Source organism: Coloeus monedula (genome assembly GCF_965178545.1).
Source record: "Coloeus monedula genome assembly, chromosome: 33".
Lineage (NCBI taxonomy): Eukaryota > Metazoa > Chordata > Aves > Passeriformes > Corvidae > Coloeus > Coloeus monedula.
In genome coordinates, this window is record NC_138813.1 from 934,843 (window position 1) to 1,004,763 (window position 69,921).

Here is a 69,921-nt window from a genome sequence, read left to right on the forward strand (position 1 = left end):
GGGACAGAAGGCTCTGGCTGTGCGAGGGTTTCCATCACGTCTCTGTACCCGTGGCTCTGGAACGCACACGGAGAGGGAAAGTGTCAGTCACGGTGCTGGCACACTCCTTCCTTTCCATACAGGACACGTCCCTGCGCACCCTGTGTGCGGATCTATTCAAAGGAGAGGCGTGGATAGAGATTTCCCACAGAGCGCATCCGCGTAACTCGCCGTGTTCATCGGGAGGGGCTGCTGCTTCTTTGGGAATACGGCACAACGGAGACACGAGACTTGGAAAAATCCCAGCTCTCTGTGGATTTGTGCAGAAGGGGGAGCAGCAGAAACACTTTGTGTCTGCTTGTGGGGACACAAGGTCCAAGGAGCGGGGCTGGCAGAGGGTGACCTGGGCTGCTGGCAGCTCAAGTCCTGTGTGTTGCGTCTGCCTGAGGGAAAGTTCACGGGCCTTCCAGGGCTGTGCTTTGCATTGGTAGCTGGACAGGTGCTGATAACAGAGCGGTGTTCTGGCTGCTGCCCAGCAGCGCTGTCCCTCTGCCATTCCTTCCCCCATCATCAGAGGGGATGGGAGTGGGCAGGATCCTGGCAGGGGACACAGCCAGGGCAGCTGACCCAAATCAGCCAAGGGGATGTTCCAACCATATGACTCCAGGTTGGATGTATAAAGCAAAGGGAGAGAGGAGGAAGGGCACCTTTTCCCCCAGAAGCTGAAGTTTCCCTGAGTGTTCCAGTTCCAAACTGTTGACCCTTTTTGGAGGCATAAGGTTCTCTCCCCGTAGTCTTCCAGTCACCCTCGAGTTGTAGAATTTTAGAGCAGTCAAATTAATCAAGTTCTCATTTTCTAGATCTTGCTGTGTCATTTTCTTGATATCCATGCGAGAGGGGACACAGTGATGGATGGGTTTGCATGGGAGCTGCAGAGCCCCGGAATGGAGAGCCTGAGTGTCCCAGCAGGATTTGCAGGAGTGTGGAGGGCAGCTGGAAAGAAGATCGTGGGCAATATTCTCCTGCCTCCATCTTCCAAGGAAGCTTTGATTCGATCCCTGTCTGCACTGTGCCACGGGGCCTCCAGAGGCCCAGGGAGGTGTCTGGGTGGCCCCAGAAGGCGCTTGCAGGACCCTGGGGCACCAGGGAAGGGGCAGGAGCATCCCTGTGGTGCTGGGAGAGACACCCAGAGGGGGCCACCCCTGGGGCCCGGGCAAGAGCTGCATTCAGGCAGCCAAATTCATGCAGCGTCTGCCCGGGCGCTGCCAAGGACCAGTCCAGTGAGCTCCAGTCCTGTTTCACCTCTTTGTATTTCTTTGTATTTATTTCTTTGTATTTATCCTTATTATTATTATCTTTGTTGACCCTCAAAATGCCATTAGAAATCATTTTCCCTCCAAATAAATACTGACTTATTTTAGTGTGCTGCTTTGGACAAATTTGGAGGAAAATATCCTCTGACAGAGGCAGGTTACAACCAGCCCTCTCCCACCAGGTCTGGGAAAAAATATTTTCCTCTGAGGAAAGTGAAAGAGAAAAAGAACCTATTTATTTAACAAACAGACAGGAAAAGGATAATAATGCTGAATACTAAAACCTCTCGCTGTGGAGAGAAACCTGGGAAGATTTCAGAGTCCTTCTGTAGGTGTGCTCTCTCTCCTCCTCCTTGGAGCTGGGTTGGTGTCCTCCAGGGCCTCGGTGGAAAATTCTCCCGGTGTGTTCTGATGTTGAAAGAGTCCAGAAGAGAAGAAGGGAAAAAGCCCAAGTCCCAGGAAAACAAACTTCAACTCTCCGTCTCCCTCCGGAGAAAAGGAGCCGAAAGCGCGCTGCAAAGCAAGCAGGGCGCTCCCTCCGCTCTTCTCGCTGCCGCAGCAGAACGCAGAGGAGTGTGTGTCGGTGTCCTTGAACAACCGCTTTGAAAAGTTCGCTCGGGTTTTCCTCTCTCCCCCGTCGGGCTCAGTTTAAAGGCACAGAAAGGCACAGGATTGATTTCTGGGCAGAGAGCAGCCATAGGGGATACACATCATAAAGTCACCCCCAGACAGGAATGTACGGAGCTGGAGAGCTCTACAGTCCTGTGTCTTTAGTTACAAGGGTATGGAAGTGTCGATGGGTCCTTTGGTAATCGCACAGTTCTGGATTGGTTCCCACCGTGTGGAGCCATTTTTATACAGAAGTCAGTGTATTCACACAGCACAGATTGTTGTGTTTTCCTGTGTATCAATTTCTGTGTAAACCTGCATCCCATTGTACAGTTTTATCGATGTATGAATTTCTGTGTAAAGCTGCGTGGCCTTGTAGAGTTTGGTTCAGGCTCTGTGGGTGTTGAGAGAGTGCGATGGATGTTTGGCTTTCTCTCCAGACGTGTATCTGTACAGGCACCACCGTGTGACCCATCAGACATTTAACTGTGTGAACCGAAAGGGATCTTTGTATCTTTCCATATGGACAGCAGAGATGGAACAATCTGCAGGAAGCTCGTAACAGAATGTTGGGGTTTTAGGCGTTCTCCTTGGGGTTTTTTTTCTGTTAAAGGAGTTTTCCCCATAGATGTTGCCACGGGGACAAATTACTGGATGCTTAAGAAAAACAAAAGACCTGGCAATAGGTGTGGGGTGCATCTTGCTACTCTTTTTTTCACCTGGGTGTGTGGGCAGTCAGTCCCCAATGTTTTGGATGACGGAGAGAGAGGCTGCTCCTTCAGCTGCCTTCCTTTTACCGGAGAGACCCCGGGATTCCCAAGCCTGCCTTCCCTGCCCCGCTGGGAGCCAGGCTGCGGCCGCCCTGCCCCTGCCATTGCTTCGAGCCTTCGCTACTCTCTAGCCCCGCTCGCCCTGCCTGCCCAGACCTCCGCAGGTTCCCACCACAGCTCCAGAATTTTGATACATCTTGTCTGCCACCCGGGATTTGTGCTCATCCCTGCCACTCCAGCCTGCTGTTCCCGAGAGTCCAGCTGGACACCGGGATCGGCTGCCCAGGGGTTTGTGAAGCTCCTTTGTTCCATCCCTTCCCGGGATCCCAGGCCACCGGTGCCGCGTGCTCCCCGAGCTCGCTCCGGAGCGCCCCCTGCAGCCGCGGGGGAACCATCGCACCTGCCCTGCTCACCGGGAGCCGCCAGCGCCCCTGCCGGCTGCGAGCGGAACTGCACCCGAGGGGAAAGGGCCTGACAGCCGAGAAGGCTGGCACTGGGTTTGGGATTGTTTGCTGTTACTGCCAGAGTTACTGCTGTTTGTTTGACTGGTTATACACATAAAGATATATATTAGTAAAGAACAGTTATTCCTATTTCCCATATCTTTGCCTGAAAGCTCCTTAATTTCCAAATTATAATAATTCAGAGGGAAGGGGGTTGCAATTTTTTTTCTTCCATTTCAGGAGAGACTCCTGCCTTCCTTGGCAGACACCTGTCTTTCAAACCAAGACACTGGGAGCAACTGGGACCACAGTGGGGGCAAGTACAATCATACAGGGAGTGACTGGGTTCATACTGGAAGTGCCTGGAGCCACACTGGACTCTTACTGAGAGTGAAATGAACCATACTGGGTGTGACTGGGAGCCACTGGGACCATGCTGCAGGCAACTGGGATCTTATTGGGAGCAACTGGGACCATACTGAAAACACAGTGGGAGTGACTCTAAGCGACTGGGATGATGCTGGGAGTGATCATGCCGGGATCATACTGGGGGTGACTGGGAACCACCGCTGAGGCGGCGGCGGCGGAGCTCGGAGGTGGCCCCAGCGCAGGTGGGAGCCGCGCTTGGTTCTGGCGGGGCTCGGGGCTGGCTGCGGGCGGAGGGGGCGGCAGGGGGCTGTGGCGGGTTCGTTGTGCCGTGTGGGCGCCGTGTTGGCCCTGGCGTGAGGGCGCTGCGGGAGCGGCTGCCCGTGGTCTCCTTCCCGCTGCTGCCTCGGCAGGAGCCGGTGCCAGAGCAGTGCTGGCTCGTCCTGGTTGCTGTGCCAGGACTGTTTCTTGGAAGGTTCAGACTTCCCAATCCACCCTCCAATATGCACACACCCGTTTTGTTTGTTTTAGTAAAACAAAACAATATTAATAACTCCATTGAGTCTTTGTTCTTCTTCTCTAAGTTCAGGAATTTAACACAGCCTTGGCTGAGCAGCAGTTCATGGCAATCAGTACCATTTTCTGGAAGTGACAGTTTCTTTCATTCCTTCCTACCTACAGCTCCCTGGCCCTATCTAACGCAGATTCACGGGCTTTGTTTGTTTAAGTCACATTCACCTTATTCCTTTCCCCCCTCTCACTGCCGGAGCCCCTCCCCTGCTTGCGCTCACAGGTGCCACTGAATGCGTGTCCCGGGATCGCATCTCCCTGCCTGCAGCCTCCAGCGCCCGCCCTGTCCCGGGCTGGGTCTGGGCTGGCGGCAGCGAGCCCGACAGAAACCAACGCCCGCGGGGCCACCTGCGCCGGGGCTCAGAGCCGTGCAAGGGACGCTTTGGTTTGCAGGGGCGGAAGGGCCTGGGCTCCTCCCCTGCCCCGTTTGACTTGGTTTAGGATTCAATGTTTTGGCTGATGTGAGAGGGGAAAAAGGCGTGGTTTTTCTCAGCACTGGGCAGGTTTTTGTCCCTCGCATTTGGGCCTTCCCCGGGCCCCCTCTGGCCTCTTGCAGAACCAGTGGCATTTCCCACCCCACGCGGTTTGTAAACAAGAGTCAGCTGCAGTCGAGAAGGCTCCAGGCGCCTCCTTCCAGGCTGACTCTGCCGATGCTGAGGCTGTTCTGGGCTCTGCCAGGGCTCTGTTGGGGCTCAGCTCTGGGCAAGGCTGGGCCCGCTCTCCCCTCGCATTGCTCCGGGCAGCTGAGTCACGGGGGGACAAGGAAGGGACATGTCAAGGGATTTGAGGTTTAACAGTTTTTATTCAAAAAACTGCCATAACTACCAGGCTGTCCTAACCACCATAACTAACTAGCAGCGCTAACTACCATAACTATCCACTTGTTCTAACTACTGTAACAAAAAGCTGTCCCCAGGTGCTTCAGGTCCTCCGCTGCTCCCTCAGTTGCTTTGCTGTGGTGATCAGAGGGCTCAGGCTGGAGAGAGGCTTGGCTGATGATACAAATGGGTGCTGCCCAAAGGATGAAAAAGAAAGAAATGAACTGTTACTTTCCCAAGTCAAGTTCCTCACAGGCTCTGTTGCACCAGGACAAAGGGGAATGGTTTGAAACTCAGGAGAGGGAAGCAGGCTCAGATTAGATGTGAGGCAGAATTTTTTTATCAGAAGAGTGGGGAAACACTGGCAGAGGGTGCCCAGAGATGTGGGAGGTGCCTCCTCCCTGGAAACATCCAGGCTCAGGTCAGGCAGGGCTCTGAGCCACCTGATCTGCTTGAAGATGTCCCTGCTCCTTGCGGGGCACCTGCAAAGGACCCTGCCAAGCCAAACCAGGCGAGGATTCTGCTGGCTTTGCATGTGCAAAGCAGCGAGACCGGACACTATTGGAGGGGGGCCCCACGAGAAAACCCCTCCCTCGCGCTGCTCTTTCCCCTGCAGCCGCTTCGCATCCACCTGCAGCAGCTCCTGGGCAGACCAGCGCCGCTCCTCGTCCGGCTCCAGGCTGCACTCCAGGAAGTCCCGCAGCAGAGCCGACAGGCGCCTGGGCTCCTGCAGCTGTGGGGTCCCGTTCTGCCGGATCAGACAGCGAGCCTGCGCGAAAAGCAAACACTTCTGAAAAAGCTCTGCCAGCTTCCTTCACACCCACGAGTGCTCACAGCGACCCCAGTTTCTCAGCCCCAGTCTCTGGGGACAGTTTCCTCCCTGGCAGAGATGCTGCTCAGAGCTCATTTTTCTATGCCAACCAAAAAAGCCAAACACTGCTGCAGCCACAGCCATTCCTACATCCAGATGATCTTGCCTTGAGAGCCAATGTCATTGGCTGACTCTGTTAGTTGGAACCTCCATCAGAAATAGCCCATTTTGCTTCTCCAAATACGGACACCAGCTTTACAGGCCATTTGCAAGAGTCTGCTTGTGTTATTTCCAAGGATTCTTACATCAAAGGCATCCCTGCAGTGCCACTGACACTCAAGTAAATGCATTCATGATGTTCCATCCCAGAAACTGCCAGGCAAGAAACCTGAGGTTTGGGTTGCTGAAAGCTCAGGCTTGGTGACATGGAGAAAGTAGCTTGGGCTAGGAAAGAAATATGTTAGACTATGGGGATGTTAAACAATCATCTTCATGTTTTAGACAAGTCTCCCAGTGAGAAGAGTCAGGGGGAGTTCATCTCACAGAACCTCTTTCAGAAACTCCTTCAGAAAACTTGTTGGGTTTGGGTGTGGGTTTTGGGGTTGGTCTGGGGTTTTCTGCAAGAGAAGATTAGAGCTGATGCTCTGGCTTCATGTTTTCAGGTCATCCTCACAGACAGAAGAGCTGCAACACCTTAAAACCTACAGCAAATTCTGGAGACTGCAGAATATTGGTCTGTGCTCAGGCTCCAATCCTCTGGGAATTCCCTTCCCGAAGGGCAGAGCCCTCCGGCTGCTCCTCCCAGGGCGGGGTCCCTCTGTGCTCACAGGCCTCTGCAAACTCTGGGAAATTTGCCTCTTACCATGGCCGCCGTGTGCTCGAAGTAAGGAGGTTCTCCTTCCACCATCTCGATGGTCACAATGCCCAAGGACCAGATGTCCACCTTGGGGCCATAAGGAGAACTGGTCACAACCTCTGGGGCCATCCAGTGAGCAGTGCCCACCATGGAGCTGCGCTGCTCCTGCTCAGGGCTCAGCTGAGCGCAGAGGCCAAAATCAGCTGAGGACAGAAACAAACACTGTCAAAGGCAGCTGGAATGAGGAAACCAAGCACAAAGATTGCCCACTCTCAGTCTGAGAATGCAGTGCTGAATCCAGCTGGAGAAGTCCTCCGGGCTGTAGCCAAGGCAAGATGGAAGTGGACCCTTAAAGGAACCCTCAGCTTTCATGCAGTGGCTTTTAGTGATTCCCTTGAAGCTTCAGATTCCAACTCCCGCCCCTCTGCAAGGGCCATACCCAGAGCAAAGCCACTGCTGACACCCTGCTCCTCTCCTGAGCTCTCTGCATGGGGCAGCCGCTCTCAGCTGCCAGCAGGGGCCGGGCACCGCCACCAGCAGCACTTGTGGGGCTCTGGCCGTCACTGGGAAGCAGCCCCACACCCGCAGCCCGGGAGCGCCGTGCCTGACCACGAACACCCACCCAGCTTGACAGAGCCGTCCGTTGCCAGAAGGATGTTGGAGCTCTTCAGATCTCTGTGGATCACCCGGTTCGAGTGGAGGAAATCCAGGCCCTGCAGACACTGAGAGAGAACAAGAAACACGAGGGTGGAGATTGATGGCTGGAATACACAATCACACAAGAAAGGACAGTTTAGAATTCTGCCAGCAGCAGCTTTGCTGTGACAGGCCAGGAGTGCAGTGCAAACAAGCTCCAGGCAAATGGTTCAAGGCAAAGCTGAGAACAGCAAATCAAATCAAAAAAGACAGAGAGTCCCACAACAGCAGGAAAGAGCAGAGTGGAAGTGCAGTGACACTGGCACGCCGTTCACTTCAGAGGCTCTTTCTTCTCTAGCTCATAAAAACAACACAGAAACAAAGCTCTGAGCATGGAGCCACTCCTGTTCTCAGGCCCTGCTTGGAAGGAGCATTGTGTCCAAGCCATGGGAAGCACGAGCAGGATCCCTCACCTCCCGACTGACAGCTGCCATCTCTCCTTCAGCCATGCGTGTCTGTCTGACAACGTCCTGCAAAGTTCCTCCATCCATGTATTCCATCACCAGCCAGAGATCTTCATCAACAAGGAAGCTGGAAGAGGCAAACAATGGCATGGAGATGAACGTGCACTGCTCAATTCCCCGATGGAAAAGCCTCGAGTGGAGTTTTGTTTCCAGGTCACTTGTAAATGAGGACAGAATCCGATGCAGAGACATTCCTGCCAGGCTGCACAGTCCTTGGGATCTGCACAGTCTAAAGGAGAAGGAGACGCCTGTGGGAAAGGAGAGGCCTTAGATGGCAAGCAAGTGAAAAATGCAGTTTAGCAACAGCCCAGATCAATGTGGAACCACAACACTTGCCCCCAGCTGGTTCAGCATCTGAACTCAGCAGTTCCACCGTTCCCTCCAGAACAAGGCAACACAACTTCCAGAGTTATCCAGGGCAGGAGGCCGTGCGGCACTTAGGACAAAAGTGGTCAAGTGTTTGGAAAACCTTGCAGAAAGTCCCTTCAGAAACAGGCAAGGCCATTGCAAAATGGGCACCTGAGGCGTTTCTGGAAACAAGAACCTGGTCTTCCTGGCATCTGCAGCAATGGAAAAGAGTTGGGAAGGAGAAGCCAAGGGAAATAATTTCTGACAGGGTTTATCAGCTCTTGTTGTAAGACCCAGGAAATGGGGTCAGCTTGAAGTGAAAACCAAACCAAAGCAACAAAAGCACACGGAGGGAGTGAACTGACAGGCTGTTGTTTTGGGAAGCTACGGCCGGGTGAGGCTTTTTCAAAACAGGCTACAGACTGCGGATGCCAGGAGAGATTAAGGCAGGGCCCGTGCACGGGATAAGAGCTGAAGCACTCACCTGTCCAAAGAGCTGACAATGTTGGGGTTCTTCTTGTCCTTCAGGACCAGGATCTCATTCACAGCTCGTTCCCCATTCTGCCCTCTGAGACTCATTTTCTTTATGGCCACCTGAAAGGACATTTGGGCCCTTGAACTGGAGGAGTCTGGGGCAGGAGGCCGCAGCAAACACAGAGCGAGTCTTTGTGGAGCGACGGAGCCGGGCTGTGCCAAACTGCCTTGGGATGGGACACCCGGGCTCAGCAAGTGACATTCCCACAGCCCATTTCTCTGCTTGCTGCGGGGCTGCTTACAGGACACAGGACCAGAGACATTTGGCCTTGGAAGCTCTGCAGAAATGGTCCCTCAGCTCTCAGCCTCAAAGCTCTCACAACATTCTCTGTACCTGCAGTCTTCTCAAACGGCCTTAGTTTACCACCACTCTCATTATCATTCAAACACATTTTGCAAGCAGCAAGTAATTCTGGTTCTGCGACAACAGAGCAAAACAGCCGGGAACCCTTTAGCAATCCTGTGGGATTTGGTCATGATTTCAAATGCAACTGCTCTCTTTGGGATTGCACAACAGAGCAAACACGCACAAACGTTGCTCAGATGATCCCTGTCATGGGCTGTCACTCACACCAGACCCAAACACAGCTGCAGGGTTTAGGGGAGAGCTTTGCTCTGCACATCCATCTTCTCATTCCTCTCCCTCTCTCTGGGAACAGCTGCAGTAGGACTAAAACCCCAAACTGATGCCAAGCAGGATCGCTCCTTAATTAGGTCTTGAGGTATCCTTTGAAGATGAAGCACAGGATGGAAAAACTGCTAAACGGTGTTCCTGTCCGAGGCTGGGATGAAGATAAATTAGGCCTCAGCCTCCACCAGCTGATGCACTGATGTTTTCAGATATGAAGACCAAGCCAGCGTGTCCTGCTCTGACAGACACCGCTGCCCTCCTTGCATTCCTTTGGGCACTTCAGAAGGCTCAAGTCTGTCCCAGCCGTGCTCTGCAGGCTGACACTGCTGTGCCTTCAGAGGAACAGCCTGTGCAGGAAAGCTCTGCTGGCCCCCCAAAGCTGCAGCCACAGCTCCCAGCAGAGGGGAAAGCCCTCGAGAGCTGCCCGACACGCTGGGCGTGGTGACACTGACCTCTCCTCCAGTGGCCCTGTCGAGTCCTTTATAAACGGTTCCGAAAGCCCTGGAGACAGAACAGCAGAGAAGAAAGAAGCAGCGCTTTAGGCCCTGGGAGTGAAAGCCAGCCCAGACAGGAGATCTCTGCTGCCTGCAGCCTTTACAAAACACCTGGGTGCATCGACCCTTCAAACAGCAGCGCAGCAGCCACCAGCCCTGTGCCACGCAAGGTGTGCGAGAGGAAACTGAGGCCCAACACGAAGGAAAAGGGCTGGAGCAAATCCCAAATGTCCACGCTGAATTACTTTAGTCCAAAACCTAGGGTGGGAGCGGGTGTCTAAAGAACTGGAAAAGAATGTATTTCATCCTTTTCCATCTCCTGCCTATGAGCTGCAGGATCCACAAGGGCCCTGCCATCAGGCGGCTGATGCATTTTCCCCTCGAGTGCAGCAGCTCTGTGCCTGTTACTGAATGTACGGGGTTTACTACCTGTGCTGAAAAGAGCGCTTATTAGTTCATCTCTGGTTTCTGTTTCTAAACCGTTATGTAGATAATCCTGACCGGTGGATATTTTTGGAAACAAAATACTTGAAAGGAATCTTCTTGGAACTGTTTTCTGACAGTCACCAGATGGTGAGCTGCTCTTTCAGGCAATCAAATTCCAGGGACAGAAGATCTTCCAGGTCCTGCTCCTTGCTGCAGGCAGGACACTGCCAGCCTCAGGGGCTTTTGACGGTGCCTTCTGACCACAGTTACCAATTCTGATCAGCACTGAGAGACAGCAGCATCGTGCCCCAGCGTCTGAAGCTGTTTGCAGCTTGCCTGGCTTCTCACTTGATCTTGCACCAGCAAATACCTGGCCCCTGCTTGTGCAGAAGTAACTGCCGTGCACTTACCCTTGGCCGATCTGCTCCAGTTCCAGGTATTTCTCGGCAGGCTCCCCCACGCTCACGGTGCTCCCTGAAAGAAACCACATGGAAGACGCTCCCTCCCACACGGAGACCCCGCCTTGCAGCAGGGCCAAAATGCAGCCCCACTCCCTGGGGCCGGAAGCCCCTTGGTCTCAGCTGGGCAAGGACAATAAATGACTCTGTGACATTCAGCTGCAGAGCAAGCCTGGGTGCAGCTGATGCTGAGACACACACGCAGCACCCTGCTCTGGCACACAGCAGCAGAGCGGACGTACTCAGCTGCATCAGGCACCACTCCTCTCTGCCCTCTGGCTGCAGGGCTGTGCTGCTGTCAGAATGTTCAGCCCAGGATCCCGCAGCACAGGGAGCTTCAGTGTCCTCTTCCCAAGCAGAGGGAGGTTCCCCATCCTCTTCCCAAAATGCAACGGGTTCCTGGTCTTCTTTCCAAGCCACAGGATGTTTGCCATCCTCTTCCCATGCCGGGAGAATTGCAGCCTCCTCTTCCCAAATCACAGGATGTCCTCTGTCCTCGTCCCATGCTGGGAGATGTCCGTCGTCCTTGTCCCATGCTGCTGGAGCCTCGCTGTCCTCGTCCCACACCGGGTGATGTCCACCATCCTCGCCCCACACCACAGGAGCCTCACTGTTGTATTCCCAACCCGTGGGATGTTTGCCCTCATCTCCCGGGACAGAGGGAGGTTCACCATCATCCCCCAGAATGGGGGGAAGTTCACTGCTGTCTTCCTCCTCTTTGGCCTCCTCTTTGGAAGCAGAGGGAGCCAGAGGAGGAGCTGATGCTGCTTTTGTGCCCTGTGGACAGATGGTAGCGTGAGGGACGGGAAGTTCTATCTCAGTTATCGCCTTATTTATCCTCAGCTACACATCCAGCTGCACTAAGCAGAAATGGGATTCGGAGCTGTTCAGACTAGGAATGGGCTAAAGTCGACATTGCCACTTATTGCTGGGCATTCCATATTCCACCGTGGCTAAAGCCAGCAAGCAATCTTCTGCCTGCAAAACCAGACCTGCAGCTCTTCAAAAGCTCTTCAGCAGAGAAGGAGAAAAGTGCCAGGGATCCCATTGCTGCTGCTGCTGCTGCTGCTGCAAAGACACTGGCAGGAACTTTCCTTCAGCCTCCCAGGCTGGCGCTCGACTGCCACACGCCAAGCTCACAACTCTCTGCACAGTTCCGACCACCAAAGGTTCCTTTCCCACTCACCGAAGGAGGAGCTGCTCGGGATCCACGCGTGAGGTGCCCTGCAACGGGACAGGGAACACGAACCAGATGCTGTTAGGAAAAACCTGCCCGTGGTGGGAACTCCCACGGAGCAAGGCAACCCCGAGAGAGCATTTTGCTTCCACAACATCCCTCCAGGAGCCACAGTCCCTTCGCACAGCAAGCAAGAGAACAGCACAGAATCCTGGGCTGTGTCAGCTCTTGGCTGGAGCAGCCACCGGAGGGAGTTGCAGGCTCCGCTGGCACAGACTCTGCGCTTGAGGAAACAGAACCCCCCCGGCTCCATTGCAAATGCTGTGCACGCCCCGCTGGCTGCAGACACCCCCTTTTTCAGCTGCAGCTGCTGGCAGGAGCTCTCCCAAACCAACGGTGTCTTAATGGCAATTTGGTTACAAAGGCAGCTCAGTTCCAGTGGGAGAACAGAAAGCACCCAGCAAGCCCGAAGGCACCGATGCTGCACCCAGGGAAAACCTCGACTTACGTGCCAAGTGGGCTAAAAAATAGCCCGAATAAGCCACAGAGTACAGAGTGCAAACTGCAGCAACCGCTTGCTGGATCATTTTGGTCGTGCTGCACACGTCGCAGACTGTACCCCTGCAAGCACAGAAGGACACCCGTCAGGGGCTGGGCTGGCTGCTGAGAATGCCTCGGGCAGGAGGATCCTCCGGCAAGCAGCGGGCGCCCAGAGCCGCTCTGGACACTGAGGGCTCCGTGCCCCACAGCAACGGGAACACGGCGAGGACGCGGCAGCGTTCCCGTGACATCACAGCAGCAGCTCACGCAAGGACCGCCTGGAAGGTTCTCCTCTGTCACAAAGGAGCACAAAGGATCCTCCCGGGGCACAGCCTGTTGCTCAAAGGATCCAAGAGGAACCCAGAAAATGCAGCACACAAGGACAGCCCATAGCCAAGCCTGAACACTGAGGAGGAACGAGGACAAGACCAAAACAAAGGAATCACGACCTTTAGTCACTGATGCTGCTGACTAAAACCAGCAAGGATAGTTCCGTCTGGGATCTCTGTTCTAGTTCTAAAAACAAGCAAAGTTCTCCACTCTAAATGTACAGAAAGCAGGGACTGGGGAGGAGGCGGGATAAGGAAGGAGGAGAACAGCAGGAGGTGGAGGAGAGAGGAAAAGGAGGAGAAGGAGGGGGAGGAGCAGGAACAGGAATAGAAGGAGAAGCAGGAGGTTCCAGTGCCCGCTGTGTCCGCAGCACTCCCGGCCCCGGGAGCGTCCCCCCACGGCATCCTGCAGGTGGCTGGGGAGGGGGAGCTCGTCCCAAATCTATTAGGGGGTCCCTGAGAGGGTTTTTTTATTGGGGAGTGTTTGGAGCTGGCAGATTCCAGAACCGAGCCCCAAATATCTTTTAGTGTCCTGGGAGGATTTTTTTCTGTGTGTATGTTTGGATCTTTCAGGACGCTAAAGCTGAGCCCCTTGGGGGGAATCATCTCCCCTTACATCAGCCAATACACACAGAGGAGAGGCCCTTCCGCTGCCCTGAGTGTGGGAAGGGTTTCAACCACAGCTCAACACCAACGGAGGCACCGCTAAGGGAAGCCCTGCGAGTGCCCCAAGTGCGGGAAGAGCTTCGTGCGCTGCTCCAGCTCCATCCCCCGTGGGAGGATCGGCGTTGGATGATCCCCAGTGACCCCCGTGGGGCAGAGCCCTGGTGACCCCCGTTCCGGGTGATTCCCACTGGGTGGGGGGAAGGTGTTGGAGAGATTTCTTTGCCTTCTCCTTGTGCTGCTGTGATGTGGTTGGTAATAAATTCCCTCCCTGGGCCCAGGCTGGCTCTGTTGTGCCCGTGCCGGTGCTCGGGGCGGGATCTCTCCCGGTCCTTCTCTCAGCTGCTGGGCTTTTCCTTGTATTTCCTGTCCCTGTGCAGTAGCAGAGGGCAGGGACAGAGCGGTTTTGGTGTCTCCCGGCATCCAGGCAGGGCCAGCCCAGCCCCGGGGGTTGTGAGGGGCTTGTGGGGGTCCCCCGTTTGCGGGACATCCGCTTGGTTTGGGCTGTTCTTCCCAAGGCGGGGAAAAACGACTTTGGGAGTTTTCTGCCACAAATCTCTCCCCTCGTGCACTCAGCCAAAGGGGTTTGGGGCGGTTTTCCCTTTCTCGGGGAAATCAAAGCCATGCACTGATGCTCCGAATTAGGGGCGGGAGTAGCGAGGCTGCAGGGCTTCCCAAGGAGCCGGTGCCACCCCACACGCAGGGCTGGGCAGGTCGGGCCGGGAGCAGCGGAGAGCTTTGTTTCTCTTCTCAGCTGAACGGCGGCTCGGGCCGGGCCCGTTCCAGGGCTGTTCCTCAGCTGCGGCTTTCCCCTCACGCAGCCCGGGGGGCGCTGGGAGCGCGGGGCGGGGCTGGGCCGTGTGCAGAGCCCGCCCCTCGCTCCGATTGGGCGCTGCTGCCGTCAGTCGTGGTTCTAGCGCGCTGATTGGTCGGAGCGGGGAGCAGCCCGGGCCCGGAGCCGCCGGCAGGGCGGCCGTGGCGGAGCAGAGGCGCCATTGGCGGAGCGTCGGTGCGGGCCCGGGAGCGGCGGCGGCGGCGGCGGCCGGAGCCCGCTGAGGCGGCGGCGGAGCTCGGAGGCGGCCCCAGCGCAGGTGGGAGCCGCGCTCGGTTCTGGCGGGGCTCGGGGCTGGCTGCGGGCGGAGGGGGCGGCAGGGGGCTGTGGCGGGTTCGTTGTGCCGTGTGGGCGCCGTGTTCGCCTTGGCGTGAGGGCGCTGCGGGAGCGGCTGCCCGCGGTCTCCTTCCCGCTGCTGCCTCGGCAGGAGCCGGTGCCGGAGCAGCGCTGGCTCGTCGCGGCTGCTGTGGGTAGGACAGAGGTGGCTGCCCCGTGGCCGGGAGTGTGCGGGAAAGTTCCCGTGGCCAGAGGTTTGTGTGCCCAGAGGAGCCGGAGGAGTCCTGTAAAAGTAACTTTATTCCTGGGCAAAGGGAGAGGCCACGGGGCATTTCCCCTGGGGTCTGTCCAAGTGTTGGAGGACGCAGCCTCCTTTTTGTCCCGATTTGCCCGGCCGCATCTCCGTGTCCTTTTCCCCAGTGGCTGAGGTCCTTGGAAGGTACAGACTTCCCGATCCGCCTGCTGCATGTGCCCCTTAATGTGCACCCCCACTTTGTATAACATCCGCTATTCATGGCTCTGAGAAGGCTTTGTTCTTCTTCGGGAAGTTCAGGAATTTAGCAGGACCTTGGCTGAGCAGCAGTTCGTGTCAATTAGTAACATTTTCTAAAACTGATGTTTTCTCCGGTGACTTCCTTATCTCCAAGTCCCTGGCCCTATCTCCAATGGGATTCACACCATCTGTTTGTAGACACGTTCATTTTTTTCCTTTTAATTCCCCACTTCTTATTATCTCAGTACTTCTCTTTACAAACTTTAAAAATGCCTTAATCTGTTCTTCCTGGGCCTTCTTTGGTTTTGGGATTATTCTCAGTGACCTCATTCTGTGTCCTTCTGTAGCCGTTTCTGGGTCAGAAGGCCTGGCTGCCACCTGCATGCCCTTGATCCCCTGCTGAATGAGCTGCACTGAGCAAGGTGTGGTGCATGGTAAAAAGATGAGCGTTGCTGCAGCACCTGAGAGGAGAAACAGCATTGGTTTAGCGCATGGTCTGCCAGGGAACCACGAAAACGTGTCCCATTCCCATCCTTTCCACATTTGAACAGGGATATGAGCTGCTTTCTTATTTTGTTTGTTCTCTGTTTCCCCACTTTTCCTTGGCCATCTCTTTGCCAAGAGCACTTTGAGTCATTTAATTTTCCACAGCCTCCTGGTCCTTCTGCTGGAAGAGAATCTGATGCCATCCCAGGGTGAGATGTGGCGTTGCTCATGGGAGTGGATTGGTGGGTGAGAAGGTCAGGAGCTGGAGCTGTGTGCTTGGTTATGATTTGGAGGACAGCTTGTGATCTAATGATGCATTGAAATGATCAGTGGGTTCTCTGGCACCTGGTATGAATTCGTTCGGGTTCCTAGGGGCTGCTCCATGGTGTTGTAGGATTTGTTCTGGTGGCCGTTCATCTTTTCCCCATTTTTGGGTGCTCCCTCCAGCCAGGGATGCATCAATTGCCTGCTTTTCTCTGATTAAATCATCACATCCTGGGATTCCCAAGTGATTTCGCTGAACTTGTGGCAGCAAAAGCAGCCCAGTGGTCAAACCCGCCCTGTATAACACAGACAGTGCCAGCAGATGTTGGAGTGGGGAGAGGGATGATTCCCCCCCGCTTTTGTGAGTGAAGTTCTCCCAACATTCTCCGTTTGCTGTTTTCCTTTGCAGCTTCAGGGATTTCTGTTGCAGGGTCAGAGATGCTCAGTGTGGGCTCTGCCTTTAGCGATGCAAATTCCGTCTGTGCAGGGAGGCAGAGCTTGGGGTGAGGGGCAGAGGGAATCAGCCCAATTCCTGTGGCAGGCAAGGAGAGCCTGGGACATTGTGCACACTTCCCCCAGCAGAGTTAATTTGCATTTCTAAAGCTCCTCTGCTGGCTGCCTGGAAGGAAGCTTCTCTTCCAGGGCAGTCATCAGGTGACTCACAAGTGGCCCCCAAAAGCAGCTTTCTTTTTTCTTTAGTATTTTTTAACTGTTTGTGAGGAAAAGGGTCAGTTTTAAAGCTCTTCCAGTTTTGCAAAATGCAACCTACAGGTGAACATCGAAAAACTCATTCCAGAATTCTGCCATCACTAACAGACACGCACACGCATAGACGAAAAATGCCCCAAAGCAATAAAGATTTTTGCTACTTCTCCTCGGACTAAAAATTGACTCTCACACCTTTGGCCCAAACCCAACTGACAATATCAAAGTAGGATTATTGAGAAAAAACATTCTAATGGTGTCATCCTGTCACAGAAACTGCAGGAAGAACAAAAACTCTCCAACGATCTTTTTAGTGTTAGAGGATCAAGGCATTACTTTATTCTGGCCAGGATGTGCAACAGAAACCATTTCATGCACACATAGCCCGGGTGTGCAGAGAAAATCATTCCAAGGCACACGAGTTTTACTCAATTTTTCCTCAACTTTATGCAGTCTAAACCCATAGAAATCCGTAGGTTTAATGTTCATTGGTTCGAAGTTGGGTAGTTCTTAGTATTTGGTTTCCTATTGGCCCCGGATTGCTTGGCCTCTGATGTTAATTAGGTCCACACTCCTTGATTTCCTTCTCAGCCTTTTCCAGAGCAGGGGTCTCCAGCTGTGCCGGGGGCAGTGTCTGGGGTAGCTGTTCCTTGATGTTTGCTGATGGGCGTTGATGTTCTGTTGGTTGTCGTTATCTTTTGGGTATCTTTTGGGATGTTCTCAGTCTGTGGAGATGTTAAGTTCATCTCTGTTAAGGGGTGTAACTTCCCTTAAAGTCCCCAGGCAGGGTCTGTGCCAGCTGAGCTTCCTGTGGAAGAGATTTCACAAGAGACAGGATTCTGGCCACAGACTGCTTGAAAGAGACATCCCTGATCTCCACCCCCCACTAGGTCGAGAATGAGCAGGGTGAGGAATGGAGACATCAGTTCCAGGGGAGATAATTGAATATCTGCCCTGGGTCTGGCTCTTCTTCTTGCCAAAGCCAATGGCAGCAGCCGTACCTGGGGCATCTTGGTTTCTCTCAGCAGCTTCAGAAGGTGTTTCTTTATTTCCCCATTCATTCTTTCCACCCGACCCAAACTCTGGGGGTGCCAGGGCGTTTGGGGGTGCCACTGTGTTCCTAAAGCAGCCAGAACGCCCTGAAGGATCTTTCCTGTAAAATGAGTAAGGGAAGCCTTACTGGGAACACTGGGAGCAGCAGGGCGGGGGCAGAGTGACAGCGGGGCTGGGGGGACACACGACCCCTCCAAAATCAGCGCGGGGATGGAGCGGGCGGTCCTGGCCGGGCCCGAGGCCACGGGGAGGGGCTGCGGCCGCCGGCGGCTCAGGAGCTCCGTGGGCAGAGCAAAGGGGGTGACACCGGGCTGGGGGGCCCTGGGGGGGCACACACGCTTTGGGGGAGGGGGGATGCGATCCCCGGGACCCCCCGTCACCTTCTCGAGCAAGTGAAAGCCGAGCCCCAGCGCCAGGAAGATGAAGCCCAACACGAAGTCCCCGGTCCCCATCAGAATCTTGCTCCGGGCAGTGTCCGCTGGCATCTCTGGGGGGTCCGCAGGGGTCAGGACCTCTGAAAAAACCCCCCAGAGAGCCATCAGGACCCCCCAAACCCCTCTTTTTTTCGTCCTAAATCTGTCCAGAACGCCGTTAAACCTTCCAGCACATGCCAAACCCACTCTCGTCTCCTCCAGGACTCCACAAACCCCATCCCAGTTGCTCCCTGCCTTCCGAGGATCCCCCCAAACCCTCTCCCAGCCCCTTTGCCAAGGCTAAAAAGAAGGGTGGCTCTTGATGGAATGCCCAACACCGAAAAACAGGACAAGAGGTCGGCCTAGAAGCATAGACAGCTTCGGGTTGGAGTGTTCTGAGAGAAGTGAGCTGCCCTCGTGAGAGGGGAGTGGATTGAGAGCACTGGGGAGGCACTGGGAGGGCGCTGGGAGCGACTGGGAATGGAGCGCGCGGCACTGGGAGGCCGAGTCCAGCACGGGGCAGTCGGCGCTGCGGGTCTGCCTGGCAACTGATGAGTCATCAGAGAGGCGCGCTCTGATTGGCTGAGGGGCGTCAGGGCCACGCAGGGCTGGGATGGACACGCGCGGGGGCACTGGGAGACACTGGGATGGACTGGGAGAGACTGGGAGAGCTCAGGGGAACCTGGAAGGACAAGAGGCCCCGGGGATGGGCACCAGGCGGGCTGAGGGGCTCCAGGCTCGTCCCCAGGGCAGGGCCCGAGGGGATTCGCTCTGCCCGACGTTCTGCACCTCTGCGCTCCGCGAGCAGCGGGGCAACGATGTCGCGGTTGTGCCGGCAGAGCCTGTCCGCCAGAGCCCCTTTGTACCCCAGTCTTACTGGATGGCTGTTCCAGCACTGCGCCTGTTTCTCCCCACACGGGGTGTCCCCCACAAACAGCCCCACATCGCCGTCGAGTGCAGTTGCTGCTCCCGGTGTCAGATGCTCCTCTGCACCAACCTCACCCGCTCGGTGCCCTTAATGAAGTGACACTCGGATTCATCATCCCCTGGAACACCCCTGTGTGTGCGGGACACAGGTCAGGGGGTGGCCCCCCTGCAGCCCCCAGCACGCCCAGAGCTCCGGGAGCCTCCCCGGATCCGCGCTCCGCACCCCCTGTGCCCCACGGCCGCCATGGGACCCTCCTGCCCGTGCTCCCACTTCCTCTTTTCCACCCTTCTCCCTATTTCACATCCCCTCTCCTGCCATTTCCAGCCGCTCCCCAGAGGAGTTTTGGGAGTCCCATTTCCCCCTTTTCACCCTGTCCACCCTTTTTCCCCACAATCCCCCAATCCCCAGCCCACTCCCGCTCACTTTTAGGGTCCCATCCTCCACTTTTCCCCACTTTCCCACCCCCTCCCACGCGTTTCTCCCCCACTCTTCAGCCCCCTCCTGCTCTTCCTTTGAGGGTCCCCTCCACTTCTCACTCATTTTAGGGGTCCCATCACCCCTTTTTCCCCTTCTCCCCCCCTTTCCCATCGCATCCCGTCCCCCCCGCTCACTCAAGAGCTCCGCGCCCGCAGCCGGGGGGGCTCCCAGCACCACCAGTGCCACCAGTATGGCCCCAGCTGCCGCCACTCGCCCCATGGCCAGCGCTGGCCATGATTTTGATTGGCTGAGGGGGTTTAGGGATGCTGCAGCCCTGCGGTGGGGTTTTTTGGGAGGGGGAACCTCGAGGTGCAGGGCAGGTGGGAGCTCAGTTGTGCCCAGAAATGTGTCCCCAGGGATGCGGGATCTCAGGGGTGCCCATGGCCTGGGGTGACGCTGGCCCGGTGCCAGGCACCCACCAAAGCCACTCTGTCCCTGCCCCCGCAGCTGCACAGGGGAGAGAAAATGGAACCGAGGGTTCCTGGGTGGGGATAAGGACCGGGAGAGATCCCTCAGCAAACACTGGCACGGGCACAACAGGCTCTAATTAGAGATATTAATTAAATTGATGACACCGAAAAAATAAGAGCAGGAGAATGAGAAGGAAAAGAAGACTCTTAAAAACACCCTCCCCCCACCCCTTCCTCCTTCCCAGGGGCTGTGGGGGCATCTCTGGATCCAGCACCTCCATCTTTGGAGTAGCCAGGGATTGGCTCTGCCAGACATGGAGGAAGCTTCCAGATCCTTCTCTCAGAAGCCACCTCTGAACCAACGCCACTACCAAAACCAGGCTGTGCAAGCCAAATAGAGCCCCAAAACTGGGATCCCAGGTATCCAGGAGCTCAGCTGCACCCCAAAATGGGGATGGAGATGTCCAGGGGCTCAGGTGTGCCCAAAAATGAGGCCCCAGCTGAGGGCGTTCTCTGCTTGGCTGAGCACTGCCTGAGGGCTGGGGCTGCAGCAAGGGGGGACACCCTCCTCCAGCGGGAGTGTCCCGAAAAACCCCTCACAACCCCTGGGGCTGGGCTGGCCCTGCCTGGATGCCGGGAGACACCAAAACCGCTCTGTCCCTGCCCTCTGCTACTGCACAGGGACAGGAAATACAAGGAAAAGCCCAGCAGCTGAGAGAAGGACCGGGAGAGATCCCGCCCCGAGCACCGGCACGGGCACAACAGAGCCAGCCTGGGCCCAGGGAGGGAATTTATTACCAACCACATCACAGCAGCACAAGGAGAAGGCAAAGAAATCTCTCCAACACCTTCCCCCCACCCAGTGGGAATCACCCGGAACGGGGGTCACCAGGGCTCTGCCCCACGGGGGTCACTGGGGATCATCCAACGCCGATCCTCCCACGGGGGATGGAGCTGGAGCAGCGCACGAAGCTCTTCCCGCACTTGGGGCACTCGCAGGGCTTCCCTTAGCGGTGCCTCCGTTGGTGTTGAGCTGTGGTTGAAACCCTTCCCACACTCAGGGCAGCGGAAGGGCCTCTCCTCTGTGTGTATTGGCTGATGTAAGGGGAGATGATTCCCCCCAAGGGGCTCAGCTTTAGCGTCCTGAAAGATCCAAACATACACACAGAAAAAAATCCTCCCAGGACACTAAAAGATATTTGGGGCTCGGTTCTGGAATCTGCCAGCTCCAAACACTCCCCAATAAAAAAACCCTCTCAGGGACCCCCTAATAGATTTGGGACGAGCTCCCCCTCCCCAGCCACCTGCAGGATGCCGTGGGGGGACGCTCCCGGGGCCGGGAGTGCTGCGGACACAGCGGGCACTGGAACCTCCTGCTTCTCCTTCTATTCCTGTTCCTGCTCCTCCCCCTCCTTCTCCTCCTTTTCCTCTCTCCTCCACCTCCTGCTGTTCTCCTCCTTCCTTATCCCGCCTCCTCCCCAGTCCCTGCTTTCTGTACATTTAGAGTGGAGAACTTTGCTTGTTTTTAGAACTAGAACAGAGATCCCAGACGGAACTATCCTTGCTGGTTTTAGTCAGCAGCATCAGTGACTAAAGGTCGTGATTCCTTTGTTTTGGTCTTGTCCTCGTTCCTCCTCAGTGTTCAGGCTTGGCTATGGGCTGTCCTTGTGTGCTGCATTTTCTGGGTTCCTCTTGGATCCTTTGAGCAACAGGCTGTGCCCCGGGAGGATCCTTTGTGCTCCTTTGTGACAGAGGAGAACCTTCCAGGCGGTCCTTGCGTGAGCTGCTGCTGTGATGTCACGGGAACGCTGCCGCGTCCTCGCCGTGTTCCCGTTGCTGTGGGGCACGGAGCCCTCAGTGTCCAGAGCGGCTCTGGGCGCCCGCTGCTTGCCGGAGGATCCTCCTGCCCGAGGCATTCTCAGCAGCCAGCCCAGCCCCTGACGGGTGTCCTTCTGTGCTTGCAGGGGTACAGTCTGCGACGTGTGCAGCACGACCAAAATGATCCAGCAAGCGGTTGCTGCAGTTTGCACTCTGTACTCTGTGGCTTATTCGGGCTATTTTTTAGCCCACTTGGCACGTAAGTCGAGGTTTTCCCTGGGTGCAGCATCGGTGCCTTCGGGCTTGCTGGGTGCTTTCTGTTCTCCCACTGGAACTGAGCTGCCTTTGTAACCAAATTGCCATTAAGACACCGTTGGTTTGGGAGAGCTCCTGCCAGCAGCTGCAGCTGAAAAAGGGGGTGTCTGCAGCCAGCGGGGCGTGCACAGCATTTGCAATGGAGCCGGGGGGGTTCTGTTTCCTCAAGCGCAGAGTCTGTGCCAGCGGAGCCTGCAACTCCCTCCGGTGGCTGCTCCAGCCAAGAGCTGACACAGCCCAGGATTCTGTGCTGTTCTCTTGCTTGCTGTGCGAAGGGACTGTGGCTCCTGGAGGGATGTTGTGGAAGCAAAATGCTCTCTCGGGGTTGCCTTGCTCCGTGGGAGTTCCCACCACGGGCAGGTTTTTCCTAACAGCATCTGGTTCGTGTTCCCTGTCCCGTTGCAGGGCACCTCACGCGTGGATCCCGAGCAGCTCCTCCTTCGGTGAGTGGGAAAGGAACCTTTGGTGGTCGGAACTGTGCAGAGAGTTGTGAGCTTGGCGTGTGGCAGTCGAGCGCCAGCCTGGGAGGCTGAAGGAAAGTTCCTGCCAGTGTCTTTGCAGCAGCAGCAGCAGCAGCAGCAATGGGATCCCTGGCACTTTTCTCCTTCTCTGCTGAAGAGCTTTTGAAGAGCTGCAGGTCTGGTTTTGCAGGCAGAAGATTGCTTGCTGGCTTTAGCCACGGTGGAATATGGAATGCCCAGCAATAAGTGGCAATGTCGACTTTAGCCCATTCCTAGTCTGAACAGCTCCGAATCCCATTTCTGCTTAGTGCAGCTGGATGTGTAGCTGAGGATAAATAAGGCGATAACTGAGATAGAACTTCCCGTCCCTCACGCTACCATCTGTCCACAGGGCACAAAAGCAGCATCAGCTCCTCCTCTGGCTCCCTCTGCTTCCAAAGAGGAGGCCAAAGAGGAGGAAGACAGCAGTGAACTTCCCCCCATTCTGGGGGATGATGGTGAACCTCCCTCTGTCCCGGGAGATGAGGGCAAACATCCCACGGGTTGGGAATACAACAGTGAGGCTCCTGTGGTGTGGGGCGAGGATGGTGGACATCACCCGGTGTGGGACGAGGACAGCGAGGCTCCAGCAGCATGGGACAAGGACGACGGACATCTCCCAGCATGGGACGAGGACAGAGGACATCCTGTGATTTGGGAAGAGGAGGCTGCAATTCTCCCGGCATGGGAAGAGGATGGCAAACATCCTGTGGCTTGGAAAGAAGACCAGGAACCCGTTGCATTTTGGGAAGAGGATGGGGAACCTCCCTCTGCTTGGGAAGAGGACACTGAAGCTCCCTGTGCTGCGGGATCCTGGGCTGAACATTCTGACAGCAGCACAGCCCTGCAGCCAGAGGGCAGAGAGGAGTGGTGCCTGATGCAGCTGAGTACGTCCGCTCTGCTGCTGTGTGCCAGAGCAGGGTGCTGCGTGTGTGTCTCAGCATCAGCTGCACCCAGGCTTGCTCTGCAGCTGAATGTCACAGAGTCATTTATTGTCCTTGCCCAGCTGAGACCAAGGGGCTTCCGGCCCCAGGGAGTGGGGCTGCATTTTGGCCCTGCTGCAAGGCGGGGTCTCCGTGTGGGAGGGAGCGTCTTCCATGTGGTTTCTTTCAGGGAGCACCGTGAGCGTGGGGGAGCCTGCCGAGAAATACCTGGAACTGGAGCAGATCGGCCAAGGGTAAGTGCACGGCAGTTACTTCTGCACAAGCAGGGGCCAGGTATTTGCTGGTGCAAGATCAAGTGAGAAGCCAGGCAAGCTGCAAACAGCTTCAGACGCTGGGGCACGATGCTGCTGTCTCTCAGTGCTGATCAGAATTGGTAACTGTGGTCAGAAGGCACCGTCAAAAGCCCCTGAGGCTGGCAGTGTCCTGCCTGCAGCAAGGAGCAGGACCTGGAAGATCTTCTGTCCCTGGAATTTGATTGCCTGAAAGAGCAGCTCACCATCTGGTGACTGTCAGAAAACAGTTCCAAGAAGATTCCTTTCAAGTATTTTGTTTCCAAAAATATCCACCGGTCAGGATTATCTACATAACGGTTTAGAAACAGAAACCAGAGATGAACTAATAAGCGCTCTTTTCAGCACAGGTAGTAAACCCCGTACATTCAGTAACAGGCACAGAGCTGCTGCACTCGAGGGGAAAATGCATCAGCCGCCTGATGGCAGGGCCCTTGTGGATCCTGCAGCTCATAGGCAGGAGATGGAAAAGGATGAAATACATTCTTTTCCAGTTCTTTAGACACCCGCTCCCACCCTAGGTTTTGGACTAAAGTAATTCAGCGTGGACATTTGGGATTTGCTCCAGCCCTTTTCCTTCGTGTTGGGCCTCAGTTTCCTCTCGCACACCTTGCGTGGCACAGGGCTGGTGGCTGCTGCGCTGCTGTTTGAAGGGTCGATGCACCCAGGTGTTTTGTAAAGGCTGCAGGCAGCAGAGATCTCCTGTCTGGGCTGGCTTTCACTCCCAGGGCCTAAAGCGCTGCTTCTTTCTTCTCTGCTGTTCTGTCTCCAGGGCTTTCGGAACCGTTTATAAAGGACTCGACAGGGCCACTGGAGGAGAGGTCAGTGTCACCACGCCCAGCGTGTCGGGCAGCTCTCGAGGGCTTTCCCCTCTGCTGGGAGCTGTGGCTGCAGCTTTGGGGGGCCAGCAGAGCTTTCCTGCACAGGCTGTTCCTCTGAAGGCACAGCAGTGTCAGCCTGCAGAGCACGGCTGGGACAGACTTGAGCCTTCTGAAGTGCCCAAAGGAATGCAAGGAGGGCAGCGGTGTCTGTCAGAGCAGGACACGCTGGCTTGGTCTTCATATCTGAAAACATCAGTGCATCAGCTGGTGGAGGCTGAGGCCTAATTTATCTTCATCCCAGCCTCGGACAGGAACACCGTTTAGCAGTTTTTCCATCCTGTGCTTCATCTTCAAAGGATACCTCAAGACCTAATTAAGGAGCGATCCTGCTTGGCATCAGTTTGGGGTTTTAGTCCTACTGCAGCTGTTCCCAGAGAGAGGGAGAGGAATGAGAAGATGGATGTGCAGAGCAAAGCTCTCCCCTAAACCCTGCAGCTGTGTTTGGGTCTGGTGTGAGTGACAGCCCATGACAGGGATCATCTGAGCAACGTTTGTGCGTGTTTGCTCTGTTGTGCAATCCCAAAGAGAGCAGTTGCATTTGAAATCATGACCAAATCCCACAGGATTGCTAAAGGGTTCCCGGCTGTTTTGCTCTGTTGTCGCAGAACCAGAATTACTTGCTGCTTGCAAAATGTGTTTGAATGATAATGAGAGTGGTGGTAAACTAAGGCCGTTTGAGAAGACTGCAGGTACAGAGAATGTTGTGAGAGCTTTGAGGCTGAGAGCTGAGGGACCATTTCTGCAGAGCTTCCAAGGCCAAATGTCTCTGGTCCTGTGTCCTGTAAGCAGCCCCGCAGCAAGCAGAGAAATGGGCTGTGGGAATGTCACTTGCTGAGCCCGGGTGTCCCATCCCAAGGCAGTTTGGCACAGCCCGGCTCCGTCGCTCCACAAAGACTCGCTCTGTGTTTGCTGCGGCCTCCTGCCCCAGACTCCTCCAGTTCAAGGGCCCAAATGTCCTTTCAGGTGGCCATAAAGAAAATGAGTCTCAGAGGGCAGAATGGGGAACGAGCTGTGAATGAGATCCTGGTCCTGAAGGACAAGAAGAACCCCAACATTGTCAGCTCTTTGGACAGGTGAGTGCTTCAGCTCTTATCCCGTGCACGGGCCCTGCCTTAATCTCTCCTGGCATCCGCAGTCTGTAGCCTGTTTTGAAAAAGCCTCACCCGGCCGTAGCTTCCCAAAACAACAGCCTGTCAGTTCACTCCCTCCGTGTGCTTTTGTTGCTTTGGTTTGGTTTTCACTTCAAGCTGACCCCATTTCCTGGGTCTTACAACAAGAGCTGATAAACCCTGTCAGAAATTATTTCCCTTGGCTTCTCCTTCCCAACTCTTTTCCATTGCTGCAGATGCCAGGAAGACCAGGTTCTTGTTTCCAGAAACGCCTCAGGTGCCCATTTTGCAATGGCCTTGCCTGTTTCTGAAGGGACTTTCTGCAAGGTTTTCCAAACACTTGACCACTTTTGTCCTAAGTGCCGCACGGCCTCCTGCCCTGGATAACTCTGGAAGTTGTGTTGCCTTGTTCTGGAGGGAACGGTGGAACTGCTGAGTTCAGATGCTGAACCAGCTGGGGGCAAGTGTTGTGGTTCCACATTGATCTGGGCTGTTGCTAAACTGCATTTTTCACTTGCTTGCCATCTAAGGCCTCTCCTTTCCCACAGGCGTCTCCTTCTCCTTTAGACTGTGCAGATCCCAAGGACTGTGCAGCCTGGCAGGAATGTCTCTGCATCGGATTCTGTCCTCATTTACAAGTGACCTGGAAACAAAACTCCACTCGAGGCTTTTCCATCGGGGAATTGAGCAGTGCACGTTCATCTCCATGCCATTGTTTGCCTCTTCCAGCTTCCTTGTTGATGAAGATCTCTGGCTGGTGATGGAATACATGGATGGAGGAACTTTGCAGGACGTTGTCAGACAGACACGCATGGCTGAAGGAGAGATGGCAGCTGTCAGTCGGGAGGTGAGGGATCCTGCTCGTGCTTCCCATGGCTTGGACACAATGCTCCTTCCAAGCAGGGCCTGAGAACAGGAGTGGCTCCATGCTCAGAGCTTTGTTTCTGTGTTGTTTTTATGAGCTAGAGAAGAAAGAGCCTCTGAAGTGAACGGCGTGCCAGTGTCACTGCACTTCCACTCTGCTCTTTCCTGCTGTTGTGGGACTCTCTGTCTTTTTTGATTTGATTTGCTGTTCTCAGCTTTGCCTTGAACCATTTGCCTGGAGCTTGTTTGCACTGCACTCCTGGCCTGTCACAGCAAAGCTGCTGCTGGCAGAATTCTAAACTGTCCTTTCTTGTGTGATTGTGTATTCCAGCCATCAATCTCCACCCTCGTGTTTCTTGTTCTCTCTCAGTGTCTGCAGGGCCTGGATTTCCTCCACTCGAACCGGGTGATCCACAGAGATCTGAAGAGCTCCAACATCCTTCTGGCAACGGACGGCTCTGTCAAGCTGGGTGGGTGTTCGTGGTCAGGCACGGCGCTCCCGGGCTGCGGGTGTGGGGCTGCTTCCCAGTGACGGCCAGAGCCCCACAAGTGCTGCTGGTGGCGGTGCCCGGCCCCTGCTGGCAGCTGAGAGCGGCTGCCCCATGCAGAGAGCTCAGGAGAGGAGCAGGGTGTCAGCAGTGGCTTTGCTCTGGGTATGGCCCTTGCAGAGGGGCGGGAGTTGGAATCTGAAGCTTCAAGGGAATCACTAAAAGCCACTGCATGAAAGCTGAGGGTTCCTTTAAGGGTCCACTTCCATCTTGCCTTGGCTACAGCCCGGAGGACTTCTCCAGCTGGATTCAGCACTGCATTCTCAGACTGAGAGTGGGCAATCTTTGTGCTTGGTTTCCTCATTCCAGCTGCCTTTGACAGTGTTTGTTTCTGTCCTCAGCTGATTTTGGCCTCTGCGCTCAGCTGAGCCCTGAGCAGGAGCAGCGCAGCTCCATGGTGGGCACTGCTCACTGGATGGCCCCAGAGGTTGTGACCAGTTCTCCTTATGGCCCCAAGGTGGACATCTGGTCCTTGGGCATTGTGACCATCGAGATGGTGGAAGGAGAACCTCCTTACTTCGAGCACACGGCGGCCATGGTAAGAGGCAAATTTCCCAGAGTTTGCAGAGGCCTGTGAGCACAGAGGGACCCCGCCCTGGGAGGAGCAGCCGGAGGGCTCTGCCCTTCGGGAAGGGAATTCCCAGAGGATTGGAGCCTGAGCACAGACCAATATTCTGCAGTCTCCAGAATTTGCTGTAGGTTTTAAGGTGTTGCAGCTCTTCTGTCTGTGAGGATGACCTGAAAACATGAAGCCAGAGCATCAGCTCTAATCTTCTCTTGCAGAAAACCCCAGACCAACCCCAAAACCCACACCCAAACCCAACAAGTTTTCTGAAGGAGTTTCTGAAAGAGGTTCTGTGAGATGAACTCCCCCTGACTCTTCTCACTGGGAGACTTGTCTAAAACATGAAGATGATTGTTTAACATCCCCATAGTCTAACATATTTCTTTCCTAGCCCAAGCTACTTTCTCCATGTCACCAAGCCTGAGCTTTCAGCAACCCAAACCTCAGGTTTCTTGCCTGGCAGTTTCTGGGATGGAACATCATGAATGCATTTACTTGAGTGTCAGTGGCACTGCAGGGATGCCTTTGATGTAAGAATCCTTGGAAATAACACAAGCAGACTCTTGCAAATGGCCTGTAAAGCTGGTGTCCGTATTTGGAGAAGCAAAATGGGCTATTTCTGATGGAGGTTCCAACTAACAGAGTCAGCCAATGACATTGGCTCTCAAGGCAAGATCATCTGGATGTAGGAATGGCTGTGGCTGCAGCAGTGTTTGGCTTTTTTGGTTGGCATAGAAAAATGAGCTCTGAGCAGCATCTCTGCCAGGGAGGAAACTGTCCCCAGAGACTGGGGCTGAGAAACTGGGGTCGCTGTGAGCACTCGTGGGTGTGAAGGAAGCTGGCAGAGCTTTTTCAGAAGTGTTTGCTTTTCGCGCAGGCTCGCTGTCTGATCCGGCAGAACGGGACCCCACAGCTGCAGGAGCCCAGGCGCCTGTCGGCTCTGCTGCGGGACTTCCTGGAGTGCAGCCTGGAGCCGGACGAGGAGCGGCGCTGGTCTGCCCAGGAGCTGCTGCAGGTGGATGCGAAGCGGCTGCAGGGGAAAGAGCAGCGCGAGGGAGGGGTTTTCTCGTGGGGCCCCCCTCCAATAGTGTCCGGTCTCGCTGCTTTGCACATGCAAAGCCAGCAGAATCCTCGCCTGGTTTGGCTTGGCAGGGTCCTTTGCAGGTGCCCCGCAAGGAGCAGGGACATCTTCAAGCAGATCAGGTGGCTCAGAGCCCTGCCTGACCTGAGCCTGGATGTTTCCAGGGAGGAGGCACCTCCCACATCTCTGGGCACCCTCTGCCAGTGTTTCCCCACTCTTCTGATAAAAAAATTCTGCCTCACATCTAATCTGAGCCTGCTTCCCTCTCCTGAGTTTCAAACCATTCCCCTTTGTCCTGGTGCAACAGAGCCTGTGAGGAACTTGACTTGGGAAAGTAACAGTTCATTTCTTTCTTTTTCATCCTTTGGGCAGCACCCATTTGTATCATCAGCCAAGCCTCTCTCCAGCCTGAGCCCTCTGATCACCACAGCAAAGCAACTGAGGGAGCAGCGGAGGACCTGAAGCACCTGGGGACAGCTTTTTGTTACAGTAGTTAGAACAAGTGGATAGTTATGGTAGTTAGCGCTGCTAGTTAGTTATGGTGGTTAGGACAGCCTGGTAGTTATGGCAGTTTTTTGAATAAAAACTGTTAAACCTCAAATCCCTTGACATGTCCCTTCCTTGTCCCCCCGTGACTCAGCTGCCCGGAGCAATGCGAGGGGAGAGCGGGCCCAGCCTTGCCCAGAGCTGAGCCCCAACAGAGCCCTGGCAGAGCCCAGAACAGCCTCAGCATCGGCAGAGTCAGCCTGGAAGGAGGCGCCTGGAGCCTTCTCGACTGCAGCTGACTCTTGTTTACAAACCGCGTGGGGTGGGAAATGCCACTGGTTCTGCAAGAGGCCAGAGGGGGCCCGGGGAAGGCCCAAATGCGAGGGACAAAAACCTGCCCAGTGCTGAGAAAAACCACGCCTTTTTCCCCTCTCACATCAGCCAAAACATTGAATCCTAAACCAAGTCAAACGGGGCAGGGGAGGAGCCCAGGCCCTTCCGCCCCTGCAAACCAAAGCGTCCCTTGCACGGCTCTGAGCCCCGGCGCAGGTGGCCCCGCGGGCGTTGGTTTCTGTCGGGCTCGCTGCCGCCAGCCCAGACCCAGCCCGGGACAGGGCGGGCGCTGGAGGCTGCAGGCAGGGAGATGCGATCCCGGGACACGCATTCAGTGGCACCTGTGAGCGCAAGCAGGGGAGGGGCTCCGGCAGTGAGAGGGGGGAAAGGAATAAGGTGAATGTGACTTAAACAAACAAAGCCCGTGAATCTGCGTTAGATAGGGCCAGGGAGCTGTAGGTAGGAAGGAATGAAAGAAACTATCACTTCCAGAAAATGGTACTGATTGCCATGAACTGCTGCTCAGCCAAGGCTGTGTTAAATTCCTGAACTTAGAGAAGAAGAACAAAGACTCAATGGAGTTATTAATATTGTTTTGTTTTACTAAAACAAACAAAACGGGTGTGTGCATATTGGAGGGTGGATTGGGAAGTCTGAACCTTCCAAGAAACAGTCCTGGCACAGCAACCAGGACGAGCCAGCACTGCTCTGGCACCGGCTCCTGCCGAGGCATCAGCGGGAAGGAGACCACGGGCAGCCGCTCCCGCAGCGCCCTCACGCCAGGGCCAACACGGCGCCCACACGGCACAACGAACCCGCCACAGCCCCCTGCCGCCCCCTCCGCCCGCAGCCAGCCCCGAGCCCCGCCAGAACCAAGCGCGGCTCCCACCTGCGCTGGGGCCACCTCCGAGCTCCGCCGCCGCCGCCTCAGCGGTGGTTCCCAGTCACCCCCAGTATGATCCCGGCATGATCACTCCCAGCATCATCCCAGTCGCTTAGAGTCACTCCCACTGTGTTTTCAGTATGGTCCCAGTTGCTCCCAATAAGATCCCAGTTGCCTGCAGCATGGTCCCAGTGGCTCCCAGTCACACCCAGTATGGTTCATTTCACTCTCAGTAAGAGTCCAGTGTGGCTCCAGGCACTTCCAGTATGAACCCAGTCACTCCCTGTATGATTGTACTTGCCCCCACTGTGGTCCCAGTTGCTCCCAGTGTCTTGGTTTGAAAGACAGGTGTCTGCCAAGGAAGGCAGGAGTCTCTCCTGAAATGGAAGAAAAAAAATTGCAACCCCCTTCCCTCTGAATTATTATAATTTGGAAATTAAGGAGCTTTCAGGCAAAGATATGGGAAATAGGAATAACTGTTCTTTACTAATATATATCTTTATGTGTATAACCAGTCAAACAAACAGCAGTAACTCTGGCAGTAACAGCAAACAATCCCAAACCCAGTGCCAGCCTTCTCGGCTGTCAGGCCCTTTCCCCTCGGGTGCAGTTCCGCTCGCAGCCGGCAGGGGCGCTGGCGGCTCCCGGTGAGCAGGGCAGGTGCGATGGTTCCCCCGCGGCTGCAGGGGGCGCTCCGGAGCGAGCTCGGGGAGCACGCGGCACCGGTGGCCTGGGATCCCGGGAAGGGATGGAACAAAGGAGCTTCACAAACCCCTGGGCAGCCGATCCCGGTGTCCAGCTGGACTCTCGGGAACAGCAGGCTGGAGTGGCAGGGATGAGCACAAATCCCGGGTGGCAGACAAGATGTATCAAAATTCTGGAGCTGTGGTGGGAACCTGCGGAGGTCTGGGCAGGCAGGGCGAGCGGGGCTAGAGAGTAGCGAAGGCTCGAAGCAATGGCAGGGGCAGGGCGGCCGCAGCCTGGCTCCCAGCGGGGCAGGGAAGGCAGGCTTGGGAATCCCGGGGTCTCTCCGGTAAAAGGAAGGCAGCTGAAGGAGCAGCCTCTCTCTCCGTCATCCAAAACATTGGGGACTGACTGCCCACACACCCAGGTGAAAAAAAGAGTAGCAAGATGCACCCCACACCTATTGCCAGGTCTTTTGTTTTTCTTAAGCATCCAGTAATTTGTCCCCGTGGCAACATCTATGGGGAAAACTCCTTTAACAGAAAAAAAACCCCAAGGAGAACGCCTAAAACCCCAACATTCTGTTACGAGCTTCCTGCAGATTGTTCCATCTCTGCTGTCCATATGGAAAGATACAAAGATCCCTTTCGGTTCACACAGTTAAATGTCTGATGGGTCACACGGTGGTGCCTGTACAGATACACGTCTGGAGAGAAAGCCAAACATCCATCGCACTCTCTCAACACCCACAGAGCCTGAACCAAACTCTACAAGGCCACGCAGCTTTACACAGAAATTCATACATCGATAAAACTGTACAATGGGATGCAGGTTTACACAGAAATTGATACACAGGAAAACACAACAATCTGTGCTGTGTGAATACACTGACTTCTGTATAAAAATGGCTCCACACGGTGGGAACCAATCCAGAACTGTGCGATTACCAAAGGACCCATCGACACTTCCATACCCTTGTAACTAAAGACACAGGACTGTAGAGCTCTCCAGCTCCGTACATTCCTGTCTGGGGGTGACTTTATGATGTGTATCCCCTATGGCTGCTCTCTGCCCAGAAATCAATCCTGTGCCTTTCTGTGCCTTTAAACTGAGCCCGACGGGGGAGAGAGGAAAACCCGAGCGAACTTTTCAAAGCGGTTGTTCAAGGACACCGACACACACTCCTCTGCGTTCTGCTGCGGCAGCGAGAAGAGCGGAGGGAGCGCCCTGCTTGCTTTGCAGCACGCTTTCGGCTCCTTTTCTCCGGAGGGAGACGGAGAGTTGAAGTTTGTTTTCCTGGGACTTGGGCTTTTTCCCTTCTTCTCTTCTGGACTCTTTCAACATCAGAACACACCGGGAGAATTTTCCACCGAGGCCCTGGAGGACACCAACCCAGCTCCAAGGAGGAGGAGAGAGAGCACACCTACAGAAGGACTCTGAAATCTTCCCAGGTTTCTCTCCACAGCGAGAGGTTTTAGTATTCAGCATTATTATCCTTTTCCTGTCTGTTTGTTAAATAAATAGGTTCTTTTTCTCTTTCACTTTCCTCAGAGGAAAATATTTTTTCCCAGACCTGGTGGGAGAGGGCTGGTTGTAACCTGCCTCTGTCAGAGGATATTTTCCTCCAAATTTGTCCAAAGCAGCACACTAAAATAAGTCAGTATTTATTTGGAGGGAAAATGATTTCTAATGGCATTTTGAGGGTCAACAAAGATAATAATAATAAGGATAAATACAAAGAAATAAATACAAAGAAATACAAAGAGGTGAAACAAGACTGGAGCTCACTGGACTGGTCCTTGGCAGCGCCCGGGCAGACGCTGCATGAATTTGGCTGCCTGAATGCAGCTCTTGCCCGGGCCCCAGGGGTGGCCCCCTCTGGGTGTCTCTCCCAGCACCACAGGGATGCTCCTGCCCCTTCCCTGGTGCCCCAGGGTCCTGCAAGCGCCTTCTGGGGCCACCCAGACACCTCCCTGGGCCTCTGGAGGCCCCGTGGCACAGTGCAGACAGGGATCGAATCAAAGCTTCCTTGGAAGATGGAGGCAGGAGAATATTGCCCACGATCTTCTTTCCAGCTGCCCTCCACACTCCTGCAAATCCTGCTGGGACACTCAGGCTCTCCATTCCGGGGCTCTGCAGCTCCCATGCAAACCCATCCATCACTGTGTCCCCTCTCGCATGGATATCAAGAAAATGACACAGCAAGATCTAGAAAATGAGAACTTGATTAATTTGACTGCTCTAAAATTCTACAACTCGAGGGTGACTGGAAGACTACGGGGAGAGAACCTTATGCCTCCAAAAAGGGTCAACAGTTTGGAACTGGAACACTCAGGGAAACTTCAGCTTCTGGGGGAAAAGGTGCCCTTCCTCCTCTCTCCCTTTGCTTTATACATCCAACCTGGAGTCATATGGTTGGAACATCCCCTTGGCTGATTTGGGTCAGCTGCCCTGGCTGTGTCCCCTGCCAGGATCCTGCCCACTCCCATCCCCTCTGATGATGGGGGAAGGAATGGCAGAGGGACAGCGCTGCTGGGCAGCAGCCAGAACACCACTCTGTTATCAGCACCTGTCCAGCTACCAATGCAAAGCACAGCCCTGGAAGGCCCGTGAACTTTCCCTCAGGCAGACGCAACACACGGGACTTGAGCTGCCAGCAGCCCAGGTCACCCTCTGCCAGCCCCGCTCCTTGGACCTTGTGTCCCCACAAGCAGACACAAAGTGTTTCTGCTGCTCCCCCTTCTGCACAAATCCACAGAGAGCTGGGATTTTTCCAAGTCTTGTGTCTCCGTTGTGCCGTATTCCCAAAGAAGCAGCAGCCCCTCCCGATGAACACGGCGAGTTACGCGGATGCGCTCTGTGGGAAATCTCTATCCACGCCTCTCCTTTGAATAGATCCGCACACAGGGTGCGCAGGGACGTGTCCTGTATGGAAAGGAAGGAGTGTGCCAGCACCGTGACTGACACTTTCCCTCTCCGTGTGCGTTCCAGAGCCACGGGTACAGAGACGTGATGGAAACCCTCGCACAGCCAGAGCCTTCTGTCCCTGCAGAACGGAGCGCGGCGGGTGGGGGCGGTTGGTGGGCAGCGAGTCCCGGACAGCGGGCGAGATCCGGCTCCACAGCTGCCAGGCCCCGCTAAGGCTTAATGCCGCCTCCTCGGCAACAGGAAAGGCCTTCAGCCTCGTCCATGCCCAGAGGGGCAGCGCTGGCCTGGCTGCACAGCTCGTTTTCCCCACAGGTCACAGGAGATGAGATCACAACGCTTGCAAACACCGAGTGCGAGCCACAGCTCTGGGTGCTCACCATGAACCTCAGCTCTGCGAGCGCTGTCTGCCCCAGGCTCCAGGGGATGCAGTGGGAGCCCGGCTGGGCTCTGCCCTGGGACCATCCTCCAGGGACAGCTGCACACAGGGAGCATTTGGTTGCCACAAAGAGCCAGGCCATGGCTGCAGGGAGCTGCTCTGGGTGCAGCCTGCACTGCTGTGTGCTGCGCTCTGGGGCTGATGCTCCCCGCAGAGGGGACTGCACTGGGGTGCCAGAGGAGACAAAGAAGCTCCAGCTTAAGCCTCACTGGGCTGGGTGGCTGGGCTGGGAAGAGTGGTGAGGGTCAAGGGCATTCACAGAGCTCATCCTGCTCTGTGAAGAACGAGGAAAAGGGAGTGGGAAGCCAGCAGTGAGCAGAGCTGAGGCCTGGAGAGCAGCTCTGAATGACACCCAAATCTCACCAGACCTCTGAGACATTGCTGTTCTTCAGCCAGTGACAACATGAGTCCCTAAACCTGGGGCTCACTCTTCCTCGTGGCCAGGGGCATCAAGGAACGCTACAGTGCAATGGGGACTGTGGTGAGCTGGGAACTCACTGGGGGAAAGAGGGAGCACTTGTGGAGCAAAAGGCAGGTGGGGGAGAGAACTGTTCAGAGAAGGGCTGAGCTTCAGCTTGAGCAAGCTGAAAAATGTCATTGGGGGTCTTCCCAGACTGATTTCATTTCAGAAGTTACTGAACAAGTTTGTTATTGGGGGGTGTCATATTTTCCCCTGCAGGTGCACGCTCTGCAAACTTGAGCTGCACTGCCGAGCTGCTCAAGCACGTCTCTGCTGCAGGTCACGGCGTTTCTTCTTTGGCTTCTCGTGGTCCCGGGGCTGAGCCGCAGCAGAGCCCTGGCGGAGCCCAGAGCAGCCTCGGCATCCACAGAGCCCGGCTGCAAGGAGAGAGAGCAGAAAGCGCCTGTCAGCTGAAGGCTCCCGTCCCCCTTGTCCCAGCCGCCCACGGTGCCCAGGCCGTGCTGGCCGTGCTCAGAGCGCTGCCCAAAGCTGCCCAGCATTGCTGCCTCTGGCAGGAGAGCAGGAGGGCAGGACACGTGCCCAGCCTGCAGCCGGCCGTGGCACAGCCACCTCCTCAGCAGCTGCCCAGAGCGGGATGCTGCTGCGCTCGCTGCCGTCTCCCAAAAGCCCTTATCCCAGCCGTGCCAAGAGGACGGGCACCCACCTCACGCCTCCCACCGCCAGAAGAAAAGCTGCTCCCAAACGCTGTCCTCAGCCTTCTCCAAGGGCACGTCCCACCCACGCCGCAGCTGCTCCCAAGCACTTCCCCATCCAGACCAGACACCACCTAGAACGCTTCCCTTGGAAAAACAAACCATAAATCAATGAAAAGAGATTACAGACTGTTGGGGTTTTAGTTTGGTCTTAGGGGTTTTTTTTGGTTTTTTTTTTTTTCTGTTAAAGGAATTTTCTCCCATATGCATGTTGCTAGGGGACAAATAGCTGTACTTAAGAAAGACAAAAAGGGAGTGGGGCGGGCCTGGCTACTTTCTTGTCTACACCTGGGTGTGGGGGCAGTTCGCTCTGAGCGTCCGGAGAGAGAGGCTGCAGAGAAAGGAGCTGCTGCTTCTTTCTTTTTTGGCCGTTCTTCTCTTCCTGCTGGAAACAACGCCGGGACCCCAAAAGCCGCTTTCCCTGCCCTGCTGGAGGCCGAGCTGTGGCTGCCCTGCCCCGCTGCTGCTGCTTCGAGCTTTTGCTACGCTGTAGCCCTGCTCACCCTGCCTGCCTGGGCATCCGTGGGGTTCTCCCATCTGGATACATCTCGCCTGCCACCCGGGATTTGCGTTCGTCCCTGCCGCTCTAGCCTGCCGCTCTAGCCTGCCGCTCCTGCCTGCCGTTCCCAGCCTGCTGCTCCTGAGAGTCCGGGATCGGCTGCCCAGCGGTTTGTGAAGCCTTTGTTCCTTCCCTTCCCGGGATCCCAGGGCACCGGTGCCGCGTGTTTCCTGAGCTCGCTCCGGAGCGCCCCCTGCAGCCGCGGGGGAACCATCGCACCTGCCCTGCTCACCGGGAGCCGCCAGCGCCCCTGCCGGCTGCGAGCGGAACTGCACCCGAGGGGAAATAGCCTGACAGCCGAGAAGGCTGGCACTGGGTTTGTGTGTGCTGTTACTGTCATAGTTGTTGTTGTTTTGTTTGACTGGTTATATACATATACATATATATATATATATATATATATAGTAAAGAACTGTTATTCCTATTTCCCACATCTCTGCCTAAAGGCCCTTGATTTCAAAATATAATAACTTGGAGGGAAAAAGGGTTATATCTGCCACTTCAAGGGGGGCTTCTGCCTTCCTTAGCAGACACCTGTCTTTCAAAACCGAGACAGATCTTGGTGCCCAACGTGGGGCCTGAGGGCATTAAGAGAGAGAGGTGAAAAAAAGGAATAACAGTTCTTGGAACTTTATTTTGTGTGCCAGATATAGGAACCTTGTTAGGCTGCACTATGTGGTCTAGTTTACCCTGGTTCGGGTGGCATGTGGCCGTAGCTATATTCTTCCCCTTTGCAGCTCCTTACTTGAATATGGGTCCTCTGACTAAGGCTACCATTGCTGTTATCCAGCTTGCATTATGGGTCGAGAAGGTGAGGAATTCATGGGTTTTTAGCTTCCTCCGGAATGTGGGCACATGGATAAACGGCTATCACACACTGAGCACATGTTTTTGGGGTTATGTTAACAATGGTACCTTCTGTGAGGAAATGACGCCAGGGGAAGTTTTCCCCCAACCCCTCAACCAGTTCTTCGGGCCCACCCCATCAATTTTCGAAGGGTTTAAATTCCCTCTGAATATTAACCATCTGCTGCTGATAGGCCTACTCTATTTAGCACTCAAGGATAAGTTGAGATTGGCTTGGATATCTACCCGGACACCAGCCCCAGAGACTAGAGATCCTGCCCCAGAACCTGACATGGCCCCAGAGAGTAGAGTTCCTACCCCAGAGCCTGATCCTGCCCCAGAACCTGACATGGCCCCAGACACAAGAGATCCTACCGCAGAGCCCTATCCTGCCCCAGAACCTGGCACGGCCCCAGACACTAGAGATCCTACCCCAGAGACTGACGCAGCCCCAGACACTAGAGACCCCGCCCCACAGACTGATACCGCCCAACAGTCCACCTCAGAAATGGACTACCCAAACTGGGTGGGGGTACTGGCAAAAGGGATGCAAGAGATGTGCCAAGAGATGGGTCAGGTGCGCCAGGGGATATGCCAGGAGATGGGCCAGGTGCGCCAGGAGATGTGCCAGGAGATGGGCCAGGTGCGCAAGGAGATGTGCCAGGAGATGGGCCAGGTGCGCCAGGAGATATGCCAATTGCTAAGGGAATACACCTCCTCAGCTAGTGAAAAGCCCTCTCCCTGCCCCAAAGAGGGTGAGTCCGATGGTGCAGCAGTAGAACCCACGGATGTTACAACCGTCCAGGCTTCAGCTGAACCACAAGGACAACCACAGCCAGCAGCAGTCGCCCCTGTGCAAAGGAGGAAGTGTAAGACCAAATCAGTACGACCAGTTAATGATGATGGGCAACCAGGGCCCTCACAACCAGCAGGAGAGCCAGAGCCAGAAATCATCACTGAGTCCCTGTCGCACGACAGTCTCTGTGCTATGCGAAACGACATTGCGCGAAGGGGGCGTGAGCCTTATACCACCTGGCTGCTTCGGGTTTGGGACCTTATGGGCACAAGTGTGCAACTGGATAGTGGTGAGGCAAGGTATCTGGGATCATTGACCCAGGACCCAGGTGTGGACCAGGTATTTGTGAGGGAGCCAGGGCCCCTTTCTCTCTGGGAGCGGCTCTTAATGAGTGTGAGAGAAAGGTTCATTCACAAAGAAAGAATGCAGGAGTATCATCATAGAATGCAGTGGAAGACACTCGAGCAAGGGATTCAACAGCTAAGAGAGGTGGCAATATTAGAGGTACTCTTTGGGAGGGATGGACAGCATGATAATGACCCCGATAAGGTCAGGTGCACAGGACAGATGATGTGGAACCTGGCAAGGCTAGGGCCATCGCAATACACCACCTTCATTGCAACGATTGATGCTGACAATACCCGAGAAACCGTGGGCTCTGTTGCCAGCAAGCTCAGGCATTATGACAGCATGATCAATGGCCCGCTGAAAGCTCATGTCTCTGCTGTGGTCCAGGACCTCAAAGAGGAGATGAAGGAGATGAGGAAGGAAATGAGGGAGGAGATGAGGGAGGAGATGAGGGAGGAGATGAGGAGGGTCAGTGTGGCACCAGTGCAAGTCACAGGCCCCCAAGTCAGAGCCCGTCGTCCCCCTGCTAGAGAGAGAGGGTACACCCCACGAGCTGAGCTGTGGTTTTTCCTGTGTGAGCATGGGGAAGACATGAGGAGGTGGGATGGGAAACCCACCTCTGTCCTGGCAGCGCGGGTGCGTGAACTCAAGGAGGGAGGCACTAACTGAGGGGGTTCCGCTAAGGTGAAGGTAGCCTCAGCCTCCCGCGATCGAGCTGCCAGGTATTTCAGAAGGGAGGATGATATGTCGGATCCCCTTGAAGGTACCTCGAGCATGTACACCCAGGGAAAGAATGATAACCAGGGCTAGAGGGGCCCTGCCTCTAGCCAGGAAGAGGCACGGGAGAACCGAGTTTTCTGGACGGTGTGGATCCGATGGCCTGGCACATCAGAGCCACAAAAATATGATGCATTGGTTGATACTGGGGCACAGTGTACTTTAATGCCATCGGGACATGTGGGGGCAGAACCTGTATCCATCGCTGGGGTGACCGGGGGATCACAGCAGTTGACCCTTTTGGAAGCTGAGGTGAGCCTGACTGGGAAGGAGTGGCAAAAGCATCCGATTGTGACCGGCCCAGAGGCCCCGTGTATTCTGGGCATAGACTTCCTCCAGAATGGCTATTACAAAGACCCAAAAGGACTCAGGTGGGCATTTGGTATTGCTGCTGTGGAGGCAGAGGGCATTAGGCAATTGAACACCCTGCCTGGACTATCTGAGAATCCTTCTGCAGTTGGGCTCCTGAAAGTGGAAGAGCAACGAGTGCCAATTGCCACCTCGACAGTGCACCGCCGGCAGTATCGGACAAATCGAGATGCTGTGATCCCCATCCACAAGATGATCCGCGAGCTGGAGAGCCAAGGGGTGGTCAGCAAGACCCACTCACCCTTCAACAGCCCCATCTGGCCTGTGCGCAAGTCTGATGGGGAATGGAGACTGACTGTGGACTATCGTGCCCTGAATGAAGTGACTCCACCGCTGAGTGCTGCCGTGCCGGACATGTTGGAGCTCCAGTACGAGCTGGAGTCCAAAGCAGCAAAGTGGTACGCCACTATTGACATTGCCAATGCATTCTTCTCCATTCCTCTGGCAGCAGAGTGCAGGCCTCAGTTTGCCTTCACATGGAGGGGCGTGCAGTACACCTGGAACCGACTGCCCCAGGGGTGGAAGCACAGTCCCACCATCTGTCATGGACTGATCCAGACTGCACTAGAAAAGGGTGGGGCTCCAGAACATCTGCAGTACATTGATGACATCATTGTGTGGGGGAACACCGCGACCGAAGTGTTTGAGAAAGGAGAGAGAATAATTCAAATTCTCCTGCAAGCTGGTTTTGCCATCAAGAAGAGCAAGGTCAAGGGACCTGCCCGAGAGATCCAGTTCCTGGGAGTAAAGTGGCAAGATGGACGGCGTCAGATTCCCACTGAGGTCATCAATAAGATCACAGCAATGTCTCCACCGACCAACAAGAAGGAAACACAAGCTTTCCTAGGCGCTATAGGTTTCTGGAGGATGCACATTCCCGAGTACAGCCAGATCGTGAGTCCTCTCTACCTGGTTACCCGCAAGAAGAACGATTTCCACTGGGGCCCTGAACAGCAGCAAGCCTTTGCCCAGATCAAGCAGGAAATTGCTCACGCCGTAGCCCTTGGCCCAGTCAGGACAGGACCAGAGGTGAAGAACGTGCTCTACTCTGCAGCCGGGAACAATGGTCTGTCCTGGAGCCTCTGGCAGAAGGTGCCTGGTGAGACTCGGGGCCGACCACTGGGATTCTGGAGCCGAAGCTACAGAGGGTCTGAAGCCAACTACACTCCCACAGAGAAGGAAATCCTGGCAGCTTATGAAGGAGTCCAGGCTGCCTCAGAAGTAATTGGCACAGAGGCACAACTCCTCCTGGCACCCCGACTACCGGTGCTGGGGTGGATGTTCAGAGGAAAGGTTCCCCCCACGCATCACGCCACCGACGCTACTTGGAGCAAATGGATTGCCCTCATCACGCAGCGCGCCCGAATTGGAAACCCAAGTCGCCCTGGGATCTTGGAAATAATTACGAACTGGCCGGAAGGTGAGACTTTTGGGTTATCTTCTGAAGAAGAAGAGGAGCAGGTGACACGTGCTGAAGAAGCCCCACCATATAACGAGCTACCAGAGAGTGAAAGACAATACGCCCTCTTCACTGATGCTTCCTGCCGAATTGTAGGCGCTAGCCGGAAATGGAAAGCCGCTGTATGGAGCCCCACACGACGAGTTGCACAGGCTACTGAAGGAGAAGGTGGATCGAGCCAATTTGCTGAGCTCAAAGCTGTCCAATTAGCTCTGGACATAGCTGAAAGAGAGAAGTGGCCAAAGCTCTACCTCTACACTGATTCATGGATGGTAGCCAATGCTCTGTGGGGTTGGCTGGAAAGGTGGAATAAGGCAAACTGGCAGCGCAGAGGAAAACCAATCTGGGCTGCTGAAGAGTGGAAAGACATTGCCACTCGGGTAGAGAAGCTATCCGTGAAGGTCCGTCATGTAGATGCTCACATTCCCAAGAGCCGGGCTAATGAAGAACATCGTAACAACAAACAGGTAGATCAGGCTGCGAAAATAGAGGTGTCCCAGATAGACTTAGATTGGCAACATAAAGGAGAACTGTTCCTAGCTCAATGGGCCCATGATGCCTCAGGTCATAAGGGCAGAGATGCCACCTATAAGTGGGCACGAGACCGAGGGGTGGATCTAACCATGGACAGTATCTCCCAGGTTATCCATGATTGTGAGACATGCGCTGCGATCAAGCAGGCCAAGCGGGTGAAGCCTCTGTGGTACGGTGGGCGATGGTTCAAATACAAGTATGGGGAGGCCTGGCAGATTGATTACATCACACTGCCTCAAACCCGCCAAGGCAAGCGCTATGTGCTCACAATGGTAGAAGCCACCACAGGATGGCTGGAGACCTACCCTGTGCCTCACGCTACTGCCCGGAACACCATCCTGGGCCTGGAAAAGCAAGTCCTTTGGAGGCATGGCACCCCTGAGAGAATCGAGTCTGACAATGGGACTCATTTCAAGAACAGCCTTATAAACACCTGGGCTAGAGAACATGGCATAGAGTGGGTGTACCACATCCCTTACCATGCACCAGCAGCTGGGAAGGTTGAGCGGTGTAATGGATTGCTTAAAACCACTTTGAAGGCACTGGGTGGGGGGACTTTCAAAAACTGGGAGATGCATTTAGCAAGAGCCACCTGGTTAGTTAACACCCGAGGCTCCACCAGCCGAGCAGGCCCTGCCCAATCCGAACCCCTACAAACAACAGACGGAGATAAGGTTCCAGTGGTGCACATGAGAGGTATGCTTGAAAAAACTGTTTGGGTAAAGTCTGCCTTGAGCAAAGACAAACCCATCCGTGGGGTCGTTTTTGCTCAGGGACCAGGTTGCACCTGGTGGGTGATGCAAAAGGATGGAGAGACCCGATGCTTACCTCAAGGGGACATTGTTTTAGGGTGAACTACCCATGGCTCTGTACTTGTATCACTATCAGCATGTATATTTGTATATAATTTGGGTAATGCATAGATTTATATGGTTAAGAAAAAAGTTAAGTTTCATGTAACATGTTAGTATGGGAAAAAATTCGGGGTGGATAATGTTGGGGTTTTAGTTTAGTCTTAGGGGGTTTTTTTTTGTTTTTTTTTTTCTGTTAAAGGAATTTTCTCCCATATGCATGTTGCTAGGGGACAAATAGCTGTACTTAAGAAAGACAAAAAGGGAGTGGGGCGGGCCTGGCTACTTTCTTGTCTACACCTGGGTGTGGGGGCAGTTCGCTCTGAGCGTCCGGAGAGAGAGGCTGCAGAGAAAGGAGCTGCTGCTTCTTTCTTTTTTGGCCGTTCTTCTCTTCCTGCTGGAAACAACGCCGGGACCCCAAAAGCCGCTTTCCCTGCCCTGCTGGAGGCCGAGCTGTGGCTGCCCTGCCCCGCTGCTGCTGCTTCGAGCTTTTGCTACGCTGTAGCCCTGCTCGCCCTGCCTGCCTGGGCATCCGTGGGGTTCTCCCATCTGGATACATCTCGCCTGCCACCCGGGATTTGCGTTCGTCCCTGCCGCTCTAGCCTGCCGCTCCTGCCTGCCGTTCCCAGCCTGCTGCTCCTGAGAGTCCGGGATCGGCTGCCCAGGGGTTTGTGAAGCTCCTTTGTTCCTTCCCTTCCCGGGATCCCAGGGCACCAGTGCCGCGTGTTTCCCGAGCTCGCTCCGGAGCGCCCCCTGCAGCCGCGGGGGAACCATCGCACCTGCCCTGCTCACCGGGAGCCGCCAGCGCCCCTGCCGGCTGCGAGCGGAACTGCACCCGAGGGGAAATAGCCTGACAGCCAAGAAGGCTGGCACTGGGTTTGTGATTGTTTGCTGTTACTGTCATAGTTGTTGTTGTTTTGTTTGACTGGTTATATACATATACATATATATATATATATATATATATAGTAAAGAACTGTTATTCCTATTTCCCACATCTCTGCCTAAAGGCCCTTGATTTCAAAATATAATAACTTGGAGGGAAAAAGGGTTATATCTGCCACTTCAAGGGGGGCTTCTGCCTTCCTTAGCAGACACCTGTCTTTCAAAACCGAGACACAGACAAAAAGGGGAAACAAGGAAAAAGGTAAAAAATCTTCTCTCTGCTGGGGCCTTGAGGAAGGCCCAAGCCCGCCATGCGAGGGAAAAACCCACCCACGGGCCAGGGCAGCCCACGCTTTCTCCCTTCCCCCTGCACTGCCCCCAAAAGTCATGCTGAGCCCAAAGCCAACAAGGGCAGTGGAGCAGCCCAAGCCCTTCCTTGCCTGCAGAGCAAAGCAGCCCATGCACAGCTTCTGGTGTCCAACCTCTGCTCCCACCATGGGGCTTTGTTTGTGTCGCGCTGGCTGCCCCAGCCCCAGCCCAAGCGCGGGCCACGGTGGGTGCTGGGGGCTGTTGGCAGGGCCAGGAGCAGACTCCCAGTTCAAAACCAGCCCAGCCTATCCCCCCAGCCCTGCCAAAAAGCAGCTTGGCAGCCGACTGAAGAGTTGGTTGCATCCGCCCCAGCAAAGGGGGGAACCTTTGCTTCCCGGCCAGGCTGTGCAATGCACAAATCTGGGAGCATCCCCCTGGGTGTGGACTCATCTGCAAATTCGCTGTGGAGCCTGGCTTTGGAGAAGGTGCCACAATTGAAGTCCATCATCTTCATCTTGCCAGGTGGAGGAAGAGCTTGTCATCCTTGATGTCACCCTCCATGTCTCCAGCAGCAGCAGCCGCACCTGGCACAGCTTCTCCAGGGCCTCCTTCTTCCCTGGGGCTGGAGCAGGCTGTCAGTGCTCTGCCCAGGGCCCCGGCTGTCGCTGAAGCAGGACAAGCAAAAGCAGCTGGCATGGGGGCCACCAGTGCTGGGAAGAGCAGCTCAGCTCCAGCAGCAGGGCTGTGCGTGCCCAGCTGAGGAGCCCTGAGCAGCGATTCAGGCAGGACAAAAACTGCCTTTCTTTGCTGCTTCTTGCCAAGGCACGTGTGCAGCTGGAACTTACCGGCTCCCTGGCTCAAAGCGTGCGTGTGGCTCTCTCCCTTCTCCTATGGCACGTGAATATCCTGCATCCAAGGATCACAGGACAGGTCTTCTAATGAGGGCCTTTCCGAGGAGAGCACGGATAAACACCATCGGATGAGATTCTGGCACTCTGCGCAGAGAAAGCAGAAAGCACCAGTCAGTTGCAGAAGGCTCCTGTCCGCTTTGCCCCACTCTTGCCATGGCCAGGCCATGCTGCGTGTGCTCAGGGCTGTGGCTAAACTTTGCCATCAATTCTTTCTTTTGGAGGAGAGCAGGACATTGCCACCTCCTCAGCAGCTGCCAGTGTGGGATGCTCCTGAGCCCGCTGCTGTCTCCCAGCACTGCTATTCCCCCCGTGCTGCAGAGACGAGGATCCACCTGGAGAGAGCCGTCGTGGGAGCGAGAGCCGGCCCCAGGTGCTGTTCCAGCCCCTCCTGAAAGGGTGCTCCCCGCAGACCATCTGGTGCAGCACGATGCCCAGGGACCAGACGGTCGCTGCCTCGCCGTGGTACCAGCCCAGGTGCGTCCATTCCGGGGGGCTGTAGGACGGTGTTCCTATGGAATAGAGATGGAGTTCTTCAGGGGGACGCTGCCTGCTCCCAGAGCCTCGCCCCAGCATCCCCGGGCATGCGGGGGCCGCACCAGCGGCACGCGGCGTGACCCGCTGCCCTCTCGCCAGCACCTGGGGCTTGTGTACAGACTGGGGGTTGGAAAAGAAGCCGCTGGTGTCCCAAGAGGGCAGCGGAAGCCCTGGCAAGGCCCGAGCATTCCATGCAAAGGAAAAACCCACTTGGTGCTGGGGAAAAACCACGCTTTCATCCTCCCTGCCTGCACTGCCCCAGAAACCATTCTTAAGCCAAGGCAAGCACGGGCAGCACAGCAGTCCGAGCCCTGTCTCGCCTGCACACCAAACGGGCTGGAGCACAGGTTCTGGCCCGCCCTCTCTGCTACCCCCACCCACGGGTGTTTCTGTGGCGCTGGCTGCCCCAGCCCCAGCACCAGTCCTGGGCAGAGTGGCTGGCAAAGGCTGCCAGCAGGGCTGGAAGATGGCCCCTCAGCCAGCGCCGCTCAAAAGCAGCAAGGCTGAAGACTCCGGCTGCCATGACTGGCAGCAAAAAGGGAGAATCCCCCCTGCCACAGCCGGCTTGGGCTGTGAGATGTTGGGCCGTGAGATGTTGGGCTGTGAGATGCCGCTACCAGGAGCCTCCCCCTGCCTGGGCTCACCTGCAAAGCTGGTGTAGGCTGCGGCTTGCAGGTAGGTGCCACAGCCAAAGTCGATGAGTTTGGCCTGCCCGGTGGCCAGGTCAACCAGGATGTTCTCTGGTTTGATGTCCCGGTGCAGGACCCCGCAGCTGGTGCAGTGCCGCACGGCCTCCAGCACCTGGCGGAACAGGTGCCGTGCCACCTCCTCGCACAGGAAGCCCCGTGCCCGAATGAAGTGAAGGAGGTCCTGAGATCGCTCCGGGCGCTCCAGCACCATCACCACGTTGTTGGGGAGCTCCAGCCACTCGTGGAGCTGGACGATGCCAGGGAAGCCAGCGGACACCTTGTCCAGCAGCACGATCTCCAGCGGTGCTCGGGTGCCGTCGGGCTGTGGGAGGAGCACGATGCCGTCAGCGGGGCCGATGCCGTGCCGGGGCTCGGCAAGCCCTCAGCCAGCCGGGGACGCTCTGCGCGCTCCGCTGGCCCCACGGCCGCTCTCCCTCGAGGCGTTCTGGCGGCTTCCACCCTGCCGGGCCTCGGCTCATCCCCGCCCGTCGCGCCCCGGCTTCTCCCGGAGCCCCTCGCTCACTCACCAGCTGGCCCCAATGGTGGATGCGGTTCCGTGGCACCCGTTTGATGGCCACCTGCAAGGCAAGGGGAGCAGCGGGCTGAGCTCGCCGCCCGCCGTGCCGAGCCTCATGCTCCTTCTCCTCCTCCTTTGTCCCCCGCCTCCCGCGCCCGCCGCCGGCCCCGCCACTCACCGGGGCGCCGTCCGAGAGCCGCGTCGCCGCCAAGACGCTGCCGAAGCCGCCGCGCCCCAGCAGCGAACCCAGCCGGTAGCGCTCCTTCAGGCCCTGCTGCGCCTTCCGTGCCGGCGAGACGCGGCCGTCAGCGCTCGGCCTGGGGCCAGGAACGGCCCCCGAGCGCCGCTCAACCGCCCCGGGCCGGCCATCCCCACATGTTGGCTCTTTTGAAGTGGACACCGGCGGCTCGGGGCCGGCGGCCGCGCTCAAGAGCGGCGGAGTTCGGAGCGGGGAAGACGCTGCGGAGGCGGCGGGAGCGGCCGCGCCGCCTGTGTCCCCGGCGGGCCCCGGGAGGAGCCGAGGCCGGGGCCGTGGTCGGGGTCGGGGTCGGGGTCGGAGTCGGGCCAGCCGGAGCCAGGGGCTGGCGATGGTGCCCAGGAGCCAGGCACTGATGCCCGCCCAGCAGCGCCACAGCCAGGACGGCGAGAGCCGGGCAGAGGCGGGACCGCGGCGGGACGCCCGGGGGCGGGGAGGGGGCAGCCCCGCCCGGGGCCGGGGGCGGGCCGGGGGCATGGCCCGGCCGGGCACGGGGAGAGGGAGGCCGCGGGAGGGGGGGTTGGGGAACGAAAGGGAGAGCGGGAGAGGGTGCAAGACCCTGGGAGAGGGAGAGGAGGAGCAGGAGAAGGGACGCAGAGGGTTCGTGGACTCGCTGCTCTTGTGCTGCTCTTGTGCTGCTGCCGCTGCTGCCGCTGCTGCCGCTGCCGCTGAAGCGCTGGGAGCGTTTGTCCGCGTGTCCGTGTGTCCGGTGCCCGTATGTCCGTTTCCCCCCGCGCGCCCCACGGCCGAGCCCCGCGCGCCCCGGGGCAGCACGGGCCGCTCCGCTCCGGGGCCGAGGCGGAGTCCCGGAGCATCTCTTCCTCCCGCAGCCACAGCAAACCCGCTCGGCCATTGGGAGCGTTTTTGCACACGTTTCCCTTTGAAGGGCTCCTCTCTACTCCCATTTCCAAGGAGTCTCCCTGGGGTTTTGGCACCTGCAGCGACAGGGCAGCGATTGGGCTTCAAACTGCAAGAAAGACATGGAGGGGCTGGAGCACGTCCAGAGATGGGAATGGAGCTGGGGAAGGCTCTGGAGGACTTCTGAGGGGCAGCTGAGGGATCTGAGGGGGCTGAGCCTGGAGGAAAGGAGGCTCAGGGGGGACCTGGCTTTCTCCAAGTCCCTGACAGGAGGGGGCAGCCAGGAGGGCTGGGCCTCTGCTCCCAAGGGAAAGCACGAGAGGAAATGGCCTCGGGGGAACCTTTGGGGTGGATGGTGGGGAAATTCTCATCCTCCGTGTCTCGACAAAGGGGGAGGGGGTGAGGGGTGGGGCACGACCTGGGGACACGGGGGTGGTGACGCTGGGCTGGGGACACGGGAAAGGGCACGGGAAGCCAAAGCCCCGCTGAGCGCTGGCGCTGGGCTGGCACGGGGTGAGCCGGCAGCAGGGCCCCACAGCCCTGAGGGACTCGCCCCGACGCCCGGGGAGAATTGATCCTGGTCTCTAAAAAATGAGACTCAATAAAATATCATTAAAAGATGCCTCCTTCTCCTCCTCCCCCACCCCTTCTCCTGCTCCCCCCGGGCCCAGCGCCCACCCTTGGTCCCCCGTTTTCCCAGCGCGGTCGCATCCGGCGGGAGGAGCCGGGATGGAGCCGGGACAGGTCGGGCTGGGGCAGGGCTGGGCTCTGGGCCCGGCCGGGCGCCCCCCACGCGCCCCCTCCCCAAATTCCCCTGGCGGGGGGCGCTGGGGGCGAGGGGGGGCGCAGGTGGGGTCCGGGTGGGGAGCGCTGGGCACTGCGGGTCTGCCTGGCAACTGGTGAGTCACCAGCGCCGCGCGCTCTGATTGGCTGAAGGTTGTTCAGCGCCTTCTCTGATTCTCTGATACTCGCGGGGAATTTTGGTTGGTCCTTGGGGGCTGTGGGGCGGCTTAGGGGGGGGGTCTCTGCGCCTTTGGGGTTCGCTGGCTGCCGATTTGGGGTTGAGGTGCCTCCCAAGGACCCCCCGGGGGGGGCGACACAGGGGTCACACACGGGGGTCCCCATTCCCGATCCATCCTGGGGCCGGTTCTGCCCCCTCCACTCTCGGTCCCCCCGCGGGATCCCCCAAAGTCCCTTCCCACTGTTCCCCAATAAACGGGACCGGGGCGAACTGGGAAGCCTTCCTGGGAACACAGGGAGCAGCCGGGCAGGGGCAGAGTGACAGCGGGGCTGGGGGGGACACACGACCCCCCAAAATCAGCGCGGGGACGGAGCGGGGGGTCCCGGCCGGGCCCGAGGCCACGGGGAGGGGCTGCGGCCGCCGGCGGCTCAGGAGCTCTGTGGGCAGAGCAAAGGGGGTGACACCGGGCTGGGGGGCCCCGGGGGAGCACAGAGCTCCGGGGGAGGGGGGACACGACCCCCGGGCCCCTCCCGTCACCTGCTTGCACAGGTAGAAGCCGAGCCCCAGCGCCAGGAAGACGAAGCCCAACACGAATCCCCCGATCCCCGTCAGCATCTTGGGGGGCGGGGGGGCAGCTTGGGGGTGGGGGGGGGAGGATCTGGGAAACAGCAGCGGCTGCTGGGAAGGGACCGGAATGGACTGGGACAGAATGGGATGGACTAGGACAGAATGGGACACCAGGATACACTGGGACCAGGACCGGGACTGGGCAGGACCAGATTTGGAGCACCAGGGATTAAACTGGGATACATTGGGACCACACTGAGGGCTACTGGGAACATGCTGAGGGCCAATGGGTGCTACTGGGATATACTGGGAGTGATTTGCATCGTACTGGGAGTGACTGGAACCACAATGGTGGTGAAAGGGAGCAATTGGAAAAATGCAGCGGGCAACTGGGATCATCCTGGGAGCAGCTGGCCCATGCTGGGGTCATACTGGGATCATACTTGGAGTGACAGGGTCATGTTGGAGTGACTGGCATAGTTCTGGGAGGATCTGGGATCATACTGGGGGTGTCAGGAATCAAACCAGACTCATACTGGGAAGTTACTGGGAATCATACTGTGGGTGACTGGACTCATACTGGGATCATGCTTAGAGCAACTGGGACCATGATGGGACAAAAGGCATCACAGAGGGACTGACTGGGAGTGGCTGGGTTCATACTGGAAGTGACTGGGGCCCTACCTGACTCTACTGGGAGGGACTGAGAGTGAAAGGAACCATACAGGGCATGACTGGGAACAACTGGGACCATGTTGGAGGTAACTGGGATCTTATTGGGAGTGACTGGGAACATAAAAGCTTGAGTGGAGTTTTTATCCCGTGGCATTCCCGGCGAGCAGCGGCAGCTCCGCGCCCCCAGCCCGGGGGGTGGGAGCAGGGGAACCGCTGGCAGCACCTTCGGGGCACAGCCGAGGGCTGGGGGGCTCCTCCCCCACTTCATTTTCTCTGCCCAATTCAAATCATCCCCTCCCATTCAAATCCCCTCCGTTCACATCTTCTCCCCACCATTAAAGTTTCCTTGCCCCAATTCAACTTTTCTCCCCAATTAAGCCCTGAGGCCCCTCCCCGCCCCCGGCTCCTCCCGGCTGGACCCGGCCGGGACCTTCTGGAAACAGCAGCGGAAAGAGTTCCAAAATTCCTCATTACTTCCATCGATTTCCTTGGTTTCCGGGGCATTTTCCTGCGGCTGCTCCGGGCCATGGCTGAGGGGTCCCCTCGGGCTCCAGCCCCTTCCCAGTCCCTTTTTCCAGCTCTTTTCCTCAGCTGACGCAAAGCTGCGGATTTTGGGGGGTGGGAAGAGTCGCTCTGCTCGGGGGTCCCCGCGGTGCCCCAGGGAGGCCCCGAGGCCGCAGCGCGGTTCCCTCCGGCCCCTTGGAGCGTTTGCAATCTCCAACTCTCAGCAATCGCTGTCCGTGGCATTCAATCCCCCCTGCAGGGTTTTCCCCCAGACTGGCTTTCTTTCCAGAGGGTTTTGTGGTTTCGCTTCGAGCCGGGGCCTGAGGGCACCGGAGCGGCCGCGGGTGCCGGGGCAGGAAGGGCTGAGGGACAGCACCGCCCCACAAACCTCCGGGAGGGGGACAAGGGCTGGAGGAGGCAAAGAGAGAATAAACACGAGATTTCAGAAAAAGAAAAAAAATCCGGTAAAATATAGATGATATCTAAAATATAATAAAAAGAACTCTGAAAAAAAGGAAGTAACAGCAGAGCTTCTTCTCCTGGGACTTTGGGTTTCTTGTCCAAGCTCCGAGCTGGGTCTGAGCCAGAAACCAGTGGCTGGGAGAGTTGCATAGGCTGCTGAAGGGCTTCCTATGGCCAGAACTAAAGTGCCGAGTATCATGGAACAGCTTGAGGTTACAGAAGCGCCAGCGCTCCCGCTGGATTCCCTCGTTTGAAGCTGAAAGCGGAGCTCCGTCTGTGTCTCTGCTTTGTAAGGATTGAATGTGAAACTCCAGAGCAGTCCCCGTTTCCCTCCCTCCTCCGGCCAGCGGCGCACGGAGAAGGGATGGGAGTTTCGGTGAGTTCGTGCTTCCCCCCGAGGGACAGGAATCCTTGCCGTGTCCAGCGGGGGTCCCTCCCCAGCCGTGCGGTCACTGCCCGGCCCGGCCCTGAGGCGCGGGGCAGTCGCGGGGCAGCCGCGCTCCGGCCCCGTCAGCGGCACCGCCGCTTCGTGCCGGGCAGGAGCGGCAGAAGGAGCCGGGCGGCGGCGGGGGCTGAATCCCGGCAGGAGGAGGAGGAGGAAGAAGAAGAAGGGGCCGGGTCGGCCTGCGGTGTCCGCTGTCCGGGGAGCAGCGGGGAGGCCTCGGGGAGCGGCGGCGGGCGGGGCTCTGCTGGAGCCGCCCCGAGGGGTTTCTGCCGCGCCGGGTCCCTGAAGGAGTCTCTCCGCGGGACGGGCGAGCTGGGAACGAAAGGAAATACAGAGAAGAGAATAAAATACAATCGAAGAGCCGCACCGAGAGGCATCTCCCTCGCCTGCGTCTGAAGGAGCTGCACCGAGGGACGGGCGGAGGGTGAGTAGAATAAAATACAGAGAATGGAGTAAAATAGAATAAAAAACTGCACCGGGATGTCTGCGGGGCCCGGTGTCACTGAAGAGCCGCACCGCGGGACGGGAGCTGTCGGGTGTGTCCAGAAGGGCAGCGCCGAGGAGGAAGAGAGGTGTGAACAGAAAAACAAAAAAATAGAGAGGATGGAATAAAATACAAGAAAAGAGCCTCACCAGGGGATCTCCGCAGCCCCGTGTCACTGAAGAGCTGCACCGAGAGAGCGGCGAGAGGTGACGGTGGTGAAAAAGCCGCACTGGAGGGGCTTGGGATGGGAGGCTGGAATGGACTAAACTCTAGAGAATAGAATAAAAAAATAACACAAACCCCGCACCGGGAGTGGCCGCTGCCCGTGACTGAAAGAGCCGCACCGAGGGACCGTCGGGGCAGCACCGGGGGCTCTCGGCCGCCCCGTGTCACCGAAAGAGCCGCAGCCAGGGGCAGTTCTGGGGTCTTCTGGAGCCGCCCCGAGGACTCTCGGCCGCCCCGCGTCACTGAAGGAGCCGCAGCGAGGGACGGGCGGGGCGCGGCCCGGATCGAGCCCCTCCAGCTGCGCCTCGAGCGGCGGCCCCGCGGGACCGCGCCGGGGCCGGGCGGCGGCGGCAGCCGGAGCCGGGAAAGCGGCTTGGAGCGGCGGAGACGAGCGGGGCGTTCCCGACCAGCTCCGCTCAGCCCTCGGGCACCGCGCTGGGGCCCCGCGCACTTTTCACCCCCGGCCGCTTCCACGGGCCGGGCCCCGCGGCTCCCGCTGCCGCCGCCTCAGCCCCACTGAGCCCAGAAACCACAAAAAATCGCTGGCATGCACTAAAACAACTTTTCGTGCGCAGCGATGGGTGCGGGGGGAGTCCTTATGAACTCCCCTCCCCTCAGACCCTCCCGGGCACCGCCGGGCATTAGCGCAGCTCCCGGGGCCGTGTCCCGGCCACACTTGGGTATTAAATCCGACACATTTGAGGAGCGGGCACAGCCCTAGAAACCAGGGCTTTGCCCTCGGCAGCTTGGAGCGGCACGAGGGGGATAAAGGATCCCCTGCACTCACCGATGCCTCCTGAAGCAGCTCTGCCCCCGTAAGAACGGGGCTGTATTTGGGAGAGGGAGGATGGCTGGGATGGGATCTGGAATGAGACAGACACATGTTGGCATGAAGAGGTTTGAAGGGGTCCCGTCACTGAGGAGGTTTTGGGGCACCCTCCTGCAGGAGCTCAAGATTTTCAATCACGGCACCATCTATACGCCTTTCCCAACCCGCTTGCCATAGCAGACTCTGTGTGGGTTTCAAAAAGATTTCTGCCAGCTTTCTACAGTCAAACGGAGTCATTAAACCACTCGTAAAAATATGGTGCAACAAAGTTTGCACGTCCGGGTTGGTTAATCCATACTGCATCCCAGCTTTTTGTCCTTCTCGGACGAGCTTCCAATTGAGCCCCGCCCACTGGCGTTGGTTCGGATTTCCGGGGGCAGCAATTCCCGGGAACGCTTGTGCAATAAATTCACCCTCAATCAAAGCCTCCCGTATGATTCCCTGCCACCGCCGAGCAGGATTGTCGGAAGCAGGGCGGCTTGGGGAGCCGCGGGCAGGACTTTCTTTTTTCCGCTGCGGCCTTTGAGCCGGGGGATCAGTCGTTCTCCGGATTCCCCGGCTCCGCTCCAGCTTTTGCCCCGGTTGGAATTTCCCTGCATCCCCTTCTCGCTCCCGCGGTTTTCCCCCCTTCTCTGTTTGCCAGCTGTTTCCTCGGCAGGAGTCACAGGGCGGACGGACCCCGACCGGGGCCACCCCCCCGGGAGCCGGGCCCGCGATCCCCGCGGCCAACGCCGGCCGAAAACTCGGCACCGCGACACACATTCAGCAGCTGATTCAGGATTCTTTCTCCCCTCCGCCACCAGTAGCGGTTTCTGGTTTTCTCTTTCTTTCTCCTGCCGCTTGTGTTCTCAAAGCGGCTCAATCGCTCTGCCTTTGAACACCCGCCGTTCGCATTGCAATCCCCGCTCTGGCTAAGCCGCGGTGAGTCAGACGGCGATGGGGGCAGCGGAGGACACACACGCCCCCCCAGTGCTAAAGTTAACTCTTCGGGGGACACCACGGAACACCTCCGAGGCAGTTCTGGTGCTTGCGGAGAGGGGAGCTCATCCACTCCCATTTTCTCTGGTTCCGGTGCGGGCTGCGGAGCCTGTAACTCCGTCTCTGCGGGTGCAGAAGGCAGGGACGGTATAACTGGGTCTACTCCCCCAAAGAATTCTCGTGCTTACATCGGAAAGGCAGCAGCGGGACGGCCTGGCTCTAGACAGGCTGCTGCCCCTACCGCAGCTGTTTTTTCTGCCTCTATTTGCCTCAGCGCCGTTATTATTAACTTCCATAACGTACTAAGCCCCTTAGTCTCTTTTAATCCATCGCTTATGGTGTCCCAAAGAGTGATTCCCAGCCTTTCCCACTCAAGAGTGCTGAGAACACTCCCATGGGTGGCAAAAAATCCTCTCTCCTGACCCCATCTTAACAGTCTTTTCAAGACCTCCGGGTCATGCTTCTCTCAAAGAGAATGTGCTGGAGTACCCTGAATGTGGCCCGCTCCTCTTTCGACAGACCCTTCCCCATCCTCCAGCCCCCGGCCTCTCACCTCTTCGGGTGCACCCGCTGCAGCGTACGTTTTCCGGAGTTCTTTCCCCAGGAGCTTTCTTCGGTTCCCCCAACTCCAACGGAGCCGTCCTCCGACTCTCCCCTCCACGGTCCAGCCGCGGCAGGCTCCGACCGGGGCCTCCTGCCTTTTCACTCCACAGACCCCCGACAGAATCCAAAGGGTCGCAGCGTTTATCACATCGCGAGGTCACCAGCATGCGGGAGCTCAGGACTTCTGAACAACAAACCAATATGATTCCACAGAAGACATTTTATTGTTTACATTGCACTCTACTTATGCATTTTGCAACTGCTGTGCACACGATCACGCACTTCTTGATTGGTCCCTCGATTTTGTCCACGCGTTCTGCACACACTTTTCAGAAAACAGGATTGGTTCTAGTCCAGTGCAGCACAGTCCTTCTTTATCCATTTCTCACTGCCTTGGTATTCTGCTTCTCAGCTTCTTCTTTCCCAATTGAGCGCTGCTTACATTTCAGTTACCTTGATGCATTCCTGGTGGCTCTGATAAGAATCACTAAAGATGGTTTGGCTGGGGCACACTAACAGGGTTCACACACATTACACCACCCTCCAGTCCTGAGGGATGTGTTACTGGGAGGGGGGACACACCTGGCTTTTGCACTTGCCCCCACGGGGAAGGACATGGGGAGCCCATTTTAGGGTAGATCCTGCTGCTTTCCACCAATTTTGGCGGGGGATATAAACGGCTGTGGGAGATTTCCCAGTCATTTTAGGAGGCGGAGGTGATCCCTTTTTTGGGAGGATCCTGATGCTTTCCACCACTTTTGGGGGGTTCTAAATGGCTTGTGGTGTGTCATAGGTTAGCAAGCATAGTCCCGGAAGGGATGTCCTTGCTAAGGGGTGCTTACAGCTTCCTCTGGGACCTGATAGAATCTAACAGCTGGCCAGTTTGAATATGGACGATTCTTTAAGCCACTTAAATTTGTGACCGCCTCTGTGATCCACACTTAAGAACAGGCAAACTCCCCCCCAAGCCCTCTCTTGTTTCCGGTGCTGGGACAGGTGGCTGCGGGCCCCGTGTGGGGGCCAGCGGGCCCAGCCAGGCCCTGCTCAGGCCAGGCCGGGCTGGGCCATGGCCATCCTGGAGTCGATGGACCTGTTCCAGCCGTGGAACCCCCCCACCACTGCCTTGCCGTGGGCAGCCAGATCGGCTCGGCTCTCCCCCCTCTCCACTTCGATAAGAAGCATTCAACATTCCAGCTGCAAAGCTGCAAGGCCGAGGTGAGATTAACCCTTTTATTGCTGTGAAGAGCTGAAAACCTGAGGGAAGAGAAAGAGGAGATGCTTAAAGCTGAAATTCTGTTGTGAAGCTATGATATATCAGAGTACCCCGTTGTAATTTCATGAAGATATGGGGGGTGGAGTGCTCAACTCATAGGCAAAAGCACCTGCGCTGAGATAGGCAGATGCTGACACAGCTGTAATTTCATGAGAAGTTTGGCAAACTGTGTGCAGCTCATGGTATTTCACAGTGTCTAAAACTGGCTAAGCCATAGATCTTAGAGGTGAGATCCATTTGGAATTCATGGGATGGAGAAGCAGTGCAACATGGAAAAGCGGAGCACAGAAATAAAGAGAGGAAACATCTTGGATTGTTTCTTTCCATTTTCATTTCACTTCTGGAAAGCTGTTTCAGTTATCCAGGAATCTTCTCCACAGTCCAGTCTGCTGTTTCCAAGAACCTTTCCTGGAGAACGAGGTGCAGCTCCTGTCACAAGATGTGCCACCAACTGCAGTTTCTCTTGGCTTCCCACACTGTGAGTGCAGCAGGACTTTTGCAGCAAAGCAGGACGAATGTTTGGAGAACTGTACAACTTGTCCTTTCTTTTACTTGTGGGCTGGGCAGTTGTGCCACTGGTGAGGTTTTCATTGTGGCTGTTGTAACCTAAGAAACCGGGAGGTGGCACCAGGACTTCTTTAGGGAATGTGACCCTGACTGAACCCAGAGAAAGAATCTCCAGGACACTGTGGGAGCTCCCCGGGCTGGGCTCAGGTTCCCGCTGGGACTCTGTAGCAGGCTGGGCTCCAACTGGCATCAGCAGCAGCTGCAAACACCTCTGGGCATCTCCATTTTCTGCTGCTCAGAGGGAGCCATGAAGCGAGTCAAGCAGTTCTGGGGGATTTTTTAGTTGTATTTGACACTCCAGAGGAGATTTCTGTGATGGGCTCTGTAAGTTGATTCTATTTCAACAGCACCAGCAACAGGGCTGTGATTGAGTGCTGTGAATCAGGCCTGTGTGGCTTTAATTCTCCTCAGGTGGTGCCCAGGCACTTGTGAGCATTTCAAGATCTCCTAATCATGATGCCTGCAACAAAAATACTGAGTTCACTGTCACAAAATCACCGTGAGTAGCACCGATCGAAAGAGGCAATTGCAGTTTTACGGATAAAATTCCTGTGGCAACCAGAAGAGGGGTACGAGCAGCCGCGATCTCCAATTCCCAAGGCAAAGGCAACAACAGCCCCGTGCTGTCAGCTCAGGGGGAGTAAAACCGTGCTGAGAGCAGCGCTGGAAGCCGATCCTTCCTTTTTTCTCTGAAGGCTGGCTCAGGGCAGCACAGCCGGGCCCTGAGGAATCGGGGCTGTTTGGGGGTGATGGCTGCTCTGCTCCAGAATTCACCTGGAGAAAGCCCTTGGGAAGCCGAGGCGGGAGCGGGCGGGAAGGGCCGGCGCTGCTGCTGCTCGTGCCCGGCAGCCCCGGCCGGGCCGGGCCGGCGCCCGCTGCGCTGCGGCTCCTGCTGCTGCCAGAGCCGGGCGGGACTCGGGGACAGGGAACGGGCCCGGGGGACAGCAAAGGCTCGGGGGCTGCAGGGATGTTCGCGCTCGGGCCAGCGCCGGCACAGAGCTTCGGCCTCGGCATTAACCCCGAGGGAAACACTGGGGAAAGGCTCCGGTTCAGCCTTTCTTTGCTCGTCGCTGTGAAGTGCCCGAAATAAAAGGAGAACAAGCAGGGCCCGACCCCTTCTCCTTTGAGAGGAGCCCGTGCCTGGGGCCGTGAGGGGCCGTGAGGGGCAGTGAGGGGCAGTGAGGGGCCATGAGGGGTGTGGATACAAATATGCGTCTAGCAAGAATTTCTCTTGCTTCTTTCCAGTCCCGTGAGATATTTTTCTCTCTCACAGAAGATATTAGTAGAGTTCTATAAACTATGAACACCTGCGACCTTGCAAAGCTTTGTTTATAGTACAGTAGAAAAATACTTTGACAATGGATGTTTTAGGATTTTAGTCAATCACCCCAAGGGGTGGCTGATCCTTTGTCCCATTAGACTGTGAAGAAAAAAGTCTCTTAAGAGAGTTGTAAAATCATTAAATAAAGGAATCTTGCTGCACAATTCCTGCCTGCTGGATCTTCTCCTCCCTACCACTGCGGGATACCGTGATAGAGGGGCTGTGAGGGGCATTGAGGGGCTGTGAGGGGCTGTGAGGAGTCTCAGCCCTGGCAGGAGGGGGTCCCGCCATGTCTCTGGGGCAGGGCAGCCGTGAAGGCAGCCGTGGCAGCAGAGTGGGCTTGGGGCGCCTCTGGGAGCGGATGAGACCCTTCCCCAGCTCCAAACCACACCAAAACACCCATAAATGGGACTTTCCATCTTTAGATGGAAACTTGGAAGGCAACTTGGAAGTGACTGTACAGCTCAATCCCACTGTGAGAAGGAAGGGAATCTTCCCAGTGAAGTGACATCCAGCCATTATTAATAATGTGTAAGATTTAAAAGTATAACACTAATAAATAATACTAATAAATAATACTAACCACAATAACAATAAATAAATCTCCAAATCCCAACACACCCAGCACTGCAGCAAAAGAATGAACCTCATTTTCCTTTACTGCCTCAAGGCTCATGAGAAATAATCCCATGAACTTTCTCTTCCTCCTCCAGATAAACGAGGCCGTTTTTGGTGTTTAATACAAGCTACAACTGAGGGCAGAGTGAAGAACAGGGAGCCATCTCCACTTGCCTTGTCAAACCCCACAGGTCATAGACAGCTGTTGTGGCACAATCCCTTATCACCAATAGGCACAACACTGTCAAGTTCTGTCCGTGTGATGCTTTGCTTCTACAAAAGAAAGCTCCTGGTTCAGGGTCACCTTCACTGCTCAACCAGACACCTTGAGATCTAAAAAAGTGCTTTGCCTAATGCCAGAGTGTAAGAAATCAAGTTTATCCTTTTCTGCTGCACTCACAAGCTACTCATTAAATAGCTGGTATCTGCAAAACATCCCAACCGATGCACTGATCAGGGTTCTGAGTGCACATTGCCCTGAACAGGCTCATCAGGGAATGAAAATGATTTTACAATTAATTCATTGTACACAAGAGTGGCTCAGGATCATGTTCTTTGGGCACTTTTCCCTCATATTCTTTGGGCACTTTTCCCACTCCTGCCATTATTGCTACCTAAGCTCACTGCATCTGCAAAGTAACAAAAACTCCTTAGTTTGTGTATTTAATGATACTGTGTTAGTAATAAACCTCACAGCCAAACATGGAGAATTATTGAATATCAATACCTGTTTCATTGTATATTGAAAACACATTCATATCAAGCAAGTCGGTGTGAAGCCATGTGGTGAGGATAATTCTGCCAAGAACAGCCATTTTTACACACCTGTGTTCTGTCAGAAGCACAGACTTACAATTCCTCCTGCACCTGGATCAGAGGGAAGAGCCTGGTTCTCCGGGACACATTCCATGGGGCCTGGAGCAGCAGTCCAGTGCCAGTGATCCAGGGACCCCAGGGTACAGTGGTGGCATAGGGCGTTTTGCAGCAGCTCTGAAGGGCCTGGGAAAGCAGAACTCCTGCAAAATGATCTGGGCTGGTCTGTAAAATATCGTTCTGATTCACAGAGGTCGACTGAACAGCGGGACACTGCTAAGAAAGCATTCCTTTATCACAGGGTGATCCGCCTTGCACGCGACCGCCTCAGCAGTTTTCTCACAAGTTCCTGTATCCTTTACACCACGAGACTCCCTGAATTCCCCCCAAAGTCCTGCCCACTCCGTACCTCATCCACACGCACTGTCCACTGTCCGGACCCACAGCTCCTTTCGGGGGTCGGTTCCATGTGAGCAGTTCTTGATACCAGGAACCCACCAAAGCTGCTCACTCACTCCCCTCTGCAGCCAGACAGAGGAGAGAAAATTTTAGAGAGGGTTCATGGGTTGAGATAAGGACCAGAAGAGATCACTCATCAAAGACCTTCAAGGGTAAAACAGGCTCAACTTAGAAATATAAAGTGAGTTTATTACTAACAGAATCAGAGCAGGATAATGAGAAGTAAAATAAGCCCTTAAAAAAAACACCTTCTCCCCACCCTCCCTCCTTCCCAGCTCTACCTCCTCCCCCAGCAGTGCAAGGAGATGGGAATGGGGGTTATGGTCAGTTCATCAGCCGTGGCTTTTCCTGCTGCTCAGGGAGAGGAGTCAGTCCCCTGCTGCGCCATGGGCTCCCTCCCACAGAACACTGTTCTCCGTGAACTTCTCCAATGTGAGTCCATCTCATGAGCAACAGTCGCCCTCAAACTGCTGCAGCGTGGGTCACTCTGCCACAGGGTCAGTCCTCCAAGGACAGGCTGCTCCAGCCTGGGAGCAGGGCCCCTCTCTTCTTGGGTCTCCCACAGGGTCACAGCCTCATCCCAGGCATCCCCCTGCTCCGGTGGAGGTTCCTCCTCCAGGGGCTGTGGGTGGATCTCTGCATCCCCCATGTATGGCAGCTGGTGTGGGGTCAGTAGCTCCGACCAAGGAAGCTGTGACCAGTCCGGAGAGATGGTCCCAAAAGAGATGGTCTTCCCGAGGCCCAGTGTCTTCCCTCAGCTGCTAGCTGGAGGGCCTGTGCAGAGGCTGTCAGCTCTTTAGTGATTGTCAGCTTGTGATTTGAGCTCAGCTCTGCAGGGCAGCCTCCAATCCAGACCAGGGAGAGAGAGATGAGAGGCCCATATAGCTGTTCTGCACAAGGTAGCTTTATTAGTCTGGCGAAGGGGAGGCCAGGGACAAGCTCGCTCTGCCCTCACAGGGGCAGGGGGCTAGCTCTTATAGGGATACAGGGGGTGGGTGTCAGAAGGTAAGGGCCAAGGGGTTACAAAGGATCTGCATAGGGTCTCCCAGAGGATTCTGGGTTTGTCTTCTTCTTGCTGTAACTGCAAAGTAGCTGCCTTTCCAACAGAGTTCTGCTGGGAGGTTAAGCACTCTCCTTATCTCAGCAAATGTCCTTCCAGGGCGGGGGCTGGGCATACCCCACAACTCCCCCTTCTGTATTTATTAAAAAGGCATTTCCAGCAGCCTTTCTGCAGCAATGTAGGAGGCATGAGAACATAAGTAACATGATAATAATTACAGTGAATACCCACAAAACTCCCTTAATCAAAGATGCAATCCATCCCATTATTCCCCATCGTCCAAAAAAGTCATTGACCCAGTCTAGGCTCGTATCTACTTTTAGGTCTTTTACTAGTCCTTGTAGTTTCTGGATGTTCGCCTGGATGGATATTGAGTGTGAAGAAAGATTGAAGCAGCACATCCCTTCAAAGTCTTGGCAGCTATGTCCGTGGGCAAGCAGTAGGTGGTCTGTTGCTGCTCGATTCTGTAGGGTTGCGTGTCTGGTAGTCTCCTCATCTTTCGCTCAAGGTGGCAGATGTCGCATTGGCCTGTTTGCTTAGCCAGCACCCTAGGTGATTGATATCCCCAAGGGCTTTGAGTGCAGCTAACCAAGGGGTGAACACTGAAACTGCGACCTGTTCAGCCTTATTCCAATTGTAAATGCGGCTGTCTGTCACAGCTTTCGTCAAACTCAGCAAAGGATCTCTTTTGACGTGTTGATATGTTTGTTTGTCTCCAATTATGTAATAATTGGAGATTTGGGGTGAGGGTAGAAAGCTTGCCAAGGCTACAGGGGCCTCCTTGGAGATGTGAGGGAATCCCAGCCCATACTCTGTCACCACAGACAAGAAACACTCCCTGGGTTAACACTTTGGGGTGGAGAGTGGACACAGAGAGTACGTGACTGGTGTAATTGCACCAATCCTGACTATTATAGGCTTTGTTAATTGGTGATATGTCTTTTCTGTATGTGTTTTTTGCCTGGTCAATTCCTGGCCAGCGTTGGCTTTGCAGTCTAAAATAAAATTTGACCCAGTATGTTGCTTTGGAGGACCCCAGCAGGTTTAATTCTTGGGGTTCATCTCGAGCATTTGGCAGAATCTTTGTCCACTCATCCCAAGTGTCTACTGGGTTGGGCCTCTTACCTGTGGTGCAGAGGAGCTCTGAGTTAGTGATGGGCCAATCATCTGCTACTAGAGGAATTCCTGCCAGGCACGTAGAGAGTGGGTAGTCTGCACTGCCCATGGATAGGCACAGATTGTCTTGATTGAGTGTCTTTGCTAGGGTCACCCAAACATTATGGCTAGGCTGTGGGACAAGCCAGCTGAAGGCATGTGGTACGGCGAAGAGCGTCCAGGCAGCGATGAGGACAGCATCAACATAGATAAATTTCATCTTCGGACAGGGATGGGGCTTCTGAGAGGGAATATAAGCGAGATTTATTAGCTTTGTGGTGAGAGGGGAGGTTTTAGGTTTTAAGGAGGTTTGATGCGGGAGGTAAACGAACATTAACAAACCACCCCTGGTGCGGTTGGAGACACCTGGTCTGGGAAAAGATTGATGAGAGACTCAAAGAATGAGGACCTAATTAACATCAAAGGCAAAGGGATCAATAACCAATAGGAGATTGAATACTAAGAATTATGTCATTTAAGATCAATGAACATGAATTTCTTTGGATTTTGTCTGTATAAAGGTGTGAAAAAGAACCATGTGTGATGGAATGCTTTTCACTGCACAACCCCGGCATGAGTGTATGGAATGATTTCTGTTGCACATACTGGCCAGAATAACATCCTGGCCAGAATAAATTAATGCCTAAATTCTCTGACACTGAAGAGATGTTGTTGGAGAGTTTCTGTTTTTCATGCAGTTTCAGTGACAGTCCCACTGAAGTCAATCACCAACACAGGCTCCTCATGGACTCCTTGGAGGAGAGAATTGGAGGCCATGATTGCAGAAACTGCTCAAACACTCAGTGTGGAAAGGAGAAAGTTCTTTAAAAAAAGTGAAGTAACTCGAAGCATTAATGAGCCCCAGTGAGTGTTGTTACTGACAAAGGCTCTCCATGGACTCATTACAGCAGATAATTGGGGGCCAGGATTGCACAAAGCTCTCAGAGACTCCCAGGCAAAAGCCAAAGCCAAAGTCCTTTGAAAAACCTGCATTCCCTGGGAGCATTCAGGAGCCCCCCAGGGCCATTCCTGACCAAGGCTCCCCAGGGACTCGTTGCAGCAGATCCCTGAGGCCAGGAGTGCAGGGAGGCAGAGGCTCTGTGCAGGCAGCTCAGATGCTGAGCAAAGCCTGGGCTGGGTGGGGGCAGCAGAAAGGCCAAGGCCTGAGCCCCAGCCGCGGGGAAGGCAGATCCTGTCCCTCACCTGTGCCTTGCTCAGGGCTCTGCTGGGGGCACTGGGATGTGGGGGAATGCTGAGGGCAGGACAAGGGGCTGACAGTGCCCAGCCTTGCTGGGGCTGTGCCAGGAGGCCCCAGGGCCTCAGGACAGGGTGTGTCCTCCCAGCCCTTGGTGGCACAGATGCTGCTGTGCCCCAGGGCAGCAAGATTTGGCTTCTTTTGGGCACTGCCAGCCCTGCCAGGGCCCTTGGCCATGTCCAGCACAGCTTGTTCTGCGCTGTCCCACAGCTGCTGCTGTGTCCCTGCAGGTTGCACACTCGCATCTCGCTGCCCCGCCAGCTCTGCCCTGCCACTGCCGGCCCTGGCCTGAGCTGTGCCCACCCTCACCCTCTGTGCCTTGGGCACACACATGCCCTGAGCTCATCCTCCCTCTGGATGCTTCTCCTGCCCCAGCGCTGCCCTGGGAAGGACATTTCCTCCTCCTCATGCCCAGTGTTGCCCCGCTCGGCTGCTCTGTGGGGCAGTGCGTGTCTCTCCTGCTGTTCCCTCCCTCCCAGGAAAGCTGCACCATGTGGGGCACGGCCCTTCCAGCAGCTTCCCAACCCCTCAGCCTTGTTGGGCCCTTTCACCTGAGCAGACAGCAGCAGCATCTCCATGCTCTGCCCAGCATGCTCCTTTCATCACCAAACTACGGGAAAATAGGAACTGTCCAACGCCATCTTTGAAGTGTTAGAGAATCAGGCCCTGTGGAACCAACGAGCCCTTGTGACACAGGAGGATCTCGTGTAACCAAGGGTCAGTTCTGACACTGCAGATCCAGAGAGATCCTTGTGATGCTGTGGGGCCTTGTGGAACCCTTCTGCCCTGGTCTCTGAACCATGGAGAATCTTGTGACACTGTGGGGCTTTATGCAGCCAAGGAGAATCTTGTGACACTGTGGGGCCTTATGCAGCCATGGAGACCATTGTGACACTGTGGCACCCATGGAACAAAGGAGACCATTGTTACACTGTGGGCCCCATGGAACCATGGAGATCATTGTGAAACTGTGGGGCCTCATGGACTCAAGGGACCATTGCGACACTGTGGGGCCACATGTAATGAAGGGTCCATTCTGACACTACAGAACCAAGGACACCACGGTTACACTGCAGGGCCCCATGAAACCATGGGACCATTGGGACACCCTGTGGCCTCATTCTCTTGAATTTCAACAGATCTGAGGGATGGCAGGACCTGCAGGCAGCACTGAAGGATTCTGGGGCGAACCTTTGATCCCTGGTCCAGAGAAAATCAGAGAAAGAGCTCTGGTAAGATAAAGGCACTCTTTACTTTCCTTTGCTTTTCTTTACTTTCCTTTACTTTAATTTAAAGGTGTAAACTGCTAACCTGCCTGTAAGTGGTAGTGACGATTGTTGCCTGTAAGGTGCAGCAAAAGCTTTGCAGGGCTTGGTTCAAGGTACCCAAGGTTGGAACTGGGAAGTGTTTGAGTCCCTTCTAAGAGAAGGGGTTGAGTCTTTGTGCCATGACTGCCTGGTATCCATGGCACAAGCGTGTTCTGGTGATGCCTGAGAGAGCCACCTAAAACACAGAGACTAGACAAAATAAGAGAATAAAGGTAGGTATTTATTTGAAGGGCCTTCAAAGTTACACCCTGGGCAGTCAAAAGGCTACGCCCAAGATGGATCCTGGGTCAGAGGTGCTTCAAACTTTTATGAGTTTGGTTCATTTGCGTATTAGGGTTAATTCTCCAAATATAACCTCAGTTCATGATGTAATTACCCCAAGTTTGCCCCCGCTTCAGAGGCTTTTCGTTTACACATTTTGTGGCCTGGTGTCCTTGATGTGGAAACCTAGAGAGGTTTGTTATGTCTAACCAGCATGAGCGAACAGCAGCTAACAGGCCACAAGAAACTTCAGTTACACACTAGGCAGTGCAGGGTTTGAAAAACATAAAAGTTAAAACCTAAGGCATCACTGGCAGATTCTGGGATCTCGAGAGCAATCCCATCCAGGAGCCAGCACTGGACCTGCACCCTGGCGGGAGCAGCGTGGTACGGATGGAAAACGGGCTGCTGGGTGTGCAGTGGGAACCTCGACCCACATCATAGAAGCCCAGGCTTTGCCTTTGAACGCATCAGCACAAAAAGCAGAATGAATGATCATCCTAGAAATCACGGAAGGAAAAAGGGTGAACATATGGACTGATTTGAACTATGGGTTTGGAATAATACATGCCCAGGGAGCCATATGGAAGGAAAGGGCACAGAGGTCTCCACTGAGTACAAAACGAAATCAGTCACTGTCACGTGTTAGCAAAAGCATAGTCTCGGAAGTGATGTTCTTGCAAAGGGGTGCTTACAGCTTCCTCTGTGACCTGATAGAGCCTATCAGCTGGCCAGTTTGAATATGGACAATTCTTTAAGTCACTTAAAATTGTGACCGCCTCTGTGATCCACACTTAAGAATAGACAAACTCCGGGCAGAGCTCTCTCCTGTTTCCGGCACTGGTACAGGTGGCTGTGGGCCCTGTGCGGGGCCGGCAGGCCCAGCCCAGGCCCTGCTCAGGCCAGGCCAGGCCAGGCCGGGCCACGGCCATCCTGGAGCCGAAGGGCCCTGTTCCACCCGCGGAAGCCCCCCCACAACCCTGCTATGTGCAGATGGAGCGGCCCAGCTCCCCCTCTCCAGTGCGGCCAAGATTCAGCTAAAGCTGCCCAGCTGTCCGGCAAAAGATCATGTGACCAACAGCGATAAGCGAAATTCCAGCTGAAAGGCCGAGGTGAGATTAACCCTTTTTTGTGCTATGAAGAGCTGAAAACCTGAGGGAAGAGAAAGAGGAGATGCTTAAAGCTGAAATTCTGTTGTGAAGCTATGATATATCAGAGTACCCATTGTAATTTCACAAAGGCATGGGGGATGGAGCGTTCAACTCGTACTTGTGAGTAAAAGCATCTGCGCTGAGATAGGCAGATGCTGAAGCACCTGTAATTTAATGAGAAGTTTGAACAGGGAGAGATGGAAGAGATGAGGACTTTTGCTCCAAATGGAAAAGGAGAAACCCTCAGTTCCTAGAGATGCTCCCAGAGATAGTCCTAGAGATGAAGATGAGGAGGACTCTTTGCTCCTAGGGAAGGAGAAGGGCCTCTGTTCTTAGAGATGAAATGCTCCCAGAGATGGGTGAAGAGAACTTTTGTTTCTGAATGGCTCAACCTTAAATTTGTACCCCAGTAATTCAAGAGTGGACCCTCGAAAGCAGTTGTGGGGAAAGCTGCAAGTCAGGGGAAGGGACTCACATGCGAGCAGAGAACCAACCTGGGCGGCTGTCTCATTGTGATGATGTTTTCATAGCATGGACAAGAGAGACTTCTCTTTCTAAGTGGACTGAACAAGGTTATTATGGAAGTGGTAACAGACTGAACATCTCAAGGGTTGTCTTTTTACACTGTCAGTGGGAGAAGGGAGAAATGTGGGGTGGGAGGAGAAGTGTTCTGAAGGAGTGGTATGATTTTTTTTTCTTCTTTTAGGTCTGTTAATAAACTTCTTTATATTCTTTCAAGTTTGCTGCCTGCTTTGCGTTTCTCCTAATTCTTCTCTCACAGAAGGTAAACAGTAATGAGTATTTTGGACCAAACCACTACAGTCACCTACTGCAGAGTGTGCCAAAGCCAAAAGAAGTGGCCCTGGTGCCCTTGTAAAGCCCATGGGTTTGGAGACTCCCCAGTTAATCCAGGGAATCCATTGGCTGACCAAACAGCTCAAGAGGTTGCAAAAAAAGCTCTCCTTGCACTAATGCCTAGCAAAAACTTGAATGTTCTGCAACAAAACCCAAATTCTAGTGATCAGGACAGGCAGTCAGCCCCATCAGCAGCAGCTACGGAAAATCCCAGCAGGTGATTGGTAACCCCGTGTGGGCAGGTAATTGTAGCTCCACATTTAATGTATAATGGAACTAAAGCATCAGGAAACACATGAGGAAATGGAGAATATGGTGGCCAGTTTACAAAGGCATCTAGTAAGCACAAAAATGGCAAAAAATAATAGATCAGTTGTTGAGAAAGAAGTGATTGAAGGAAGAAGGCTGCCTCCAGGACTCGTTAAATGGGAATAATCACCAGGTGATTTTGGCCAACTGATTTTGCAGAAGTGCCCAGGCAGAAGGGAGACTGGCCCATTTTGGCATTGGTGGATACTTTTTCTGCATGGCCAGAAGCTTTCCCATGTGGCACCAACAAGACAAGGGAAGTCTCAGAAGTTTTGCAGAAATGAATATTTAATAGCAGTGGGACTAACTCTTGTAAGCCTTAAAAGGTGCATGGTTCTCAACAGATCATTGGGGCTGGACTCGCCTGTACGTCCTTTCCAACCAGGAGATCCGGTGTGCATCAGAACCTGGAATTTTGGAACAATCCAGCCGAAGTGGAAGGGACCACATCAAGTCCTCCTGGTAACCTACCCTGCACTCAAGGTAGAAGGAATCCAACTTGGGGTTCTTCACATGTGGGTAAAACCAGCGAGCACACATTAAACACAGCAGAAACAAGACTGACTGACACCGTGGAGTTTGGGATTTTTACATAAATCCTGTTGGTTTAGGTATCAAATATGATTTTCTAAGGGGATACTATTTATTGGATCTAGATGAAGATGATCAATAATTGTGTATCTATAATAATAATAGAAACAATGTTCCTAACTTCTGGGAAGGGAAATGTGGTTTTCAAGTCACTGCAAGATTTTGGCAGATTACAGAATGTAACCCTTATAACAGCTTGTTTGCCAACACCAACCTCTGCAGAAAATCCAGTTCCATGGGGAGCTTCAGTCAGCAATTTGACAAAAATCTGGGAATGCATGTGGGAAAGAAAGAGCACCCAGGGCAACTGGACAGGGATGGAAGAATATTCCTTACCATGGACACATCAGAACAATACTGCTGAGAATTGTAACATTTCCAAACCGGATCTGGAAATTCCCTCAGGAAATATTTCTCAGCTGACAGATTGCACTGATATCCCCTGGGGCTGTCAAATTCCAGCAGTATGGAATGGCCCTCAGACAGGACACTGGGAATATTTCCAGCCAGTTCAGGGGTGTCTGGGCTGGGAAGGGAGCCCAGGCCTCCCACAGGACCCCTTACAGGTGGGTATCAAATATCCTGATTTAATAGGGTAAAGGCCAAAGGATCCCAGGACAAAGGAAAAGTGGGATTGCCCTTGGACAGACACTTGAGCTGTTTGGAATCCTGAGGTGGCTCCTGGCTGTGGCCCAGGCTCTAAGGCTGGGGTGTGTTTGTAGAAATGATTCTGCCTTTCTCAATGACACCTGGGCTCAGCCAGAAAACAGCGAAGAGTTGGAGAGACACGGACTGTCAGCAGGACACGGTCAGATCCTTAGGAGGCACAGGATGGGTGGGAAGTGATGGAATTTGGAGCACACGTTTGCGCCTGGGAGAATCAGGGGCTTCACAGCCCTCCAAGGGGGGGAAATTTGCCAGATGAAAAATGGTTGGCACCTGCTGGGTTCATACAATGCTTCTTCTCCAAAAGCCACTGGCCATGGAAGCGCACAACGCTGATTCTGTAGGCAGCAACCTGTCGCAATAGAGGGGAAACCCAGACGCTCAATATGAGTGATCAGCAGGAATCCGATTTATTGATTGTACCAGAACTCCTTATATACTAACAATAATAGGCTTTATGCATATTCGTAACGGCGCATTCTAAGTGGTTCACGTCGACTAAGCTGATTCTAAACCCCTCCTTAGACCCCCTTTCGTGGTCAGCAGTTCTGCCATTTTCCCTGGCCTTCTAACCACAGATGTCCATTGTTTTGCTGCCAAAACCTAACCTTGCTGGCTCTGCAAATAAACCCATAGTTCAGCAGTAAGGCTCAATGGTGGTTCAGTTACTGAGCAAGATACATGTAATATTCTGTAACTTCAGTTGTTACACAGGATGTGTGGTGCATTGTCTTATGAGACCTTGCTCAGCTAGCTGCAAGGGCCTATGTGCCCGTTCTCACGTAGCCAGCTTCTCAGATCAGTAAGCTGCAAAGAATCTGTATATCCCGAATCTATATGTCCCTTTTCACGTAACCAATCTCTCACAATTCCCCCGTTTATATTAGTTTGAGCAAGCAAAGCTCCCTGAGTTAGTTGATCTACACGTTTGGCTAAACAAGAAAATATAATGCGTGCTCCAAGCAATAGCAAAAGTATGATGCCGACCCATCTAAGACCTTCTTTTATGAGACTTACGGCCCAAACTCCAAGTCCTCCAAAGGTCCCTTGAAACCATCTATCGAAAGGACTGTCCTGAACAGTGAGCTTTTTGGTATGTTCAGTGAGCCATTGAAGCTGAGAGTGGATTGATTTACTGTGATCTGATAAGTTAAAGCAGCACATTCCTTCTATGTCTTTGCATCCATGTCCATGTGCTAACAGTAGGAAATCAATGGCTGCACGATTTTGCAGTAAGGCGTGGCGTAAGCTATCCACGTCTGCAACAAGCTCACCTATTAGGTGTGAGGTGACATTTGCTTGCTTGCCTGTCCAACATGCCAACCTTCTAAGCTGAGTGAGGGCACGCGATGATGCAGCTCCTGGGGCTAAAAGAGAAGCAAAAAAGACAGCAGGAGTTTTCCATAACTGCACATCGTCTCTGCAATTAGGATCTAATGGAAGAGCGCTTCGTCGTGCTCGCTTGTGTGTAATATTTAACAGTTGCTGAATGCTAGGAGCAAACATTGTTAGTTTCCCAAAATAGCACGGTCCTCCCACTGGTTTAGAAGGCACTCCTGGCCATGCCCTGTCCCCACAAATGAGGAAAGTTCCTGAGGGCAAAGCCCTAGGTTCTTGTGGAGGATTATCAACTGGCCATACTGAGCCATTGCAGTACACTGTGATGTTAAAGTACCATGAGGTGGTAGGGCTCAGCCATGTGCTATCTTTGTTTGGCCTTTGGGGGCTGACACTGCTGTCAAAGTGACTGCCTTTAAACATAAGACAATAGGGACTAGGCTGAGAGCCTAAGAGATCTAGCTCTTGTGGCTCAAACATAGATGTATTAAGGCCTAAGGCAATTGCTCGTGCTTGGGCAGCTAGAGGATTTTTCTTTATTTTCAGGTCATTGCAGATGTTAAAAATAGAGAGGTGAGTATCGAGATAGTTATCAGTGAGGGTAGAATAGCTTGCATTACAAAAGGTTGAGAGTGCAATTTCTGGCTCTGAGTAGTTGAGGGTGTATTTTTTAAGGCTACCAGTTTCTGCTAATGGAACCCCAATAAGGCAAGTGCGGAAGGGTCAGAAGGCGTTGCTAAGGATAAGCAAAAAGAATCTTGGCCTGTTTGATTAGCCCAGGTAATCCACATGTTCTTTCGGTGGTCTATAGCGCTAACGTGGTGTGGATCGGTAGCGTGCACGGTCATCAGCAATGTTGCAAGCACTAAAGCGATGGCACATGCGTTCCCACTCGTGGGTACGCACCATCCATTGGCGTGGTATCTTAATGCCATCTCCGCAAACTCTATGCACTTTTGCGGATTTAAGCTGTAAGCGAATGCGAGCAACCTCGTGATTAATTCGATAGCGAAACTCAGCAATAGCTCGTTGTTCTACTGACTCATAAAGAGTAAGACCCTGAAAAATTGGTAAACCAGTTTCCCGTTCTAAAGCTCTCTGTAACGTGTCACGTCGCCAAGTTCCCTCACAAATAATACACCATGCTCCCCCTAACAGAAGTGTCTGATGAACCCACCACTCTTTGTTACAACCCCCACA

At 55.1% G+C, this 69,921-nt stretch overlaps 2 protein-coding genes across 2 annotated transcripts; one reads left to right on the plus strand and one right to left on the minus strand.

The window, feature by feature from the left end:
* Positions 1-4,971: 4,971 nt before the first annotated feature.
* On the minus strand, positions 4,972-14,291 carry LOC309583826 (serine/threonine-protein kinase PAK 3-like; the record flags this gene model as incomplete). The annotated part of the gene is made up of 10 exons (XM_082299653.1): positions 4,972-5,061; positions 5,500-5,637; positions 6,542-6,738; positions 7,158-7,257; positions 7,645-7,762; positions 8,528-8,637; positions 10,539-10,682; positions 11,067-11,314; positions 12,272-12,384; positions 14,113-14,291. 10 exons carry the CDS (start codon positions 14,289-14,291, stop codon positions 4,972-4,974), a joined length of 1,437 nt encoding a protein of 478 aa, XP_082155779.1.
* Positions 14,292-14,303: 12 nt separating this feature from the next.
* Positions 14,304-29,009, plus strand: LOC309583827 (serine/threonine-protein kinase PAK 3-like; the record flags this gene model as incomplete). Its single annotated transcript, XM_082299654.1, has 7 exons — positions 14,304-14,386; positions 25,344-25,453; positions 26,219-26,336; positions 26,724-26,823; positions 27,243-27,439; positions 28,344-28,481; positions 28,920-29,009. Exons 2-7 carry the CDS (start codon positions 25,359-25,361, stop codon positions 29,007-29,009), a joined length of 738 nt encoding a protein of 245 aa, XP_082155780.1. The 5' UTR covers positions 14,304-14,386; positions 25,344-25,358.
* Between the last annotated feature and the right edge of the window lie 40,912 nt (positions 29,010-69,921).